Source organism: Fundulus heteroclitus, chromosome 20 (genome assembly GCF_011125445.2).
Source record: "Fundulus heteroclitus isolate FHET01 chromosome 20, MU-UCD_Fhet_4.1, whole genome shotgun sequence".
Classification (NCBI taxonomy): domain Eukaryota; kingdom Metazoa; phylum Chordata; class Actinopteri; order Cyprinodontiformes; family Fundulidae; genus Fundulus; species Fundulus heteroclitus.
The window spans coordinates 28,033,512-28,105,600 of record NC_046380.1 but is presented as its reverse complement, the minus strand read 5'-3'; the positions used below and the strand labels follow the sequence as shown (position 1 = coordinate 28,105,600).

Here is a 72,089-nt window from a genome sequence, read left to right as displayed (position 1 = left end):
AGAAGCCTAATGTACAATATCAGCATTTGACTTACCTATTACCAAAGCTAAAAAAATATGTTACAGTTTTTATCATACAGAATGAAGACTTTTAACAACTGAATTGCAGATATGCTCATACACTGTCAACTCACAATCTAACTCATACCTTTAGATTAAAAGTTTTAACAAATTTAAGACCTCACATCTTGTCTCTGTCGTGCTGCTGCATTGCTGCTCTAACACATACAAAATGGCTTCAGTTATGCACATGTGTAAGCTACAGCTACAGCAAGTATAGAGATGGCCCATTTTAAAATTAAACAGGAAAAGTCCACTTATTGTTCCCTATGCAGTAGTATTTGTGCAGAACACTAGTGGGTTGTTCCATTACAGCTGATAACCTAATCATAACCTAACCCAAACCTTATAGCACTGTGGAAATAATTAAATAATTATTGAAAATGTATCTGCAAATCAACTGCAATGAACCGTGCTCTCCGTCAACACTGTGATAATAAGAAACAACAGCAATTGATAAGCTTAGAACTCAGGAAGACAGTGAAAAGAGTTTGGAGACAGCTAAATTAGCTTTGATAATACTGTGTGAGCATGACAGAGGGGCCTACGTTCTCTGACTGTGTAAGGATGCTTAATTTGTTAACAGAAAAGTGCTGATGTTAGCTGTTAGCTGTTAGCCGCTAACACTGACAATGACATACTGATAAAAGATAAATGCTAGCCGTTTTCCACTACAGTGATCTCTGGCTGCTGTACTGGTACTGGAACCCAGTGGTTATCTAGCAAGTCTGTTATTCAGTGTCAAAAGCCACACTCTTTAAGAGTCACAACAGTAAGCTCTGCTTTACGTCTGCAGAGCAGCGACCTCAGAGCAGGAAAGTTCATGGGTTAGCACTAGAATAATGCTGAGAGGGGAGAAGACATGGCCAAGCTGTAGCCAGTCTCTACTAGCCATCTTTCACATCAAGTCACCACTTCTTACACTGTTTTCCTGCTAGTGTGGGTGGACCAGAGCCAGGCAGAGACCGCTGTGTCCCAGGACAGGAAAACATTTTCTTTCTATCGAGCTCTATAGTATTTTTTGGGGGGTATGCAAATTTTGTTTCCTTTGCTGGCACTGTATTTAATTCTCCTGGACTGAGAAATACCAAATTGCTGCTCTGAGTATTCAAAAAAACTCCTTAAAAACCAAAAAGGGCTCATGAAAACCCCATTAAAAGAATGCACAACAGACAACACTACACAAAGAAACCTAATGTACAATATCAGCATTAGACTTACCTATTACAAAAGCTAAAAAAATATGTTACAGTTTTTATCATACAGAATGAAGACTTTTAACAACTGAATTGCAGATATGCTCATACACTGTCAACTCACAATCTAACTCATACCCTTAGATTAAAAGTTTTAACAAATTTAAGACCTCACATCTTGTCTCTGTCGTGCTGCTGCATTGCTGCTCTAACACATACAAAATGGCTTCAGTTATGCACATGTGTAAGCTACAGCTACAGCAAGTATAGAGATGGCCCATTTTAAAATTAAACAGGAAAAGTCCACTTATTGTTCCCTATGCAGTAGTATTTGTGCAGAACACTAGTGGGTTGTTCCATTACAGCTGATAACCTAATCATAACCTAACCCAAACCTTATAGCACTGTGGAAATAATTAAATAATTATTGAAAATGTATCTGCAAATCAACTGCAATGAACCGTGCTCTCCGTCAACACTGTGATAATAAGAAACAACAGCAATTGATAAGCTTAGAACTCAGGAAGACAGTGAAAAGAGTTTGGAGACAGCTAAATTAGCTTTGATAATACTGTGTGAGCATGACAGAGGGGCCTACAGTTCTCTGACTGTGTAAGGATGCTTAATTTGTTAACAGAAAAGTGCTGATGTTAGCTGTTAGCTGCTAGCTGTTAGCCGCTAACACTGACAATGACATACTGATAAAAGATAAATGCTAGCCGTTTTCCACTACAGTGATCTCTGGCTGCTGTGCTGGTACTGGAACCCAGTGGTTATCTAGCAAGTCTGTTATTCAGTGTCAAAAGCCACACTCTTTAAGAGTCACAACAGTAAGCTCTGCTTTACGTCTGCAGAGCAGCGACCTCAGAGCAGGAAAGTTCATGGGTTAGCACTAGGATAATGCTGAGAGGGGAGAAGACATGGCCAAGCTGTAGCCAGTCTCTACTAGTCATCTTTCACATCAAGTCACCACTTCTTACACTGTTTTCCTGCTAGTGTGGGTGGACCAGAGCCAGGCAGAGACCGCTGTGTCCCAGGACAGGAAAACATTTTCTTTCTATCGAGCTCTATAGTATTTTTTGGGGGGTATGCAAATTTTGTTTCCTTTACTGGCACTTTATTTAATTCTCCTGGACTAAGAAATACCAAATTGCGGCTCTGACTATTCAAAAAAAAACTCCTTAAAAACCAAAAAGGGCTCATGAAAACCCCATTAAAAGAATGCACAACCGACAACACTACATAAAGAAGCCTAATGTACAATATCAGAAAAAAGCTAAAAAAAATATGTTAGTTTTTATCATACAGAATGAAAACTTTTAACAACTTAATTGCAGATATGCTCATACACTGTCAACTCACAATCTAACTCATACCCTTAGATTAAAACCACAATTTGTGATGAGGATTGACTGTTCATCAAAAGGATTGATTTACTTTTGATAAACACTGAAAAGAGACTGATTGAAAACAGACATTACACAAGATTTTGAGTTGTTATATTTCATTTATATTGTTGGCATCTATTTGTGTTGCTGGAATAAGTCTATTTTATTATTTTATTTTTATTTTTTTTAGTGCTTGTGTCACTACAATGAAATAACATATTTTGAGTTAAACAAACAGACACTGATTTAAAGGGAAGGTATGTTCCAGTCCATAAAATCTTTTATTTTATTGGCCTTAGGTAGGCCATTACTGCCAGACCCAGAATAAATTCCTGCTGATTACATTTGAATCTGATTTCATCTTTGTTTCTTGTTATTGAAAGAGGGACAAATTGATACTTGGTTACAGTACAGTGAAACATAATTTGAGTAGCTTAGTATGTGGATGTAGCTGATGTATTTAAGTGTGTTGCAAAAAATGATGCTTTTTGCAGAGTCTGGCAACCTACATTTATACATGAGAGTACTCGCATATATGTTTACTTTTAACACAGTTGAACAGGTCATAGTTATGTTTCTCCCACAACTGAGTAATTTCTTCTGAACCACTTCACTAGTGCTTACTAGTACAGTCAAAAGAAGTGTTTATCCCATTCAACAGTTCTTTTGACTGTACTGAATCACTAGAATCCGTTCATTAAAAAGATTCATTCAAAAACTGCATTCACCGGCTCATTTAGTGCTTAGCAGGAGCCCTGACTGCATAGTGCATAATTCTCTAACTCCCTGAACTGGTAAACAGCAAAATGTTGCGTCATTCATTTCATGATTCAGCCCTGATTGAGGTTCACATTCACTCTTTAACAAGCTCACCGTGAGTACTGAAGGACGGTGCATTCATGGACCATAGTATATGGTCACTGGCGGGAGACACAGTGCTACTTTGAGTGGTATACATGTATTGCACGGGAGTCCTCAGCTCTGTACACTCACTGAACACGTTACATGGATGTTGGCAAGTTGACACAGCACTAATTTTAGCAGTAGGCTACAGTTACAAAACTTGAATCAAGTCCTTTGCTCTGAGTGGCAGTTCTCTCTGTGTACAGTACGCAAGTGAGCGTAAGTTCACTGAACAAGTCAGCGCTGACTGGTGGTGCGTTCACTGTTTCACAACTGCGTTTCACAACTGAAAAACAGCACAAAATGATTAAATTAAGATAACCACAAGATCTATAATTATCTAAATGCACAAATGTTAAACTTTTAGGGGCTAAACCCACCACCCAATACCTCACAAACTCTGCACAAAGAAAAGAGAACTGTATTGAGCATACAAAATTCAACAAATAAAAAACAATGTGAACTCGATTAAATTCTCATGAGATATGAGACCGAAAATGTAATAATCAGGTAACAAAAAGTGTATAAGAGGATAATAAACACATTCTAATGACAAAAATGGCATTCAGTCGCATAAAAAGTGCTGGTGGGGCCTGTATGAAAAAAAAACAGTACTGGTGGGGACTTAGTTCACACACTGTAATACCAGGTTTGGCCTTTGGTAGCGCTCTAGAGCACACACACAATTTCAGAAAATGAGCCTGCTGGGGACTTTGTGTACACACTGCTATACCAGGGTTGACCTCTGGGGTTGCTATAGAGCAAACACAAAGTCACAAAAAACAGCCTGCTGGGGACTTCTCAGGAAACTTCACCAGCCATATTAGAAAGTCATTTTCTATTCACTGGAGTGGTTCGCACCGTGGGGACCATGGTTTTGGTCCCCATGGTGTTTTTGGTCCCCATGGTGTTGGTGTGTATTCATGCCAATGTCCCCACCAGGATAGATAAACGAAAGCACACACACACACACACACACACACACACACACACACACACACACACACACACACACACACACACACTGCCTTGATTAAAGTGCAAAGTGAGGACTGTGCCTTGACTTCCATAGACTTCCATTCTTCAAGCCTTTCAATGGCATTACCCTGACCCTACGCCTTACCTTTACCAGTTTATACCTAAACCGAACTCAAACCTAAATCTAATGGACACCTCAGTGCTAAACCTAACCCCTTACCCAAAAAAGTTCCTCGTTTTACATCAAAGTCCTCACTTTACTAGTAAAATGAGCAAATTCATAAGGTGAAGGCGCATTAGGGCGCATTATTCATAAGGTGAAAACAAGATGTCTGATTGGCAAAAACAAATAAAGCAGCTCTTAGAACAGGCTTTACTGCTATGCTAAAAAATGCATGCAGCACCTGAAATGACAGAAAAGGCATATAAAACAAAAAAAAAGCATGCAGTCACTGCTTACTCAAGGGCAACATACCAGTGGCGACCAAAGCAAACCAAAACCTGTGATATTCTGTTGACCTGAGGATAAAAATACACAAGCAACCCCCATGTGGAGAGAAGTTAGCCTAATTTCCACAGACAGAATAGGATGCGGGGGGTCAGGAGCCTCACCAGCACGCTCTAATATATTCATCACACCTAAACTTGAGACATCAGCTACAGTATGTGTTTTTTCGACACTTCCCACTCATCATTATAAACTGCACCCTGCTCTTTGCACAGTAATGCATCGAAAACAGGCAATCCTCATTCCATCCGCCGAGCCGAGTTAAACTGAGAGGAAATCGATTCCAACGGAGATTTTCCTCATTTTTCTCTATCATTTCACCCCCTGTCCATAGCATCATCTCTTGGTTCCGTGTGTGTGTGGGAGGGGGGGCTCGACCACTCGGATGCTTAGCATGCCGGGATGCATAAGTGTGTAGTGTGGTGGAAGAACAAAAGCAAGAGCATTCATTCATTTGCATCCTGTATTTGATCTCTTATACAAGGGAGACCTTGCCAAGATACACTATACAGCCATAAATATTGTTTTACCTCAACACCCAAGAGCTCTAATAATATCCTATTTTTAATAGAAAGGCTTTATTATTGGGTTTTAGTTTCATCTTCAGGGGAGTCTTTTCACAAGCTGTAGGAATGTAATTATGGGAATACTCAACTCTTTAAAGAAAACCCTCCCCCAAACTGACTTTTTTTTTTTGCTAATAAACTGTTAGCATGGTTGTCTTATCATGTTGTCTACATGTCCTGGTCATTATTTTGACAAATTACTGCATATTTGTTGTAATACTACTCTTGTGTCTAAAACCATATGGGTGGCGCCCTCTTAAGGTTTAACAAGTGTCTTGCATTGAATTTCGAATCAATGTTGCTATTGGTTCAAAACATATTGTGACATCACCCAGAGAAACTGAATTCGGTAGCTCTGCTGCTGAGGGGTATAGATGCGTCTCTGTGTCGTACATTCCTCCTCAGCAAGTTGGAGTCGAAATAGTTAGCTTTGCGATCTTTCTATTGATTTTCTGGTTGCCGATTTATATAGTGCTTTGTACTCTTGTTTGTAAGGATGGGCAGAAAGTGTAGTGTAGTGGGTTGCCTTAGTTCTGCAGTCCCCATCCTGTCCTCCAATGCCTCGGCAGCACCTGCTTCAGGCATCACTGAGTCAGCGCCTTGAGCCAGCGGCTCAACCTGATAAGGCTCAGACCAGCCAGCGTCCCTGAACCTCCGGTGACGAGAGGGTGAGAAATCCTCCACCTCAAAAGACTGTTCCATGGGTGTTCCACTTTCCCTCGTTCTGACCATTTTTTAAACACATTTTTCAACATCTATCTAGGGTTGAAGTTATGCCTTTACATTAGAGTAAGTTACCCTTTAAAGAGAATATTCCTGAGGTTAGACTCTGGCGCTGGACAAGATGGCCTGGTTTGTAGCCTTTGCTATAATTCCTCACAACAGAGCTCCATCATGTTGAGGTCAGGGCCTGGTGCAGGCCAGCAAAGTTCCTCCACACCAAGCTTGTCCATCCATGTCATTATGGCCCCTTGCTTTATGTGTAAAGGAAGGGGCCATCCCTAGTGTCCCAGCCTAATCTGGAAAACAAAATTGTTCAGAATCTTTTCGTGTGCTGATAAATCAGTTCCAGCCCAGGAAACCAGGTCCAGCCCAGGAAAAAAATGCTTTGCTTTGCACTTGCAATGCAGGCTTTGAATGTTACACTCATGATAGGTTGCCTTGGCTGCAGACCAAGGAAACACTGTTCTTGAGCTAATCCAGAGTCCACTTGAGATGCGGAGGACTTTATGTACTGACTCTACAGGCAGTTGGCAATTTGTGATTAATGTGACGTCTTTCGTCACTCTGTGGCCTGGTTGCTGTTTTTCCCAATTGCATCCACTTTGCCTATACCTCTAACAGTTGAAGCTGGATTATTTAGAACCAAATACATTTTACGCACTGACTTCTTGCATGGCACCAGCCCCATAGGTGCCATCCTGTCATCGTACCATGCTTGAATTCACGGAGTTCCTGAGAGTGATCCAGTATGTATATGCATGTCATACACACACACACACACATATATATAATTATATATATATATATATATATATATAATTATATTATATGTTTTATATTATATTATATATATTATATTATATATACATATATGTATGTATGTATAGATAGATAGATAGATAGATAGATAGATAGATAGATAGATAGATAGATAGATAGATAGATAGATAGATAGATAGATAGATAGATAGATAGATAGATAATTATTATTATTAATAATATATATATTTTTACACATGTGCCAGTTATTGGAAAACACAAAATTTTAAAATGAGAATGAGTGTCCTAATACTTTTGGCAACATAGTAGAGTTACAAAGATCGCAGAACAGAGTAGCAAATTACACAAAGACAACATACCCAGAAACACTTGCACACAGTTGATTTCTGCTTCTGTTAGGGATGAAAAGTAAGAAGGATTTTTACCCTGAGTTGCTTTGTGTGTGTATGCATCATAGTGAAGAGCTGACCTTAGAATGCTCTGTTGTAGGTTAATATTTTGTAAAGAAAACATTCATCCATTTTCAACATGCTTATCCCTATTGGGGTTGCGAGGGGTGTTGGTGCCTATCTCCAGCTGTCAGTGGGCGAGAGGTGGGGTACACCCTGGACAGGTGGCCAGTCCATCGCAGGGCAACACAGAGACAGACAGAACAAACAACCATTAACACACACTCACACCTAAGGAGAATTTAGAGACGCCAATTAACCTAACAGTCATGTTTTTGGACTGTGGGAGGAAGAAGGAGTACCCGGAGAGAACCCACGCATGCACAGGGAGAACATGCAAACTCCATGCAGAAAGACCCAGGGCAAGGGTTGGAATTGACTGTAATGCAAGGCAACAGCGCTACCCACTGCGCCACTGTGCATCCCAAAAAGAAAACAAAAATAAGCAAATATTTTAACCTTGTGGGATGCTGTTATGGACTTACAGTCTGAGGTAAAACCATCAGTCTGAACTGTCTGGGTTACACCTACGAGATAATTTGCAAATCATCCAATCAAGAGATTCAATTAAAATCCAGTGATCAACAGTGCCCAAATCTTTAGCGCATTGCTTGACATCAAGAGCGTTGTCATTGAAGACTTCCATAGCAGCTATCTTATTATGAAAACCTGAGTGATATAGAGAGATAATCGAGTTTGCAGCAGAATAGTCTTTCACTTCTTCACTGAGCCTGTACAGATCAGTCATAACGTCCCTGTAGATCTGCGAGTGCATAACTAATACTTGTATTATTGCAGCAATAAAAAAAAACATGTGGGATTAGAAGACAAGCATGACAGTTCACATCAAAAGCTACACATGCACAGAGATGTGTGTGGAAGCAAGCAGCCCAGGGCCATGTGCTCTAACAAGCAGCCATGTTTCCTCCACAAGAGGCAGCAGCCGGCCTCTCGGTTAGCATGGTTTTTTTCTCCCTGCTCCCTTTTCCTCGCACACAGATGAATACACAGCCCGCTGTGACATCATGCATCACGTTTAGACCAGAGGGTCGGAGGGTAACGCCGCTTTATGCGCTTAGCATTTATCGTCATGCACGGTGAGTGCAGCAGCCCTCATTCAGCTCTCTTTCGCTGCAACACACACACAAAGACTGCAAATGTAAAACATAACCAGATTTACAACCAGCTCATCTCACTCCTATTACATGCAGGTCAGTATGTACAGAAGTTGGGTCGCTTGCACCAAGGTAATTACAAGTGGGCTTTGCCCTGCTCTACGGGGCTTCCAACATATGGCGTAGGCCTCTTAAGACGAAACCCACTATCATAGAGATGAATGATATCTTGAATTAGAACTACACACGGGGTCGGCATGACATCCTGCCGGTATGATAATCTTGAGTAAAAATGCCAATTTCGTGGCATTACAGTTTTAACACATAACGTTAAAGGAAACACTTGTATAGCAAGATTTTTGTTGCTTCGATTTGCAGCAGAAGAGCAACAGCCGTAACAAAAACTGCTAAAGTATAAAATATATTTTCAGAAATGAGGAACAACAAAGACATAGAGAACCATACATGTGAGTTTAAATAAAAATACATGCCATAGCAATCATTTGTATCTGATAAATCGGTGAGTGTGTGTGCATGGGTGTGGTCATGTGTGATTTATATGTGTGCCTCAGTCACGCACTAGTAGAAAATGTATTAATTTGTAAAAAAATAAGTAAAGAAATAAAGGCAAACCTGGTATAAGTAGAGGTAACAGTGCAGTCGATGTCTTGCAGCTAGCAGTGCACACACAGCATTAGGTAGGGGAGGGGCAGCAGTCTATTACTGTATGATCAATACAGCCGGAGAAAATGTGAAAAATCTGATCACTTTCTATGGCCTCTCAATAACTGTAAAAGCAATATGATGGACATTTGTTACCACAATATTAGTATACCTTGATACTGGAAACTGGCACATCTCATCGTTTTTGCAGTTTCAGTCTCTGCAGCATTGCAATAGGTGTCTGAAGTGGCCCCTGCGAAGCCTATTGTGAGCCAAGTCCCACATTCAGCCCTAACGATACGGCAGCCACACATACACATGTTGGCCATGACGCTGCCAGTGCCATGAGTGTCCATTGATCAAATGTACCAATGTATGGAGATGAAGGTGAATGGGCGACTGTGGCTCTGTGTGAAGTGCTTTTGTCTCGCAATCTGAAAAGCATGTTAGATCCCAGGTTCCTCCTAAAACATGTTGATGCGTCCCTGGGCAAGGCGCTTAACCCCAAGTTATGTGCCGATCTGCGTATAGGTACATGAATGTGTTTGTGAGTGCGACTGGATGAATGTGGCAATTGTGTAAAGTGATCTGAGAGCTCAAAATGACTAAAGATCTATATATTAAATCCATTTCCCATATTTAAATAAAATATATTCATTCAATACACTGACCAGCTATTATGGAGGCATTTCTATGTCAAATATGTAGTTTTGCTGTTGATTTTGTGAATGAATGTATCATTAAATTGCTCAGAATGGAACTCATGAATAGGCCTGCAACCATCGGGGTCAGAGAGCCCAGAGAAAAAGCACCAGGTAAAACCAGCTGCTCGTCTAAATTGGACATGGCAGTCCTGCCATTCATTAAATAGGCACACGGCGGCTGGGTTACACGCCAAACAGACTGGCTATAAACTTGAATGGGCCATGCTTCCTCGAAGAAACCCACCCCGTGCTCACCTGAGGTAGCGCGGCATTGATCTGCCGCTGGAGCATGTCCCTTTCGTGGAGCGCCCCCTGGAGCTTAGTTTGAGACTGGATTAGGGTCTCTTGCGTCTCCCTGAGGGACTCCAGCAGCTTGTCTCTCTCGTCCAGCATGTTGACCATCAGCTGCTCGAAGTTGGCCTCCTGGTCCGAGCCGTTCGGGACGCTGCCGGTGCCTCTCGGAGGACCAGCCGTGTCTCCCTCGCTGATGGTCGGCATCACTTCGCACATCATCTTCCCTGCTCTGCGGTCTGGCCAACGCTGTGGGACACTGTCGCTACACCAGGATTAAGAAAGGGGGACGTGACGGTTACGAACCTGAGGACCAGCCTCGAAATAACTGATAAGAGAGGGCCTAATAACGTCGCGCAACCACACCGCCAAACCGATCCAAGATGCGCACACGAGTCCCGTTAAGCCGCATTTCTCGCGCATCAAAAACGCGTTTCCAAGCTTCCTACGGCCATACCTTATAAGAGTGATTGGGATGAAGAGATGATGGCTGACCCTTTATCCATACCAGCCGGCGTTTTTTCACCCCGTGAGCAGATCCGCCCTGCCGGGCGCGCCATGCACTCACATGTAGAGTCCCCGGCGTGAAATGACTGACACCTCAGAGACAGACGCCTAGGTCTAAATGGGTGGTGCTCGAAAAAAAGACGGATACCATCGCGCATGCATTCAGGGAAATGAAAACATCCACAAGGAGATCCTTATTCCTAGCGATTGTGAGAGCTACTCTCCTCTGCATCTGTCTTCTCTGTTTCCATCCCTGCACACAGCCACCGGACCGACGCTCACTCCTCCTCCCACTCTCTCTCTCTCTCTTGCACACACAAACACGCGCAGGGTCCCCTTGCGCGCACACACACAAGGGAATCTGGTGCAACTGTCACTACAGCCTGTATGAATGAGCACCCACCACCACCACCACGGGAGGCGCGCACGCCCAGAATCCACTCACATATCAGTAAGACCGGGCACAGCCCTGACCTGTCGGCTCCTGGGACATGATCCCCATGATCTAGCCAGTGGTTCCAGGTTTTACCATGCATCATCTACAGACATGCATAGGGGATGCGCAGCGCACCCTGCAGGATCTTGAATGAATCAGCGATTTAAGCTTCTGACAACTATTGAGCGTGTCATTCCGACCGCTGTCAGGTGAATAGCACTAATAATCTCTTCACCGAGGCACCTGTTAGTGGGTGGAGGATGCGAACATTTATTGCTTCAGGTTTGTGTGGTAAAAGCAGGGAAAACGGGCAAGCTCACCGTCTGGACTTACGTGGGAGTATAGTTTAAGAGCGGCCAAGATCATGTAATGAGACATTTAATGAGAAAGAAAAACAAAAGCACAGAACCAGAGACATCAGTGAGAGGAACGCAACAGAGGAAACATCTGGCGAGAGATATGAAGAATGGCAGAAATATAAAAAGAAGGAGCAGCATATACAGACTGGCCTCTCAGGGTGTCCGAAAGCCTGCCCCTTATGTTTGTAGTCCGCTTGGGGTCACCCAGCCTGATTGCTGGCGGTAGATCAAGCACATACACTTTAGTTTTTATTCAGTTTAAAAAAACAGTCAAAAACTCCATGCAAACAAAGGCAGAACGTCTATCCGTTGTCTATACCCTCTCGTCCTTGAAGTGCTGCAAGGGAAGCTGTTCGTTGGGCAAAAGGAGGGGAACACGCACTGGACAAGTCACAGTCCATCACTGGGCAACATAGAGACACACAACCGTGCGCTCATACCCAAGGGCAATGTTGAAAGACCAGTTAAGGAGGAGCTGGAGAAAAAACGAAAACTCCTGCAGAAAGACCCCAGGGCCTGGATTTTAACCAAGGACCTTTATGGTGCAAGACAAAAGTCCTACAAACTGCATCACCATGCAAGCAAAACACAGGACTCCAAACTGTAGTTACTATAACTATTACCCTGCAACTTGTTGGGTTTGTGGTTGCTAATTTAGTTATCATTGCCTCTAGTTTTCTATTTTCTACATTATTGGCCTTCCTGCAGGCCATTATGTTTTTTTTTTTGTTACCTTTATAAATGTAAATGTATATTTTCCACATATACCAGCTTCAACAGACCACAAAACCCATCTCCCCAGTTTATTGGTAATTTATGTACTTGTCCAGATATATGTATAAAATACATCTCTGCTGCTAATTTTTCCACATCTAATGTTGTTTTTATGCTCACTGATCCAACAATATGTAAATACTGTTACCCTGAAAACAGAAAAAGGAGTGTGATTAAACTAATAGGTTCCAGCTGTTAATGGGACCCAGCAGCTTATGTCCAAAAATAATCTCTTACATATAATACTTGAAACAAAAGCCTCAAAGTGAAACACAACAGAAACACTGGGGTAGAAAAAAGGGACTAAATACACCATTAAATAGACACTCAAATATACTAATAAAAAGGATTTTTGTTGTACCATGGACACAAAATGTGGAAGAGGCAAGCAGGATTCAAATGTATATATATATATATATATATATATATATATATATATATATATATATATATATATCCAGGAGATGAGTGGCAAAAACTAGAATCAAACATAGTTGGGGAGTAAAAAAACCTGCTGGAACATGGAGAAAGCAATGCTGAAGATAACAAGAGATCTGGCAATGAATGGGAAGAAGTGAGGTGTTTAAATACCAGAACAGGCAAATGATCACTAACAGATCGGCTGGTAAGATTGACTGAAGAGGTCCGCTGGGAGAAAACATATAGACTGGAAAAGTATATTGTCACTAAGCAGAACACAACCAACAAGGGTGAATAATTTATTTCATTGATATATTTAGATCAAGATGATATATATATATATATATATATATATATATATATATATATATATATATATATATATATATATATATATATATATATAAGTTATGTGTGTGTATATGTGTGTGTCTGTGTGTGTATGTGTATGTATAAGACGATCATTCCAACCAAAAAGGAATAGGCTGAAGCAATGCTTATATTAGCCAATCTTTATTTGAACCTTTTTAACTAATGTTGAATCAGCTGACTTCATTATACACAATACAGTCAAAACAGAAGAAAAAGAAAAGAGAAAAAATGGAAGAACATTTTCACCATTTTTAAACGTTTCAAAATAAAAGGATGTATCTATCCATTACACACACGTTGCACTTGAAGGGCGAGCCATTAGAATTGACAGACTCCTGGATAGGTGTCGAAACCATTTCAGAAAAATACAAGACAAATAATTATCACAAAGCAATAATTACTTTTTAGGGCACATTTCAAGGCTAAATTCTGGTAGATCTTTATCCAAACTTTTATTGGTAAGTTCTGTGTAATCTTGGCAACACATCGGGCCCCTTTCGTTTTCTTGGGTCCCCTTTCTGTGTTTATTTGTGCATTGACAGCAGTGGATTCCAACTACAACTCCTCCTGCTCTGTCTTCTTCCCTCCATGATAAATTTAGTTCATTTCTTTAACGATTATTCGACAGATTGCAGTAACCATAGCAATGCAAACGTTGCTGTAGTTACTCTTAAGGTCGATAAAAATAGTATCTAGTGACTGTTTTGAGCAAACAACTTTTTGTCTTTTGCTACGCTATCTACTTTGTCAAATTAACCCCACCATTTATAGACTAACACTATTATATGTAAAGTGCCTCACAAAAGTATGGGAGCTTTTGATGTTTTTTTTCACATTACAGCCATGCATTTCAATGTATTTTATTGGGTTTTCATTCCATAGACCAGCACAATGCAGTTAATAACTGTGAAGCTGGAGGAAATAGATCATTTTTAAAAATTTTTCACTGAAAAAATATGGAAAGTAGGGTATACATTTATCTTCAGGAGGTGGGAGAGTCTGTTGACAGGAAGACTCTCATTTGTTCTGTCCACAAATCTGGCCTACATGGGAAAATGTAGAGATAAATTGTTCTTGATTCTGGCAACAATTTAAAATTGCTTTTCACCAACTCTGTTTATGGCGTCCTAAGATTGAGCAAATTAACAGAAAATAACCGTGGGGGGGGGGGGGGGGAATCCTTCACATGTGCAAATCTGATTTATACTTCACCGCAGAAGACTTGCAGCTGTACAGCGGTGAAAAAGGTGGTTCTACAAAGTAATAGTTCAAGGAGGGTGAGGGCAAATGCATGCCACACTTTATATGACAAAATGTATAAAAGAAGGCGTATGAACGTACTGTGCCTTTTGCAAGGCGCAGTATGTTCTTATTTTGGGTTTAAGCAATCAATTGTTTGGAGTTTTCCTTAAGGGCTAATCTTCAAATCTATCGATCAGGGCTGCTGAAAATGTTGTTTTAAGGTTGAGGTTATCTTCAAGGTGGAATCAATATGTTGGGTTGCAAAAAAAAAAAAAAAAAAAGAAAAGAAAAAAGAATACCCGTGAATGCATTTGAATGAATAGAATAAGTTCACAATGCAGGCAAATGTGGCCCTGTCAAGTCAAGTGACCAGGGCAGACACTTTAAAACAACTGTCAATGCATTTTTGTCGATATTTCATTTTTTATATCAGATTTGAGCCAATTCTAAATGTAGTCCTAATTACGACCTGTATCTTGTCTTTTTCAATTTGTATCTATCGATACAAATTACTTACTTATCGATGCAAATTACTTACTTATCGATACAAATTACTTACTTACATGCCACATTGTGACTGTCCTTTTCTGTAGAAACATGCATGCATACATATTTACGAGAAATACATTTTTATTTCCTTTTTTTATTTGTACCAAAATGTCTTCATTGAGAGCAAAGCTGAACAGGAGGAAGATTCTTTGTTGTAATAAGCAATTTAGCCATTGAAGCTGATTCTGAATATGTTCTGATTCCGCTGCGTGATGTAGCGGAGAAAAGGAACAACAAGAAAGCTAGAGATCAGATTAACATCACAGGGAATAAGAAAGAGGACATGTAAACGGATATACAAGCAAGTCCATTAAATTTTGATAAATTTTGTGTTATTTTTGCTGATAGAGAGTTTAGACATACGTCATATGCATACGTCAAAATAAAACAGCCATATACAACATATGCGCGCACGCACCCTAAAAATATAAATAAGTTTGATTAAACGGGACCAAACTTTACCCTAATTGTATGAACTGACATGTTGAAGAGCATTTAAAGGCACCTAGGTGTGGCTGAGCCACAAACTCTCTCAGCTGTCCCCAGAGGATGGCAGTATTGCTACTGAAAACATGTCACGTCGAGGAGGGAGAAGAAGACGCGAGAGTAGCCTTCGCTCTCGCGGGTCTTGTGGCGTGACGTCATTCCATGATGGCTGAAGACCCTGGCGGAACAGTTTTTAATTCTTCTGTTGTTTTTCTCTCTTTCTCCTTAACTCGGCTTGCCATAGAGCCATGGGAGGACTCGCAGCTCTGTTAGTCGTTTCTATATCGCTGGTATCGACATGCCCAAGAAAGGGAACCGAAAACGGCTGAAGTTTAAGGCCGGGGACGTTTGCTCGGAGTCAGGTAGCCTAGCATGGAGGAGGCTAAGCTTTCAAACCTGTCAACAGAGCCTTGTAGTTGGTGCTGGCACCCCAGCTCCATGAAACCAAGTTCTACTTTGTATAATAGACGAGAAGCTAAACATTTAGTCCGTGTTTAAAAGTTGTTTATCCTAGTCTTGTCTCGTTTAAGACCTTTTTTCTTCCCGGTTTATTTCAGTCACAGTTGCTGATTTTGCCAATGCCGACCCAGCCGTCGTGAAGTCGGGTAGAGTGAAGAAAGCCGTCGCAAATGCGATTGAAAAAGAAGGTAGAGGTTGACTGCCGCGCAGAGTACCGTGTCCCGAATGACAGCAACGCCTTATTGTTGTATTTTGTTTCTTCTAAATCCTTTGTCTCAGTGAAATTGCTGTGCGGGTTGGAAGCCTCGCAGGGCGCGGTGGAGGAGGTCCTCTCGTCCGCAGGGAGCGTCAGAGCCGACGCTGTGGGCAGCAGTGATGACCCTGACCCCGAGGACGACGAAGGGGAGAGTGAACTGAAAGAGGTCCGCAAGAAGAAAAACAAGAGAAAGAAAGGTACTGGTTTCAACGTTTGCTCTGCCTTGAGCCATTGTGAAATGTCATTTATTTCAAGTTTGTTCACTTTTTCTTGTTTTTCCCAGAAAGCAGTGAGAGCAGCGATGGGGAGGACTATCCAGTAGACATCTGGCTGGTGCTTTCCTCCTACATTCGACCCGAGGATGTGTGCAGATTTGCTTTGATCTGCAGGAATGCGTGGACAGTGACTTGCACCGCAGCTTTTTGGACCAGACTCTACAGAAGGTGATTAGTTCAGGGCTCCTTGGTCATCTTAAAAAATACTTTTTTTTGTAGAGATTAATCGAGAAGAGGTTTCCAGACGGGAAACTGAAAATGCTGATCTTTTTCCAATTAGTAAGTGCACCGTACATTTGAGCATCAGTGAGATGTTCGAAATAAGACGGTCACAATAATAAACATTTCAAGTCAATGATGATGCAGTTTTCTAAACCGTGGTGGGAAGAATAATGGGGTTATTTTTCATAAAACCAAAAAAAAACTAACAACATCACTGCATTTTAATTATTGTGTTTAGTGCAGAACCAATGGAACGCAAAAGGGCACGTGATTTTACAATGCATTGTGGGATGCGGTTGGCAGTTTCCAAGGCAACGGCTTTAGTTTATGTCACTGAATTGGTTGCAGTGCATTGAGACAGATGCAAAGTGCTTGAAAATGGACCGTATTAAAGCGATTGGCAATGGACTGTACCCAGACAAGACCCTGTTCCAAAGATTATCTATCTAAAAAAAAAATCTCTAGGATCGGTGGTGTTGATCCATATGATCATAACTGAACAAAGGATTTACATGACCTGCTGCCGCCGCCCACCACCATTCTCAGAAGCAGATCTTGCTTTCTCGTTAATGGAGTAAGTTTTCATACCAGCGGTGAATTCAGAAATGTTACGTCTTTAAAGGCTTAAAGCAACTTAAGGTGGGTCCAGCATCTCTAAATTCTTTCTTTTAAACAGAAAACTCGTCATTTCAGAGGTATGTAAACAACATACCGTCACCTCACAATGGTCCTTCTCCATTCTGGTGGCTGCAGGACTGATTTGTTTAAAATAATTTTCGTCCAGGCACACACTCTGCATTTATGCTGGAAATATTTAAGGGCTTGAAGCAGGGAATTTTCACAAAAAGGTCTTTACTTTTACATTGTATGCTAGCCGTGCTGTGTAAAACAGCAGAAAAACCTTTGATTCAACCGTACCAGCCTGAAAATGGTGCAAACGCACACATGTATCGGGATATGGCATCAAGAGGGAGGTTTGGTCGTGTCACGGATGCTGTCCAGAGTCTGAGCCCCTTGGCTTTGATTCCATGTTGGAAAACTGAAAATTCTCAATTCATCATTCTTTTTCCCCAAAGCGCTTGTGTGAATGACTGTGACAGTTAATGACACAGCATGTTTGCATTGTGTTTTTAACTTTTGAAAAACAAGAGAACAGAAAACAAAGAGCGTTGTGGATGAAGGCGGTGTGAACGAAGCTCATTTCCTGATGCCCAGACATTCCTCCATGCAGTGTGGTTGTTATGTCACCCTTTCAGGCCCAATAAGCAGGCCGGCGGACAGCTTTACCAGGGCCCGGGAAATCACTACCTTATTTTCAAATTTATTTTTTGGTTTTGTCATTACACGTGCTACTTTCCATCAATAAAAACCTGTAATTTTAGTCGGCGATTATTGAAATGAACGGATCCATTCTGCTCTGACCAGGCAGCCAGCCCCTACATCTGTTATCTTTGATGGGCAAATTGAAGTAGTGCAACAATAAAACGACAAACAAAATTGTCACCACTGTTAGGTTTGTGTTTAACTTTTATTTCTTTTATTTTTAACCTCCCACTTGCCGTCTGTTTTCTTAAAGGCACTACAGGATTGAAGTTGATCTGCCGTTTCGTCTCCAGCCTGCCTCCATAGATAGGATGCGCTGCCTGCGGGCCTGTGTGATTCGCTCCCTTTTCCATTTGTACGAGCCATTTAGCTTGCGTGTTTCAAAAATTCCTGCACTGCCAGAATCCACGCCCACAACGTTGCTCAACTCCAAGGTACATCAATCTTTGTGACTTGTTTCTTGTCTGTTTTTTTTTATTATTTTTTATAAAAGCTTTAACAAAGCCTATATTAGAAAAGGATTAGGGTTTGAAATAAATATTTGTGGTTTACACAGAAGGAAGATGGAAAATTGTTTCCTTGGCTAACATTTGACCTTATAAATATGTGCTTTTTAAAGCCCTATTATCTTTTGTTGTAGTGTTTACTCTTCTGGGTCAAAAAGGTGTCAGGGACCCGACCAGAAGTATTGTGGGAGTTCAACTTTAAATTTAAAAAGCAGGTAACACCCTGTCCCCCTTTTTTTCCCTTTTTAAATTACTTTGTGTGTGTGTGTGTGTGTGTGTAAAGGTGGCAGTTTTTTCAAATGAATAGTTTTGTTTGTTGTGACCCCTGCTGTGATAGCGAGCTATCTGAGTCCGTCTCTGTTCATCTCCATTCCTGCAGGGACGCATTAAGAATTGTTGCGGCAAGTCTTTGCACCTGCCCAGACAATATGAAGATGTTCACATGAATCCAGACTCTGACTGCTGCGTGCTTCAGGTCACCACGCTCAACTACATCTTCATCCCTGTAGTCATGGGCATGACTCTTACCTCGGCAAGTGGCTTTAATTTTCAGCAAGCTACCTGCTGCTGCTTCTTCTTTAAGACAAGTATATCCTACCTTGATAGCTAAATGATCATTCAGGGATGTCCTGACAGGATTTGTTCCTGATACCGATCCAAGTTCTTTAAGAAGAGACCCATACCCCTACTGCTCTATCTCCACATGCAGCATAATGTGCTGAGTCTTCCCTTGTTTATATGCCACCACGACAAACTTAAGCATGATAAGTTCTGAATTCAGCTGTAACATCTTTTTCGGACTTTAAGAAAAATTACAGCTGCACTGCCGACATTGCTCCTACTTCAGTTCCGTAGAGTTCCCTAGTTAGCTGTTGTTGTGATCACATGGGGTCGCCCGTGTGGGATACTAGCTCTGCTGGATGTAAATCCAGGAGCGGATTCGACAACGGAGCGGAATGCTAAATTTCCTTATATCAAAGATTTTAGATGCAGGCCGATATAATCCTAAACAAGTTGTTTTTTTTACCGATATCGGCCTTATTTATATCAGATCGGGACATCCGTAGTGCAAACTGCATCAATTTGTTTATTACTAAAAGGACTAATTCAATATTAAAATTCATCTTGGTAACATTGATAATGTGAAACCTTTGTCTATCTGAAGGGCAAATATAACGGCTTGATGACAATTTGGACTTGACCTTGAAGCCCTTTATTCTTTATTGGTGAACGCAAGTTTCTGAGCTGGAGATGAGAATTAATTATTCTCAAACTAATTCAAAAATGTATCTTAACCACCAGTTTTTCCCCTCCGTAGCCAATGCCCTAATCCGATCTTCTTATTTTGTTAACAGTTCACAATCAATGTGAGCACAGACATGCGTCACCACCGCGTTCGTCTGATGTTCCAGGACTCGCCTCTTCAGCGGGGAAAGAAGAGAGGGGATCACGGCGGGACGCAGGTGGTCTTGGATCCCGTGCACAGCGTGAAGCTCATGGACTGGTGGCATCCACTGTACCCTTCCTTACCCTACACATAAGACTGTTGCCCCCCCAGCAAACCAGGAAGTCCTACTGTTGATCCCAAAATTACCATAAAAAAAACCAAGACGAATAACAATCAATGAGACTTTTTGATTAAAACATTTAAAAAGGAAGCACTGACTTGATGAAAATCTGTCAATATTTCATCTGCAGCCACATGGAGAAGAGAAATACTTATTTGGTGGAATCGGCCGCTGTTGACCATTAAACAGACTCAGTTACGCAGGGTTTCAATTAAATGTTTCCAAATGATTCATTCTGGGTGAAATATTAGATTAACAGGGCAGTATATTGTCCCATTGTTCCAGTAGTTTCGTTAATGCCGGTTTCCAGTGAGACACTCATTTGTTTGCTTTTAGATCAGATGCATATCATTATTTTCTGGTTTACTTTTAATGGGAAACCCTTCTAACAATGTTCATCTGTGATCACTTTACAAGAAAGGGGCCAAAAAGACCGCTTCCTTCAGACATCATCCTCTGATCTGACGGGTTGTCTTTTTAATTGTTTACTGACAGCTTTGTTCTTTTGCTGCGCATTACTGCATTCACTGCCATAGGCAGCGTTATTCTGCCTTTGGGTTGACTATTTGGATCAATTATACTTGATGATGGGGACAATGCTAATATTTTCATTGGTTTAACCATTTTTAAGACTTCCAATAATATTTTTTTTTGCATGTCAAAGAAGAGTCAATAATTCAACCGCAATTCAACTTGTGCTATTGAAATTCTTGTTGGATGTTTTAGCACTTACCAAAGGACAACTGGATGTTTTAGGCTAGTAACTGTTTATGTGAAATTGGAGTTTAGGTGTATCAAATGAAAGGGGTTTTGATACTACTTCAATAAAACTACTGCTCATTCAATCTTCTCCACTCTTGTGTCTGTGATGAAAATGAACCGTAAAGGAATGGCTGCTGGCGTTTTTAAAAAGAAAATATTCAAGTGGATGGAGCTTTAACTCGTCCCTCCATCTTTTGTAACTGTCACAACCCCCACATGTTGCTTTCCCCACAGAAACTCATGAAGATTGACAACTCAAGTACAATTAAAATGTTATTTGTGCCTCCCTCTTTTGGTCACTTTTGGTATTACATGTGATTAATATTTAAACTATTAAGCTTTTCAGGTTAGTCGAGCTGTTCAGACTTTACTCTTATGCCATTTTACATGCTGCAGTAGTGTGTATGATATACATTTTCCAAGAGTAAATTTCTTCATAACAAATAATATAAAAAAAAAAAAACCTGTTATGTGTTAAATAAATTGGGATCTGACTTTTTGATCACAGGAGACCACCAGTTTGTTATATACCAACAGAAATATGTCACTCTGCAGCATGCTTTTTTGTGTAACAGATGTCCAGAGCTTGTGCTCGACATGTTTCAGTGCATATCAGATTTCCACTGTGCAGGTACACATGCGGTTCGATGAGTTCTCGGTGAAACTGAAACTGGCTCTGAGGCTGCTCACAACAAACCCGGCAACAGTGATTTACATTAAGGAGCACATGGTCTGATCTGGACTAAGACTTAATAAAGACTCAAAGTAAAACTCCGGCAAAAAGGTACTTTTTAGCTGGTACATTACCTACGTAAGAAATAAAGAGAGATGAAAAAATTACTTGGAGATTTAAGTGATGATGCAAACCATTCAGGCATAAAATCAGAAAATACCAGAATTACTTTTACCAACAGGAAACAATTATAAAAGCTCAATATATATTCATATGGTCAAATTTTCTTTTTTTCTGTCACCTGACTTAATTAAAATACAATTGTATTTACACTAGGTGTAAATCATGTCCAGAACTAGTACAAAGACAAAACAATCCAGAAGAATATACAAATAGATCTGACTAAAAGTTTGTCACTCATTTCAGAAAGTAAAACTTGTAAATTCAGTACAGATACAGTAAAGAATTTCAGTCCTGTCTTGTAATTTTGATGATCATGGTTTAGAGACACTGAAAGGCCAATATTCAGTGTCTCAGGAAATTAGAAAATTACAAAACACTGATTTAAATAAAGCATTTCTAGGTGTAAATGTTGAGCAATGGCCACATTATGGCTTACACGATTATGGGCGAGACTGCTGACTTGACAGGTGTCCAGAAGACAGTCACTGACTCTCTCCAGAAGGAGGGTAAGCCACAAAAGGTCTTTGCTAAAGAAGCTGGTTGTCCAGAGTGCTGTCTCCAAGAAGATAGTCATAGAAAATTGAGTGGAAGGAAAAAGTATGGTAGGTAAAGGTGCACCAGCAACAGTGATAGCCACAGCCTTGAGAGGATTGTGAGAATTTGAGGAGTTTCAGAAATAGTAGAAAAAGTTACTGTTAGTGGATGAAGAACCTCTAAGCACAGACTAATCCTACACATGGCTACAAACGTTGCATTCTTTGTGTCAAGCCATTAATGAACTGGAGACGTTAGCAGCGTCTTACCTGGGCATTTGCCCAGGTAAGACGCTGCTAACGTCTCCTAATCTAGGCCTAGGCCTAGTCTCCTAGGCCTAATCTGCTCCGTGGTCTAAAGTCCTATTTTGCATTTCATTTGTAAATCAAGGTTCTAGAGTCTGGAAGAGTGGAGCGGCACAAAATCCAAATTGCTTGAAGTCCAGTTTCTTTGATCTTTTGGGCTGTCATGTCGAATCTGCTGGTGTTGGTCCACTGTGTTTTCTGAGGTCCACGGTGCACTTCATGCATTCTTCTGCTGACAAGCTTTATGGAGATGCTGATTTAATTTTCCACCTGCCCACACTGCCAATGTTACCAAAAACCGGTTCTTGAGCGTGGTGTTACTTGGCTTTATTTGGTCAGCAAACTGGCCTGACCTGAACCCCAACGAGAATCTACAGAGAGCTGTCAAGAGGCAGCTGAGCTGAAGGCTGCTGTCACAGTAAGCTGGGCTTCCTGAACACCTCAGCAGAACTACATGCTGATTGTCACCATGCCACGCCGCTATGATGCTGTTATTCATGCAAAAGGAGGCTCAACCAAATACGAGTGCATAGAAATTAACATACTTTTAAGAAGCCTGACGTTTCTCTTTAAAAAAAAACTTTTGATCTGACAAAATCTGTAGGCCATAATGATCAAAACTATAATAAAGGCTTGAAATATGTCACTATATGTGTAATGAATATATATGAATTTCACTTTCTGAAATAAGTGACACAAATATGTAACTTTTTTGTCACATTAGCTGTTTTTAGTTGTACTTGTGTTTGTAAAATATATTTAAAGCCTAAATTAAAAATGAGAGCTGGTCATTGAGTTACATTCATCTACAGCTATATTTTCCAGACTAAAGGAATGCATGCAGAAGGCTTTGAACTGATCATCTGTTTTTGTTTTTTTATATAAGCAGACAAATATGCTCATTGACGTGAACAGAGGGCATCCAGATGGAAATTTTTGAAATATACTGGTTCAAAAAGTTAAAGGAAGACTTTTTATTCAGAGTATAATATCAAGTCAGTTAAACTTCAGAAATATTGATCTGGTTGGTTCAGTAGTAGAGGGGGGTTGGTAATCCGTGTCGGCTGTTTCGTTCTTAACGCCACAGGTGCACTGAAGGGGTAAAAATGAGACAACCCCCAAAAACCCCCTCCTCCTTTTTTGACTGCTTTTCAGTTGTTTTGCATTTGGCCAGAGTCAGTGTCACCATTGAGGCGATACCCGCACCCTACAGAGGTTGTGCACCTCAGAATCTCCAGGAGCTCGGTGATGCCCTCGTCAAAGTCCCCAATGTTGTCAGGGATGCATACACACACACACACACACACACACACACACACACACACACACACACACACACACACACACACACACACACACACACACACACACACACTGAGGCCAGACAAACTACCGAGAACCCTTTGGAGCTGCTGCAATGAAATTTCAGCAAGCTGGACTAGCCCTCTGCAACTGTTTTTCATTTGAGAATTTTAGTTTTTGTCAATTAATGTGGCATCTTTTTGTTCCTATCACATTGCCCATTCCCTATCAGTATGTATATCCAGCATAATTTATTTTTTTATTGCAATGTGTTGTGTTTTCACCGCTTTTCTTTAATTTTTACTAGCACTGTGTAACCACCTGCATTCAATTTCATTAATTTGTAATGCAGGTCAACAAATCCCACAGGGTTAATGTAGGTTTTTTTTTGTATAATAGAAACTTTTACTTCTTGGAAGCAGAATAAAGTCTCAAAGCACTTCATTGTTAGAAAACAGCTGCAGTAAAGGCCTGGTAAATAATAACAAAGTAGGAATTCTGCAGCGATGTTCATGGATTACAAACATACCGGTTTTTACCTGCAAAAACAAACAACTTAAACATTTCATTATGACTTGAAGACGTGTGTTAAACCTGTTCTTTTCACCTGAAGCTGTTATTCCATCTGTTTATTTTTGCTGTCAACCTTAAACATGTTTTGTTATAAATACAATGAGGGTAGGACTAATACCCTCATCTTTCTGGATCTAACAATAGCATTTCAAAAACTGTCCTAAACAACCTACTTTCTCTAAAAGGTAGGCCAAACATTTAGACTTAAAAACAACCGACGAATGAAAGTGTTTAAAAACATTACCTTGTAAAACTGTCCATAACCTTTTAACTATTTAATATTTTGTTGATTTACAACCACACACTTCTATGTATTGTATGTGAAATGCACAAAGACAAATAATGCTTTTAATTTCAGAGAAAAAAAAGATATTAAAAAAGTAAATTGCATCTGTATTCAGGTCTCCTGAGTGAAACATTTAACTGCAGTTACATGAGAGGTTTTTAGAGATTTCTGTCATTTGCAAAATAGCTCAAGCAACTCAGTGAGATTGGATGAGAGCATCTGATAGCATCAGTTTCCTGGTTTTGCACAGATTTTTATTTGCCTGGGCCTTTCTAGCATATGAAAAGGATTTGATCTAAACCATTGTAGCTCAGGCTGTATGTCTTGGGTTGTGGTGTCACTGGATAGGCCTCCGGTATTTCTTTCCGTCCAACATCTCATCAACTCTGACCCGATTTCCTGTCCTTGCTTTAAAACAAAATGCGCTCCCACAGCTTGATACCACCATGTTTCACTGTTGGTAATGATGTGTTCAGGGTCATGTGTGATCGTAGTTTTTTGGCATAAACTGAAAAATGTCTCCTCTAACCTAGGGCTGCGCAATATATCACAAAGTCATCATCACTGCAATATCACAGATTGCAGTGTGCATATTGCAATAGACCGCCTGGAGTGCAATAAGTGTTAGCAAATTATTTAAGCATCCTGCGTGCAGGCTCTCAGTGCCCCTATTGTTAGGTGACATTTGTTCTTTAATGCCACAGAAAAGTTTGAGAAGGTAAAAAGGTGGTACAAATGATAATGAACTACAGATAGGTTGTTTCACTGCCAAAACATCAATTTAGATCAAATATGATAAAGTTAGTGGTTGTAACGAGACAAGGTAGGGAACAAGTCAGGAAGTATGAGTACTTCTGGAATAGGGTAGAGAGCATAGATTATCTGGATAAAGAGCCAACATAAAGATTAGCATGCTCATTTCCTGTTGCAAAATTATTATTATTATTATTATTATTATTATTATTATTATTATTATTATTATTATTATTATTATTATTATTATTAGGCTTCATCTAATGATCAGATCAAGTGAATAAAAACACCTTTCAAGTATTTGGAACACCAATGGGGCACACGTCATCATCCGAAAAGTCTAAGAACAGCGGAGGATGAGCAACAACTACATTACCCATAATCCCGTTAGCGGTTTGCCATTGGTGGTGGCACAGGTGACCGCAGACGCTCTGAGTTGTGACAACATCTCGACCGTCAAAACGAAAACAATTTAGGAAACCGAAGTGCGAGCAGCTGTCTGCTCCCAGAATGTGGAAACCCTGAGAAACCTAGAACCGCTCAACTTTTCTAGCTTGTCTCCGTTTGGTTTCGGACTTTTATTTTGCCGTTCCCGTTTGACAGCCGCTGGCGGGTCTGGTATCTGGGCACAGGGAAGCGGACGCGCACTTTTTTTTTCTTCAACCTGACGCGTTCTGTCTGACCTTCAGAGCGGGTGAGTTATATTTCGGCGGCACCACTTGGAATAAAGCCTCGGCTAAAACCCCCGCTGCGTCTGGAAACCCAGGCGGAGCGAATCTGAAGTGCGTATTTCCTGCTTTTACAGACCAGAACATGTCGTTAATAGACATTTTAAAAGTTTATTCTGCACGGGCTCCAGCCTCGGTTTTCGATGGACATTATTTTTTTTCAACTTTTGCTATGTCACTCCAAAAACAAGACCGGTTTTACACCCACATTTTACCTAAGTGTAAGGTAATTGTCAAGCGTCACAAATCCTTTAGTGCTGCTGGTGATGATCTGCTGGTTGCAGCCCACAATAATTTCTCAATGAGCTTAGATGCAACATTTGCAGATTGAATCAGTTATAATAGTCACCGAGAAGAAAATCAAAGTCATAGTCATCGGTTTATTTAGAAACATCGCTGCCAGATTTATGGTTTCCTGTCACCTTAAGATTGGGGTGGAAAACAAGATAAATTATATATATAAAAAATGCATTCAACAGAACATGCAGAGCACCATTCTCCCCCTTCACCGACATCTGGGAGTCTGGAGGGAGCTGCCCTTCTTGCCATTTATAAGCTTGTAGCCTGGTCGGTATCAGTGACAACACCTCAGCGGTGGGGTATGCTGCTATGTATAAGCGGTGACTGTAAACTGTACAGTGTGTAATACTCTGCTGCTTATTCAAGCCCTGTGCCTGACTGTCCTGCGTGGCGCCAACACCGAAATAACGAAGGCGCTGCCGACCAGTTATACTCCTTTTGTTGGCCTCGATTCGTTCGAGGTGTGTGTGCGTGTGTGTGGACGAGTTGAGAAAGAACGGCCTGTTGTCGTCCAGTTCGTGGGCCTGATATTTGAGCTCAGTGACATGTATTGCCGCAATCTGCTTTATAGGTTCATATGCAAGTTGCTTTCATACGTGCTTTTTATATTTCTTGTCTTGCTTTTTCCCTCCGTTGCGTAGAATGTTCGTCTTCGTCGACCGCTGCATGCATGCATGCATGCGTGCCTCCTTGGATTACAACAGCAAAGTGACATTAGGCCCGACTCTCTGATCTTTGACCTCGGTGTCTGGCCTCTGTCATCAGACATGTTGTGCTGCAAAGAGCAGCATAAGGTCCAGTGATCAGGGCTTAAACGTGTCAGTGAGTGCACTTGTAAGTGATGAGTGCAGGGCCTTCAAAAAGTATTCATTCCCCATTGACCGTTACACCTTTTATTTTTTTAACATTAAAGCCTCAGGAAACATTGTTTTATTCTGATTTAGCACAAAGTAGTGAAGCGGAAGGTGATTGAGACATGGTCTTGATTTTTTTTTGTTCCTTTTATACATTTGAAAATCTAAAAATTAGAACATCTCGACTTTCACCCCTTTACTCTGATACCCCCAAATGAAACCCAGGGCAAATAAATGAAATCATGTGACGGTTAAATGACGCCCATCTGCGTGGACAGGTGGACTACGTAAGCAGCAACACGGTATAGCACCCTCAAGACCCCATCCTCTCTGGGGAAACATGTTGGTGGTAGAACCATGCTTTGTGCAGACTCCTCGTCAGCAGGGCGCGGATGCTACCAGGGATGCAGCCATGGTGGTGGTGGAGGTGGTATGGTGGTGAGCATAGCTGCCTTCTTAGGAGTTGACCTGTGTTTGATTCCCAGCTATGGCATATGTCATAGGAAAGTTAGAGTAACTTAAACTTTTATGGGGAGTGGTGGATTAGAGCATTGTGCTTTTGTCCCAGAGGTTCTGGGTTCGATTCCCACAAACTGCCAACCTGGTTCCCTGAGCAAAGACCCTTAGCTCAAGAATGCTCCTGTGCGCTGCACAATGGCAGCCCACTGCGCCCTAAAGGATGGGCTAAGTGCAGAGGACAAGATTTGTTGGAGTAAATCCAAAGACAAATAAAGATTATTATTATTATTATTATTATTATTATTATTATTATTATTATTATTATTATTATTATTATTATTATTATTATTATATGCAGGGCAGATCTGTTAAGTCTTGAAACTAGGCTCAAAGTCCTGTTCCAGCAGCACAATGAGCCAATGAGAGGAATGGTTAGGTCAATACATATTTATGTGTTTTAAAATGGTCCAGTTTAAGTCAAGACATGCACTACAAAAAGGGAATAAAAGCTAAGTAAACTTTTCTTGAAATTAATGTATTTGTCCTTGATTTGAGCAGGTAAATAATCTTATCTGCCAATGGAATGATTATTTTACCCCTAAAATAAGATGAATAGATATACTGCACTTGAAAGAAGATATAGAGATGAGTTGCTCCTACTTTAAGGGCAACAATCATATTCCATTGGCAGATAAGATTATGTACTTGCTCAAATCAATGACAAATACACGAATTTCAAGAACATTTTATTCACGGTACTTAGTTTTTTCTTTTACTTACTCTGTGCCAAGACTCGAAAAGTCCTCATTTTAGTCCAGCTGAGCTTGAGCTATTTTGCAAAGAGTAATTAACAGAAATTCTAGTCTCTAGATGTGAAAAGCTGGTAGAGACATGTTGCAACTGTAATTGCTGCAAAAGGTGGTTCTACAAGCTATCGCTTCAATGCAGCTGAATATCCACGCACAATAGACGTTTAGGAGTCCTGTTTGTAAAAACAACAATAATGACCATGTATCCTTTACCTTCCACTTCACAGCTATGCACTACTTTCTGTTGGTCTGTCACATGTTATCAAATGCAATGAAACACATAGGATTATGTCGTTCCAGCGTGTTAATGTCTGGAAAAGCTCAAGACATAAGAACACTTGTGCAAGGCATTGTACACCTATGAACCTTTGTTCAGGTTTTGGTATACTTCCGTTATGATTTATTTACCTTCTAAGAAATAACTCTTGAGACATCAGCTTTGGCAGAAATGGTGTTGTGTAATCAAACACGGGGACGCTGGGCACGATAAATTGAAAATGTAGAGCTCAGCTATCCAAGAAAACAAATAAAATTTATTCTCTCACATATTTCACATTTTAGGTCTTGTTAATGTATATTTACTTTTCGCCATGATCAAATGTTTATGAAATTAATTACTGTTGTATAATTGTTCTTATGAGACCGAATGATGTTAAATGTTTCTTTTTATTTCTCCTTTGCCTTGAGTCACTTCCAGTAAGATGAGTTTTGAGAGGGAAGTTATGCAAGAGCATCAATAATTTTTGGACACATCACATTGTTTCAGAAGTTTCGTTATAAAAATCCGTCAGAAATATGTTGCAGGGTCGTGCTCTATTACCATTAGTAATTGCAAATAAACGAACTGAGCATATTTTTGGGTTTAAGGAGAGTCAATTATGTATACTTTAAAGCATTAGAGTAATCTACAATATGCCTACCGTTATCCCACTTGTTCACGCTCTGTTTCCAATCCTTTATCTTTATTTAGTCCATAAATGAAAACATTTCCATCATTTAACCAAATATTAAAAATGGATCCACTTTGCACTTGCACTGGCGCAGAGTTTAGCTGGAACTGATCCAGAACATTCGCATGAGAATAAACGAGCTTAATTTGATTATCGTTGCACAGTTTAATCATGTGACCCTAAGCGTGTTTACTGTAAAATACAAGTATTTTTCATGAAATCAGAGGTCTTGGTTTAAAAAAAAAAAAAAAAAAAAAAAAGCACCGAACTGGGATTGCAGCATGAAAAACAATCAGACGATGACAAAATGTGTCACATGACCAATAACCAAGTCACGCACTCTCCTTCTTTAGATCTGCTCTAGGAACACATTCATTGTGGTGTTAGTTTGATACGTTTATGCAGAATTATGGCATTAATTTATTCCCAAGCCTGCATTAATTATATAAACAAATGTTTTACTGACAAAAGAACAACAAGTAATCTCATACACATTACACTGATTCTCTATGGATCTGGAGCCCGTTGAATGATACTTAGAGGTCAAAATGTCATGGCTGACTTGTGCATCTGTCAACAAAAGCTAACCTCTCTTAAAATTAACCCTATTATACTGGCATTTGACCTTTTACATGTTATGCTGCAATTTCTTCCTCTTTTCCTATATATGGAAAATATACAATGCTATGAAACTGCATTTCTTTAAGCAAGATATAGATGTAGTGTCTTCCCTCAGATAGATAGATAGATTGATAGATGATCAAATGTGACTTGAAGAATAGGACTTGATCAAATTGTGTCTTGTAAAGTAAACATGTTTAATGTTTTTTTATCACAGTTTGCTGTTGTTGAGGCGAGGAGCGGATTAGAAATTCGACCGACTTTCTGAGTGGGAAGTTCGACTTTAGGGGGGGGTGTTCCAGTTGATTCTTCCGACTCAAAAGTCAGACTTTCTGAGTTCTGACTGCAACTGGAATGCAGCACGAGGGCAAGAGTTTAAGAAGATATCAGGAAGGCTGGATAGCATTTTGCAACTGGAAATATCAAACAAGTTTGGATAAGAAATGTTGGAAACCTTCAGGAAATCTTACCCCCAGATACCACATCCTCCGTGATTCCTCCGTCCCATTCATGTACGTGCATGTCTGACTGATGGAGCGACTACCTTGTTATTTTAATTAATGAGAACAGTTCCACATCCTCCATTACTACTCCGAACGTCTCCGTCAGTGGACCCGCTTTCTGTCATTCACCGTCTCAATATGGAACAAGTCCAATTTTCTGCTTTGTGCGGGTCTCTGGGCTCCAGCCGGATCAAGCTCCACAATTGCAATCAAATCAAACAGAAAAAAAGAACGTCAACAACATCCAGTTTGTCAAATTTAAATGGTGTAAATAGAGATTAACCACAAATTAAATACTTTTTAAAAAATATTCACAATAATATTAACTGTTTGGTTTAAATATCGGATGCAAACCACTCTTTTTGCACATTATAAGGAAGCAGATTTGTCTTTTCAACATTTAATTTGAAACGTGGCAATCCTCTCCGAATAGATTTACATTCTGCTTGCTTGCATGATGGGACATGCTCTCCTCGGGCTCTTAGAAACGTGGGAGTGGAGGCAGACGGAGTAACCGCGGATGTAGTAGGCTTTTCTTGTCACGGACTCACGGAGGCAGTCTGGAATGGAGCGAACAGGTAAAGGAGCAGAGGATGTGAAATTACGGGGTAAGAGTAAATGTCTTCATTTTGTAAAAAATTGTAAAAAAAAAAAAAAGTTTTGTAAAAACTTTTTCAAATGCAATATCTGATAATGGGTTTACTTACTTGATTTGTTAATTAATTTATAGATGTCCAAGCCATGATAACTGCACTAAAGACTAATTTAGGTCTTAGTTGTAAAATATCTGTTAATCCCCATTTTACAGCAAGAGCTGTATAGATATCAGACATTCATACGTTTACATCAGGATGTAGATTTTGCAGCAGGCTTGTTTCTTATTGTCTTGATGAAACGATTTTAGCTGTCAGCCAGCGTGTCCAGATGAATTCAGAAGGGGTTGCCGTTGAGTATGGGTATGCGTGTTGCAACTAGATAATCCATCTTGTCATCCAAGGTATGAACACGAGCAGGGCAGAGGTGTGCTATCTTATGTGCTGTCGAGCCACCACCGTTGTTGGTCACACGGCTCCTCCATAACAACCTCGGTTGAAGACACACATTTTCCTGCCGCACATCCTGTGGATGCGAGCGCATCCTCTGAACAGCCAATGCTAGTCGATGGTTAATTAGCTCTAATTGGCTTGTTTTGCCCATAATAGCATTCTGTTCTAATGTTTTCATAACTTGGACACTAATTATGTAAGGTATAACCACTTATGTAACAGAAGGTATGTGTTACTCAACGACAGGAATGGAAATACAAGATGTGTTTTTTTTTTTTTTTTTTTTTTAGTTTTCCTGCCCTGCTCCTAAAAAGAGGTTTGTTTCCAGGGTTTCAGGATGAAAGGGATCTAGCACAGAACGCACAGTCATAAACACACTTGGCTGTGAGGTGACTGTCAGCGAAGTCAGAGGTCACTGGCAAGCATGTAGAGCAGCGGTGACAGCTGATGGACTTGTTGTGCTCTTTCCACTTGCACAGCTGCAACTTGCCCAGCTGGCCAGCAGACATAAAGAGAGCACAGAGGAGGATGAGGAGAGCGCAGGAATCAAGATCATTATGCTTTCTTTTAGTAAGATTTTGTTGGTGAGTTTATGGTTTTTTTTTTATGCCATCTGACATAAAGTCGGAGTGCTGCCATGCCAAAGTGGGCTTTTTCTTCCGTTGCGTTGCTTCTCTGAAAGCTCATCTTCATTGAGCTCGCCTGCTTAAGAGTGTCAGTGATGGGATTAATTTTCCTCAGGTAAACAGAGACCCGCACATCATATCCGCAGAGTAGGGCACACACACACACACACACACACACACGAAAATGCTAAGACAGACAAGCAAGTTTGCTTGGTTCAGTGGATGTACTCTAGTGTGAAAGAGCATCAGGTGTGTGTAAACACAGCTTCATCTGTTTGCCATATGGACACATCTTCCGTGACGTAGACGGTGGTCGTGCCGCTTTGGGATCACACCAAGAAAAGGCGTATTAGGAACGGTCTCTGTGGTGATCTGGAGTTCCCTTGGGGACACGGAATCGGGCGAAACAGCAACATAACTCAGACCTTTTCTCAAAAAACCTGGGGCATGACAGCGTGGCATGTGCTAAATGACAACATGACCCATGATCGATCCGAGGTGAGTGTGGGTGGGCCATTTTAGAGCATGTGCTGATTGTATGACTCCACTTCCTCATCTTATCTCCATTCCACGGTTTCATATCCTCTTTTGAGCAACAGACGGTAGTGACACTCTTGCGCTGTCTCTTTTCTGTGCAAGAAGGTCGTTTTAAGCTGCACATGTAAAGCTTGTACTGCTGCTGCCCAGCTGTGGATGTTTGGACCATTTGCTTATTAGTATGAACCGCAGGGTTCACTCGGATGTGACTTTGAAATCCCATGGCTTTTACGGCCCTAAAACTAATTTCACTGTTATATTTTGTCTCCTTACTGATATGTTTATCAACTTCCAATGATAATTGTCAAGATGATGAAAATTCTAAAAATAAAAAATAAATACAAAAAGTTCACTGACTATGTTAATAAGGAAGACAGCAAGTAACATGGCTAAGAAAGTAATAGGTAATAAACTGATTATGGAAAAAAGTTTGAATTTCCAGACTTCTGTCATATTTCCAGACTTCTGTCATCTAAATGATAAGAGTTTGTAAAGTTCTCTCTATCTATCTATCTATCTATCTATCTATCTATCTATCTATCTATCTATCTATCTATCTATCTATCTATCTATCTATCTATCTATCTATCTATCTATCTATCTATCTATCTATCTATCTATCTATCTATCTATCTATCTATCTATCTATCTATCTATCTATCTATCTATCTATCTATCTATCTATCTATCTAACACTGCTGAAAAGGAAGTCAACCTAATCTTTAATGGTTTTAAAAAAAATAGAAGAAAATGTTTTTTTTACGTTACTTTTCATAATGTCCTTAACAACAACAACAAAAAACATGGATGGAGCCATAATCACAGATTTGTTGACATTGTTAAAAAAATCAAAGTAATTCCAAATATCATTTTCATTTAGAGAATAGGTGTCAAACTCCATCGCTCGAGGGCCAGTCTCCTTCAATAACACACCTGAATCGAATCAAATGGCTGAATTACTTCCTCTGTATGCTGTCAAGTTCTCCAGAGTCCTGCTAAGGTGTGTGTGTGTGTGTGTGTGTGTGTGTGTGTGTGTGTGTGTGTGTGTGTGTGTGTGTGTTGGACTAGGGACACATATAAAAGTTGCAGGATACCAGCCCCTAAGAACTGGAGTTTGACACCCCTGATTTAGAGGAATTACAACTATAAAATTCCATAAAAGGCAGTTTTTAGCTTTTCCTCTGACAGTGTTGATGGTCCATTGATCACTCGTGACAAGACTTTTCCAAAAAGAGCCAGTGGATCTGATTAGGATAATAGAACAGGATTTATCGTCCTTCATTTGGTAAATCCAGGTGCAGCAGCAGCAAAGAGAAAGGCAAATGGTTGCATGTAGATTCCACTCATTCCAAAGCAAATTTACAACAGAAGAAAACATATACTATACTGTTATTAAAAATAGCATTCTCAGGATAAAATAAAGTTGGAGCTGATGGGTCATTTTAAAAGTTGAAAAATTGCATGTATATTTGTACATTAAAAAAAACAATAGACTTTTTACAAAAATAAAAACCATGATTATAGTCTGGGAATGAATAGTTCTATTTGTTGTTTTATTGTGTATATTATATAAGCTCTTGTCTTTTTGGAAACATTACTAGTATGTTTTTCATTTAGTTGGACATTGTTTAATTCCTCCTCAACTTGCAGCATCTTACATGTCACACGGAGCTCCTTCTGTAATATCAAGGCTTTTCCAGTTATTTCATAATACCAGGGGGAAAAAAAAGTTTTAGTACGACAATATTCCATCTTTGTCAGTGACCTTTGCTTTCACTTTGGAATTAGGAGTCTTTGGCTTTGACTCCTAAATGTCAGCATAGTGTTGCCCGATATGTATTTGTTGCTCTCAAACATGTATTTCAAATCAATTTTATTATCCAATCTGAAACTGTTTGGCCACTTCCTGTTGATTTGAAAAAAGATAAAACAAGGTTAAAGTGTATTTGGTTTAAGGGCGGCCTCTTCTATTGACATATATTTCTGTCTCTCACAATCATTTACAAATTTTATTAAAATCTGGAGAAACTTAAGGTAGAAATGTTTTTTTTTTTATTTTGCTATAATATTCATTTAAATTTTTGTTTCTGTTTCCAGACTATTAGAAACTGGAATCTATTTTCTGTCCTTTCATTTTGTAGTTTTAAGAGTTTTCCTAGACATTTCTGTGATTCTCACTTTCAAATGTTTCAGTATTTCTCTCACATGATTTTCAAGCTGGATTTTTGTTGTGAATTGAATTAATAAAGGTGGACATTTTAAATTATTTCATTTCAGTGTTAAGACCTTTCTTTTTATGCTGCTGCATTTATTTTAATTGTTAACAGTTCAAATAAATGAAGCACCATAAAATAAATGTTTGCCTACCGATGTAGCCTTTTTTATAGTTAACAACTTCTCCACTCTTTATTTTAACTTTAAAATGTTCACTATTGTTCAGCTGTTATCAAATCTTAAAAGTAATTTGCATCACAAATAATTCACACACATTCATTAAAGTATGTTGCATATTTAAGAATGTTTTAATATATTTATTATTTACTCTCATGGCTTATGTTTCTATAAATTATATATTGGAATTATTATATGTAGTCACCACAGTGCCCACATACTCGTTAGCAACCCTGGTAAACATGTGTTTATTGCAGTGGCATACTGGCTAACATTTATGAAAAATACAACCTTCAGTTGTTGCTTAAGGAAATCAAATAATTGTAACTCAAGTATTCTAAAGTGTAAATTTTTATAAAAATTGATCAGAGTTTAGGAACTTTTCATTATGATCAATGGCTTCCTGGTTCTCTGTTTAATGACTGTGACGCAACCCCGATGCCCATGCGAAGGAAAAGAGAACATGCCATTTCAAAGAAGGCAGAAGTGTGTTGATTGTAATAAGTCAGAAGATGGCTGCAATAAAATAGCTGCTTGTCCATACTTGTCCATATTTACTGTCTGAGCAATAATTAAAACAGTGGGAACTGTCGTAAACGAAGCTTGATTGGGCCCCAAGATTTTCTTGCTCTTTGCTACCATATACATATCCAAAGCTTTCTGTTGCAAAGTGCCTCGAGATGACATGTGTCATGAATTGCCGCTATATAAATAAAATTGAATTGAATTGTTAAAAAATCAATAGAATATTAATCCATAGAGAACTGTCCAGGGTGTACCCCGCCTCTCGCCCAGTGAATGCTGGAGATAGGCACCAGCACCCCTCGCGACCCCATGAGGGACCAAGCGGGTTAGAAAATGGATGGATGGATGGATTAATCCATAGAATATCTTTGAATCACCCAGTCTCCTTGACAGCCACAAAAATTGTGCTTTGAAAAAACGTTATTGTCATTATGGAAATAAATGTGTGGAGATTGCTTAAGACTACTTGGAATTAAACGGGAACTGTGTACTTTGGTCGGATGAGTGTTTTTAGTGTTTAGTAACCCGAGGTGGGTCTGGGGTAGAATGAAGGCTGGATATGTGGAATGGCAACTCATATTCGCTGCATTGTATGGTGGAGGATATGGGATACTATTAGCCTGTTTCTGTTCTAAAGGGCCTCGTAACTTTGTTGCATTCTAAACTCTTTGAAAAACCAGTAAAGTTAAAATAAGCGGGGCCATACTTGGGTCTGTAAGAATGGTAATGATTGGAAATAATGTATATTGTCAAATAACCAGATAAATAATTCACCAGACATAAAGTCAGTCCTCCAAGTCTATTTCAGTGTCCTGACATAAAAAAACAAAACAAAACAAAACAATATATGATATGAGGGGCTGGAGAGAAGAGAGGAGAGGACACAGGACTCTATGGAGGTTGTAGAAAGAGGAATCATCAGAGGTCTGTCTCTTTATATGTTCAAACCCTGTGAGCTTTTATCAGAGAAGATAAAGGGCTGCTTTTTTTTGCTTAAAAGTGAGTGATTGCCTTCACAGCTTAGGAAAATAAGCTGTTTTAAAGTCTGTTAGTTTTTTTTTAATGTTCCTGGATCGTTTTCTAGATGTGAGTGGAACATCCAATGCATTGCCCGGGTGGGTGGGATCTGTGGCAATACGTCTGGCCTTTTTTCTGGACTCTTGTAGCATAAACCATGTCTAGATCATGTAGACGGCATCCCACAATCCCCTGTGCCGTCCTCAACAGACGTGGCCAGTGATGGCTGCAGAGGAGGTCACGTCTAAAACATGCAGGAAAGGTGTACCTGAGGACCAGGGTTGGGAACGACTGATCTACCTTGTCAAAAGCCTTGGACAAGTCAAGGAAAAGGCAGCACAGTAGTCTTTAGAATCCAGGTCTTCCACAGTGTCATGTAATACTTTAGTGATGACTGTTAAAGTGCTGTGTTATTTCAGGCATTGACTTAAAGTGCATAAATTATTTAATAAGGTTTATTTGTAGATCGAAACAATTTTATATATTGAGAAATAAATATATATATTTTTTTAAAAATGTAGAGTTTTATTAATAAACTAACATGTATTACTACATTAACGCACAAAAGTACTGAAAATAGTTACCGTTAAGTACCTGGGAATCGGTACAGTATCGGTTCAAATGTGAAAGGTACCCATCCCTATCTCTGCCCTTACTTTAACCTCAAATAAAACTTTTATTTGTATTTTATATGCTGTAAAACAAAATGCTTTCTCGCTACAAGAACACCAGCCATCAACAATGTGACCGTGTAAGCATTTCTTAAATTCTGCTAATCCCTCTCCTCCTTAAACTCAGCACACACTTTCACTCATTACCTCCCCTTCCTCCTTACCTCTTCCTCACTCGGCCTCTTTTTTTAATCCCTTTGCTATCTCTCGCTCTGGAACCCTTAAAGGGACAGAGACCGCATGCTGTCTAATTTAGGATAAAAATAGGAGAGAAAACAGAAAGGAATTTGTAGAAGGAGAGGATTTGTGACCGGATTTGAAAACCAAACTGTTTTGTTAACGTTTTAAGTTTCTCCCCCATGCAATGTTAGTTTCTTTGTAAGTGACTTATCTGCCAACTCATCTGTCAAATGCCTTCCATTCAGTTGTCCCCTATACGATAACTAACTCATGCATAATGAAAAGTGGTGCGGCTGGTTGGTTTGTTACCGCGTGATGCCTTTTTACAAACACTATCAAAGATCTAAATAGTTGTCTACTGTGTTTTTACTAATTCTAACTGTAGTGTTTTCTTAACAGGTGCCCTGTTGTCTCTGATACTTTCACAAGGGTTTTTCAGTTCACTCATTTTCTGAGATACATGTGTGAAATAGATTTTTTCTCGAAAAACAAACAAAACAATCTCAGTTTATTTAAATAGAATATGCTGTGGTGAAAAAAGGCTTTGAAAGTGCCCTCCTCAGACTGTTACACCTTTACTACATCCACACAGCTGGCACATCCACACAGCTTAGTAGATCTGCAGTACTGACCTTTAAACGTAGTGTTTGTTTGCAGGCTCTTGGTTTCTATGGTAACTAAAAAGAGTTAAGGGGGGGGGGGGCATGTCGTAGTAAATAAACGCTTAATATTAGCTTATTAGTTCATCCAGCCTTTTGGACAGGCCATTGTTAAAGTCTACAAGACAGACTTGAACACTGGTTTACGACTGGCCAGACTGGACAGGAACACGGCTTACTCAACCAATGCGGCGGCAGCCTTCAGGGGTCCAACCCCTCCCGGACTAAAATAACTCAGAAATTTACACTGTATGCTCGAAGAGAGCTGGAGCGAGCCAAATGGTGAATTCTTTGTTTGCAAACAAGGGGTTTCTTGTCAGTTGGGTGCTGCTGGACCACGTTGGCCTCTGTTCTCCTCTGTTGTGACAGGAACAGCGACGGTGGTTTATGTTTCTTCATTCAACAACACAGAGCGGGGAGAGGGTGATGGAAAACTCCATCAAAGCAGCTTCCCCTCTCTGCTACATTGGTCCGCTCTACATGAGCATTGGCAAACTGCAACAAAAGCAGGCAGATAAACTCACCGAATTAATTTCTTACACATCGATTCTACCATTGTTGTAAAATATACGTGTTTGTTTGTTTGTTCATCGTGATTCACTTATGCCTTTTGCTTACTGACCTTTTCGTTTGATTCACTATTTACAATTATATAGGTCAGTTTATATCAAAATAATAATTTCTTTCCACCTTTTTCTTCTGTGGAAGATAGTGATTTCCTTACCATTCATCATATCTCCATATGAGCTCATTAACTTAGCTATTTTGCATGCTTTTAAAAAAAAAACAGATGGTGTTAAATGTGTGGGTTGATTAAATCTCAGCTGTGAAAAGCTGCTGTGGACTCAACCTTCTGGAAAGGAGTGTTTGATGTAAACACAACATAAACATTGTGAAGACGGGGTTTATTCCAAGTCACGTAGAAAACTCAAAATGCGAGGAATGACCGGGAGTCTAAATTGCTTTTGTAAGCCTTGGCTGCACATGCAATGTCCAAAGACATCCTCTATCGAGTTCCTCCACACAAAACTTTTAATATTTAGGACATATAACAAAAATTTAAGGATGTCATAATGACCACCAGTCAACAACACAATGCATAACACATTGTCTTTTTTTCTTAGAGTAAATGTGTAACAGTGACAGCATACCTAATTCAGTAAGCTAATATGCTCTTTAATTTCTGATTTGTCTGGTATTATTTTGATCCACTCTTCTCTACAACTTTGCTGTACTTCTTTGAGAAAATGTACATTTTATTTTTATTTATTTTTTGCTTTTTAGGGTTTCCATCGCAATATGGCCATTAATGGTAACAATTTGGGATGTTCTGCAGGTTTTCAGGGTCTTTTAATGTCTGATCTCGAGGCAAACTTGCTTGGTCATCCACCTGTTTGACGATTGCCACATGTCTTGAACGCTCTCCACTAGCGCATTCTCTTTCTGTTGAATGATGGTTTCTGCATTGTTTAGAATTGGTCTCATAATCCTTTCCAGAACTATGGAATCTAAACTGGATCTTGTTGCTGATGTTTGTCCACCTCGGCACACTGTTGGTGCATACCTGAAAGCTCTAAAAGCATTTCCACTTTTGCCCATAGAGGTGCTCACACTTCAGGTGTCACTATAAGTATCAGGCGGAGACTTAATCGCTCTAGTCCTTGACTGGGAAAGCTGTTCCTGCTTTTTTACACGCTACTTCCGCATTTTGTCTTGGTTTTTTGGGTGACAGATATGTGTAACATGTGAGGAGCAGATGATTTTTTAATGTTTTGATGTAAAACCACGGATTTGAAAGAGTTAATGGCTTCTCGTAAAATGTCACTGATTACTTACCAGAATTGAGAAATGACCACAGAGAGGTAAACCCCGACCAAGCAAAATTAAATGAATACATATATCCTCAAATTGTGAATTATCATAAGGAATTAATTGTTTAGAAAAATATATACAGTAGTATCTCCTTCACTCCAAACCAGGGGTCAGCAACCTTTAAAATACAAAAAGCTGTGTTGGCCCTGGCTTCTTTTGTAAGTAAGCTTAGAGCTACAAAGCTACATGCCCCTTTAAAAATGCCTCCCATGTGAAATAAATTCCTTTAATGGTTTAATAAAAAAATTATATATATTTCTTAAATTGTGTCTTGGAGCAAAGAAATTTGCATTAACATCAACTTTTTCACAAGAGAATTGAGAAATTTTCCTTACATGATGTTCCTTAATTGGAGACTAATGACAAAAATTGTTATTCTGTTATTCAGTTGTGGAAATTTTCTGTAGCTCATGAATTTAAACACACAAAAGGACTAAAATGTGTCTTTTGTTCCCTTTATATATAATAATACTGCTCCTTTTTGTCAGCCATTGTTGTTATGATCTGCTGTAAGGGCCTAATGCTTGCAGACCTCTGTATTAAACACAGCCTTGTTTTTTTTTTTTTTTTGTTGAAATAAAAAAAATCCATTTCACTTCTTCTCGTATAGTCCTTTAAACAATAACAGCTGGTATAGGTAATATCTCAGGTATGTTTGTAAAGAACTGCTTTGACAGTATTTTGTCATATTTTAGAACAGGATCCTGAGTGATTTTTAAAAACATTTTTATTGAAATGTTCTTCTGAGGAACCGGCCCTGTCTTTATTAATGCAAGGCAGTGCATTTTGGGATAACTAACAGTGAAATGATGCCGAGTGCAATGAAAGTTTATCTCTGTTCGCTCTCAGCCGCTATCTATGTACGCAGATTTGTTTGAGAGTTTTCATGTGCTTGGCTGGATGACAGTATGTGGGTGTGCAAAAAAAAAAAAAAAAAAAGAAGTAAATGTGCTGATACATTGTTCTACAAAACACATCCACTGTGACCTAGTAACAAAATAAGGAATTGCCCGTAGGGTTCTGTGGGTGCTTCTGCACGCACATGAGTAGGTGTTACTGTATGTAAATACCGTTTGGAGAGCGGGATAGGGAGAGAGGCCGGACTGAAGGAGGAGTTACACTTTAGGGAGCAAGAAAAGGAAAAAAAAATCAACAGATGAGTTTACTGGACAACAGGGCTGTCCTTGTTGTTTGCCCAGACTCCGGCTAATTTAGGGGAAGAGAGGGGGGGAAGTGGGAGACGGATAAAGACGAGCTGGAAGCTGAGCCTGCAGTTAGAGAGGAAGAAGAAGGTGACTAATACTGACTGCTCTCAGCCTACTGTAAGTCCCCCAGCGGAGCAGGGAGGGGAGTGGCATCACACTCCGTGAGCGCAAGTTGGGCCGAGGAAGCAATCAGTTGTCAGTTTCAACAAGTAACGCGTGGCGGAGCTGGCTTCACCTGGATTCACTATGTTGTGTTTGGGATAATAGGCAGATTGCTGGTAAGGATCTTACTCATCATACTTTGTGATATATGTTGTTTCACTGGACTCTTGATTGCACTCCAGTCATACCTGTTTGCTCTTTGGTGAGAAATCTGGAAACATGTGAGCACTTTTAATGTCTTGGAATAAAATAAGATGTTTTCAGACTCAAACAAATACATTAGCTCCATAGAAAAAAGCGACAGACACTGTTTTATTGAAACGTACTGCGATAATACTCATGACTGTTCAAAAACAACAATCCAGAGTTCCTGCATCATTATTAGAACTTATGCAGCTGTTTACTTGTGGCATCTGCTTAATAAGCACAATCCTTATGTGTTTAGATCACTTTGCTATTTCTCATCGTTTTCTATACTTGTTTGTGTGTGTGTTCAGTTACAACATCCTCCGTACTAGCTGGCAGTATAGTTGGTGTTTAACCAGTTTGGCTAGAATGAATCATTTCAAGAACTGTGTGCGAAGTGGCTGTCACCAACAAACAAAGCGAACGAGGATCTTGATTTAAGGTAATCTCTACTTCTAGAAAAGCGTTTTCGTTTTTTCCCCGGGCGGCTTGCAGAGGAAGTTGCTTCACCGCTAACAAAACTAGGAGTTGTGAAAACTGATGGAAGGAAAGGGGAAGCAATGCATTGTGGTATTTATTGATGATGATGTTGTATTGTCTTCCCAGTGTTTTACTGAGCAGTGCTTTGCTCAGTTAGAGCTGGACTGTAGCACCCTGTGATGGCCTGGTCATCTGTCCAGGAAATACCCCATCTCTTACCAAATTATGGGTGCTTTTGGTCGACAATTTTTAGTTTCTGATCTGATCCAAATATGTAACTGTTAATAATATTTATTCTTAAATTTATTTTCCACCTTGACTACAATGTCTCTGCATCTTCACTTTTATTGATCATATGAAGATAAATTATTACACGACAGGCCTAAGCATGATCATTTCGTGCATTTAGTTTCACAATCTCACTATTTTAGTGAAACAATGTCAAACGCATTTGATCTTAAAATTTTTAAACTTGTTTTAGAAGTAAATACAAATAGCATCACTAATGCCTCATTTTCATGACTAGGTCTTTTTTTTTTTTTTTTTTAGGGGTGGGAGGGAGGCAAAGTTTTTCTTGCGTTTCTACTGTTCGTGTGCACTACAACAGCGCAACGATTCCTCTGAAAAGGACACAATTTGAAAATCCAGAGTGTAACATTGTGATGACATCTTGGTCTCCCTTGTCGAGAACACAGGAAAAAAAGTCTGCCAGGATGGGGAAGTTCTGGCACATGTGCAGTAGGACTTAGGGGTGGCGCCTTTTTAAGCAGGCAGTGTTTGTGCTATTGTGTGTCTTGTTGAGTTAAAAAAACAAAACAAACTGCCTACCAATAGCATGGCAGGGAAATTACACAGTCTTTAATGTTTCTGCTGGTGTAGTTTGCACAGAGATTGTAATTCAAACATTGCCATTTAGAGGCGTTAACAGAAACTGAACAACAGTCCAGTCTTTAATGGATCAGCGTCATCTAAACAGGACTAACTGTAACCTCTGTCTCTGCAGTCTGATGATTGTGAATTTTCGTACCTTGTGGTAAAGTCTTCCAACAGACTCCCTACATTTCCATATCCTACACATTTTATGCAGATAAAGTTCAAAGGAATACAAAACAGCAACTTTCTGTAACACGGTTTGCCTTTCTTTTGCTGTTGAACCTGCTTGTTGCTCCTCTGTGGTGGCATCAACCTGCACAGATCAAAATATGCTAATGTCACATTCTAATCAGGTAATACCGTGCATTGGCGTAAAGAAAACTGCTTCAGAGTTTGCACAAAACCAGTTTTTTTTTTAATGTCATCATCAGAAAGCAAAAAACAAACAAACAAATAAAACAACTTTCCGCTCCACACGCCAAGCTATGCAGTCCTGTTTCCAGCATTGTTTACAAAATGTCTCTCCTGTGAATCTTCTTCTTAGTGGCCAAAGAGCTCCAAAGGCCTTACTTCCACCTTCCAGATGGAAGTGTGTATCAGGGCTGCAGAAATTAGGGAAGATGTGATCAAATGTGTTATCTTTTTAAATGTATAGTAAAAAATTAGTCAGAATCAATGAGTTAAATGATCAGTTAACCTATGTTTGAAACACCGATTCAAATACAGTTTGTGTATTTTATACGTTGTATAAGATAAAATGTATTTAATATTTATGAGACAAAAAAAATTACAACTCTTTCACTGCATGCTTAAAAGTAAAATCAGCCAATTTTTGACCTGCAACAATGCATCTGGATCAGTGGAGGGCCTGAGCGCGACATCAAATCCGAAAATGACATCAGTTTTGGGTCTGACCCTAATATTGGATCAAATTTGGTACATCTCTGTTTAAATAGATTCTCTTCTTTATTTTTCAGTAGGAAAGCCGAGTTCCTCTCTTTTAAATGCCCATTAACAGACTGCTCAGTCGCTGACAGGCACGGTGATTCATGCACTGTGATTAGATGCAGTGATACATCCAGATGACCTTCTTAAAGCTGGTTACTGAGCTGAATGACAGTAATTAGAGCCCATTGGGATGCACTAAACACTTTCTGCTTACAGATTACTCAATAAAGTCTTACCACAAGTTTGCAATCAGAACCTCTGAAAATGTTTCAGGAGCTTTTATTCACCAGTCTTTGACCTCAAGCATGCCGAAAAGCTGAGCAACGATTGTTTTGAGTGTGTTAGTCACATCCAAAACCGTCTTTGTGTTTTTAAAAAATATTTGAGGCGCTTGAACCAAGCTGGAAATGTCAGCTCTCTGGAAACGTACGAGTGTTAATACGGCTTATAATAAGACGTGGTTGTTTACACTGCAACCTTTTAGATAAATCCCGTCTTGGGTCAGAACGACATGATGAAAAACATGCAGCAGCAGCAGCATTTAAAGCATAAAGGCTTGATAGGCATGACCCGTTTTCCAGTACTAAGGTACACTAAGGTTGTAAAAAGTTTCAAAACCGCAAGAGTTTGTTTTCTTTCCATTACTATGAAATAATGGTTTTAATGAGAGGCCAGACAAAGTGTCTGAGTAACCTCAGCTCGTTCTGGTGGCATGTAGCACAGAATAGCGCAGCACCAACCCCCTAAACAAACCGTTGCTGTGAACTGCTGGACAGCTGGCTGAATTATTATTATTATTATTATTATTATTTTTTAGATTTAGGCTTTGGATATGAATCCATCACACTCATCTGTTTTAAAACTGCAGATTGAAAGCTACAAGCTGCACCTGATCGACAGTCAGCCATCCCAGAAGATACCCTGACTAATTATCCAGCTGAAACTTGCTTGTTAGACAAGAATGTGTAATATTCTATGCAATAAGCTCTTAAAAGTACTATTGAAATCAGCAGGCGTTTCTTCATTCTTCATAACTTTAATAATCAATATACTGTTTTAATCGAAGTAAGAATAATTGTTGCTTTTATTTTTCTTAAATGAAATCAAGAGTGTGTTGTACGTTTTTAGTTTTGAATGTTTGCGCTGATGTACACAAAGTGAGAATCTCCCATGTCTACTGTCTACAAGATCATGCCACGGTTGGTTGCTTCCTTTGCTTCCGCTGTGGAAATTCTTCACTTGTAAGCTATTCAAAGTGTTTAGTTCACACCTGCAGCTTCCCCTTCTTTCAAACTTCACTGTCTTCTCTGCTGTTTTTTTTTTTCTTCTTCTATTAGACAAAAACTAACTTATGTTTATTTACAAAAGCTGATTTACCATTTTGGGCTGTTTTTTTTTTACATTTGCACCACCCGTCATTCGTTTTCCATCTTCACCTTTTGCTCTTCTTTTTTTCCCCCCTCCTTTTTCACCTTCACCAACTGTCTCCATCTCTGCTTGCCCTGCGACTTCTCCTGACCCTCGCTTCCGCAGCACCCAGACATGTAGCGCGCAGCATAAGCCCAGTGTGCACCTCTTTCTGAGCTCTCTTTTCCTCTAAAACAGGTAACTGCACATGTGTCTGTGTACCTTTAAGTGTTTGAATATGCCATTCCAAAAAAAAAAATCCAACTGCATGATTTGACTTGTCGGCATGTGAAATCCATCCGAACGTGTCCCTCTGCCATCCTCACAAAAGAGTTTGGTGTCTTCTTGTGTTAAGAGGATATTGAGACCCCAATGTCACACCTCCAGTGGCATCTGTGCTTGCTGTGTGTGTGTGCGTGTGTGTGTGTCTAGTTGGATTTATTCAACATTGATAGCTCAATTGGGATTACCCATGCAAACCTACCCTTATGTGCATGCCATCACGCCCACCGACCCACTCAAATGCATGCGGATACACAAATGCACTTAGAGAAATAAAAGATGCACGGAGGCTCAGGGGAACAGGGCGTTCCTGAAAAGGAGAACAGAGAGCAGAGAGTTATTTTAGTCGTTAGAGCCAGCAGACGGGCAGCTTCATGCAGAAAGAGTATGTTCTGACGGAGATTGTTGATTGCTGAGAAAGCTTTTTGATGCTGTCTGGTCAAAACTATATCATTAGTTGATAATCAAAGCTTGTTTTAAGGTTAAAAGAGGATTTTCTTCTGTACCAAAAAAGTCTCTTATGAGTGAATATGTTCAATAGCTTTGTTTTAATACACTTGAATTACTGTCATGACAGTGTTGTTTCTGTTATCAGAAACCTCAAAGAGTAGAACAGTCCCTGCTGTATGCGCAAATAATTCTGAAAAGGGCATCATAAAGATGGTTGGAGCTTTTCTGGTGACACCTTGTACCCAGAGGATGGTTTCTCACTAACAAGTCAGCCATTTAATTTTTATTTATTTATTTATTGTTTTGGTCTTCTTCTGTTATATCCCATCAAAGTCTTTAGTTTTTTTGTATTTATTTAAAAGGGACATGTTGGTAAAAATTAAAAGTTTCCTTTAAAGGAGCCTAGTCACGTACTTTGATTTTACAAATTTCTACGGCAGTAGCTTACTCTGGTTGCATACAAAGGTTTTCCAATGAAATTATCGTGCCTTGATGGCTCATTATATTTTATTTATTTGTTTTAAACTTTGGCTTTGCTCTATTTTGTAGTAAATTAAGTGCTTTTCTGTAAATTTACCATAACAAGACCACTTGACCGGTCTTGTCTTGACCAGTACCTTTCACATTTTTACCTGTGAACGGTAATGCCACTAGATCTGGTTTATACCGTGAATCGATACAATTCCACTCAAAACATGAATGAGGCGCCTTCTCCAAATTGCGCCACCATTCCACTTTCAATATGGCGGCGATGTGGCGATTCACTGCTCAAGGAGGCGTCTATCTATATATGTCTTTGATGGACGCCCAGTGGTGGTATGAAAACAAACATGTGAAGTAACCCTAACCCTGTAGATCAGATTGGTCTTCGACGACGCCAAGCGGTCACTTTACTTCGAGGCATCGCAGCCCAGTCTACGGGCTCTTACACTAGCTGACAGTTTCGTGTTACTGGCAGCAGACGACACAGCAACGTTTATGTCTGCTCATCGTGCCTGGTGCAAATTTCTTTAGATGAATATCTATTTTTTTATTTGTTTGTTTTCAAAATTCGTGAGTAAGCCCCTTTAATAGAAAATCTGCCAGGCATGAATAATTTCGGAGTTTTCTGTGCAGCTACTGGGGGAAAATCATGTTGAGTGGCACCGGGGATGAGAAATACCCCGGGGCATTGTTAGGGAAAACAGGAACTCCAGTGCCGTTATGTTCTGTCATAAAAAGATATTTAGGTGACCTTGGGAGATTTTTCTTTTCTTTTGCTTAAACTTCAGTTCAGAGCCTCTTTCTTAAAATACTCTTAAATGCCACTGAATATTTTGTAGGATGTTTTTTTTTTTTTTTTCTGCAAATCTGGCCGCACAATCTGCTAACTCAGAGTGTATGAGGGGGTGATGTGTGTGCACATCCCACTTTTAAGTGCTGGCTGTCAAAGAGGCCTTCCTTGGCATTGCACAGTCACATCTAAAAATACCCTCCCCACAAATTAACACCATGTCTCTGAGCACAGGTGCCATGGCCTCATACTTCCTCTCCGCCCGTGTGGGTGTGCACTTCTGTGTTTTTAACTATGGTCCTGTATGTTTTGCTCACAAAGACAGGCTGTCACCACACAACATACTAAAAACGGCATTTATTCTATTTGTTCCTTATTGAGTGTGTCTGTGACTAACATGCGGCACAATCCATAGCTGGCCTCTGAACTTGGCTTCCTCCGCTCTGCATCCTCCTACTGGCTGTCAGCGTTTGAAGTGAAGGGGGCCATGACATTACAGCACTGGACACACAATGGCTGCTGTGTGCCGCGACTGCGTCACAAATGACCCCATTGGTTTTCAGGCAGCAAGAGGGCCCATGCATAGGATCATGCTGCCCGGTAGCAGTGAGTCCGAATGTGATATCAGGAAGTTGCATCTATCCATGGGTGTGCAATATGTTGAATGTGATACAGTGAGCGTCATGGCTGAGTCAGAGTAGGTCGGATCGGGTTGTTGTACGCAGCAGATGTGTCAGGGATAGATGCTTTTAAAATGTAAACGTTATCTCCGGAAGCAATGTGATTCATAAAATAAAATTTTAATACCATGCATAAAATACCTCCTACTGCAAGTCTGAAAGGCTGAAATTTGCTACTATCATTTTCCAGATCTGGAATATGGATGGAAATAATTTGACTTTGCTGACTATTTTCCTTCTCTCATTTGCTTACAGAACAAAAGTCTGAGTACTCTTCCTATTGAAAGTGGTTTTATATTGTTCTGTTAAACTAGGACTGAGGTTAAACTGGACTGGAGTGATTCAAAAGCTGGGTCTAAACTGCCAGGCAAATCACTAGAACTGTAAATTTTAACAAAGGTACTAAAGTTCACAAACTGCTTCAAATAATCTGCCTTTAGTCTAGTGTTCTTCAGTTTTCCCACCTATAGCAGGGGACTACAAAATTTAGGCTCATTCTTAATAATAGGCACCAATAGGCACCAAAATCAAAGCTAGTAAATGTCATTAAATAGTACAGAAAAATGCACTTCAGAGTGTGTGAGGTGATATTAGATGTAATATAATAATAATAATAATAATAATAATAATAATAATAATAATAATAATAATAATAATAATAATAATAATAATAATAATAATAATAATAATAATTAATAATAATAATTTTGAGTCCCATTCCAGCTACTTTAACCTCCTTAAACTCATCTCTCTTCATGAGGAAAAATATGGAATTTTGAATTTGTTTAAATATTTTGTTACAAAGAAAAAAAGGGCGGCCCATGTGATCCGATCCACCAGGGCTACAACAAGCTAAGGCTGGTTCTGATAGAGAGGTGTCAGAGTTCACGGTGCATTTTTATTTATTTATTTTTTATTAATTATTTATTTATTTATTGCATATGGGGCTGCAGCCGTAGACCAGCCAGGATGGAAATGATATTCCCTGATACCCGTGGCCTCTTTCAGCAGGATAACTCCCCAGGCCTCAAAGTAAAAATAGTTCAGTAATGGTTTGCAGCAGACAACATTAAGTTTGATGTGTTGACCCATTCATCGGATCCCCAGATCTCAGTTCAGTCAAGCATCTGTGGGATGTGCTGGACAAACAAGTCCGATCCATCGAGGCACCAACTCGCCACTTACAGCTCTTATAGGATCAGCTGCCGAGGGCTTGGTGCCAAGTACCAAATCTTCTTGATACACGGTTTCTGTTTTCTTTTGGGAATTCATGGCCAAAGTTGATCAAAAAGGAAACTGCAAAAAAGCCAAATTTACTCACCGTCTTAATAATAAAAAACAATAGTCCTTATAAATTTATCGATAGATAGCCTGTGGTGTGATGGAGAAAAAAGGGTCAATAAAAAGTTAAATAGAAGAACAGTTTTCCTTCCTTTTGCATTCTAGCCTATCATGTAAAATAATACTACAGTCATTACCTCCTTCCAACCAATCACAAACACAGACCCAGGAACGTTCATCACCAAGCTCCGCCCCCTTCAAAGAGTACAAAAAGCACACTTTCTTTTTTAAAAACTTGCAGTTTTGGTAAAAAGTTGAATTTGGTAAATAAAATGGTAAATGGCTTGTACTTGTATAGAGCTTTAACAAGTCTTGACGACCTCCAAAGCGCTTTACACTACAGTTCAGTCATTCACCCATTCACACACACATTCACACCCTGACGGTGGTGAGCTATGTTAGTAGCCACAGCTGCCCTGGGGCAGACTGACAGAGGTGAGGCTGCCATGCACCGGCGCCACCGGTCCCTCTGACCACTGAGGGCTTGGTGCCAAGTACCAAGCCCCCACCAGTCCCTCTGAATATGTTTGTGTGTTTATCTAAAAATAGATCGTTAAGCAATAGCATAAAATGGCCAGGGCTGCACTTAAAATATCTCTTGAATTTCTTTGATAGTTATCAATATTTCTATTTTATCTTCATGCTTTTTTTCTATATCATCCAGCTTTAATCTGTACCTTTGAACTCTTGCAATAGTGGATAGTACTTCGGCATTACTGAAAGCTACAGTGTTGAAACTGACTGCTATATTTTAAATAGGGTAAAGCAAGAGTCCTAAATCGGGATTCTCTTTATCCTACCTTTAGTCAATATCCCCTCACAAAGCAATTATTCAGCATCTGTGCTGCATATGGTGTCTGTTTTTTTTGTGTGATTATTAAGCCACAGGGCCGCAGTTTTGTACTTGGTGGATAAGGAATAAAGCCTCTATTTCTGGTGATGTGTTTCGTCTAATGATCTTGAAGTTGGAAACGTGTTTGTGTACTTTTTTTTTTTTTCTTTGTGTACTTTTTAAGTGAAAATGCTGAGTTTTGGGAACATTAGTTTGGCCCCTTTTGTTTGTTTTGCATAAAAATTACAGAACAAGCTTAGATCTTTAAAGTAAACTGGAATCTGTTTTTTTATTATTTATTTTTTTATTGACACTTATGACCTTCACTCTTCCTTGCAACATGACATTTTTGATGTTATTTTAACTTCTCTTTTTGTCACACACTAGGAGAACTATTAACATTTCACCTCTTTTGTGTACACAAAACTTCCTTCTCTCTGCAGGTGCCCTGATGTGGACAGTCCCTGTTAACTCTGCAGGGGCGGGAGTCCAAATGTTGAGATCAATTGTCTGCAGTATTAGATTAAAGCACTCTATTGCAGTTTTGGAGCTGTGAGTGCAAAGTTATTGTTTGCTGAAGTCCACGTTCTGGTCCAAGTTTGTGTTGGAATGCCTATGCGTATCAATGTCTATCCCTGCATGGGTGTGTGTTATTCATGTAGGCCATCAAACTGGCACAAAGCGGGCAGTGTGTGCCCCCTCGGGTGCTGAAATGTACACTTTGGACAACAGTCGGCTTCAGTCCTTCTCAATAGGAGCTGTCCTTCTTATTGTACCTCACGCACAATGAGCTTTTCTCCCTCTGTCTGTCTTTCTCTCTGGGTCATTCTCTCTTTATGACCATATACAGACAGCGATTTTGATGAAAGATCCGACGAATCGGATTCTGACTGAAGCTGTGCTGTCTGTCACCCCCCCCCCCCCCCCCCCCCCACCTCTCCCGCCACATGCTGCATCACCAGCTGAACGGAGCGGAAAGCAGCCTCTCGTCTCATTATGCTTTTGCGTCCAGACGGGCTTAGTCATGCAGAGATGAAAAACACAAGTCATCGCAGAAGGGGAACTGTCTGCGCCGGGACTCCCCTCTGAATGTTTTGGAGAATCTGTGCAAGAGTGAGAAGGGGAGGAGATGCTGTCAGGGGGTGATGGGTGTTCCCCGGGTCTTTTTTTTTTCTGCTCACATGATCTTGCAGGGACAACAAGATAACGTGACTCCCACATGACCTCCTCAACATGACAGAGGAGGACTTCTTGGTGGTTAACGTCTGAAACGCAGTGAATGTAAAGATGTTTACTTCGGAGATGCCGCTTCCTTTTTTTTGGTTCATATATTTATGTGCACATTTGTTATTGTTTTTCTTTTGTCATCTTCTGACTCGATGGAAAACAAAACCATTCAAATGGCGTCAGTAGGTGTGGAATCTAACATGCCTATTTTTTAAAAAAAAATAGATTACATTAAAAGGTGACATTTACATATAAAACCTACCATTTTTGTCTTCCAATTTTAAATGAGATAACATGTATAGCCTTATCCTAATATTTATTTAACAGTGTATTGTGTACATTCTTTGGTTTGCCTTAGAATTTAAATTTTTCACTTTTTTGCAGAATAACAAAACAAGAAGTGAAGATGAAATGGGGATGTGTTTGCATTACTTAGAACTTCCAAGTAACTTTTTAAGAAGCATAACTATCACTACAAATAAACAACATCTTTTTGGGCCAATACCTTCTGAATAAATTATGGATTAAACTATTATAGCACTTAACTGTGCAAATAGCAAATAGCCCAAGGTTACAGAGCTGCCTCTGTCTGCATCTGTTATCTAAGAATGTAGTAAAATCCTCTGGTTTGGAATAGAGATGTTAATATAGATAAAACTATTCACATCACTGGCAGGTTTGGGTTTAAGGTTTTTGCCAACATGTTTCTTCTGACTGGAAGCTCATTACCAAAGACGGATTGTCAAAGTATCAGTGGAAACATGTGAAAATCTCGTTAAGTACAAGAAGAAGTTGCTTCCTGTAATTCCTGTAACTTCAGAGTAAGTAGCCCCTGAACTTACATGTGAGATTTCCAGGAAACAGGAAACACAGCATGGTAGCTTGGTAGCATGGTAAATTTGACTTTTCATGTTATCTGTTGGATTCTAAATCCCTGCTTTTGGAGTTTGACATAAAATCCAGTTTGATTTTGAAAAGTTTGTTAAACCTTTGTACTTCTTCCATTTTTCGTTTTCTACATAAAATGGAGTATAATGAAAAGTTCAATATTTTTACCCACTCTTTTTAGAAAGTGAAACTCACTTATTATATAGATCATTAGACATAGAATAAAATGTGGCAAACCTTTCTTTATTTGTATTTTTAATGGTTATGGTTTGCAGATCATCCATCCATCCATTTTCTAACACGCCTATCCCTTGTGGGGCCGTGAGGTTGTGGAAAAGTTTAATATTAAATGATTGGAACTCATGGTATTACACTTTAATCGGCTAATTAACTCAAAGCACCTGCAAAGGTTTCCTGATCCTAGTCTGGGTCAGTAGGCGACACAATCGCAGGTAAGACTGCTGATTGGGAAAATGTCCAGACGACAGTCGTTGACTCCCTCTGTTGAGAGTGCTGCATCAAAGCATATACATAGAACGTGGAGCGGAAGGAAATAGTTTGGTCGGAAATGGTGCACCAGCAACAGGGATGAAGTTAAAATCTATTCAAGAAATTGGTAGAGCTTTTTTAGGAGTGGACTGAGGTGAGAGTCAGTGAATCAAGTGCCACACAGACAAATGATGCTTTCCTCTTGTCAGGCCACTCCTGAACCTGAGACCTAACTGTTGCTCAAAGATCTTTTTATGTAAAAGTAAAGTTTGCATTTTGTTTGATAATCAAAGTCCCAGAGTCTGGATGAATAGTGGAGAGGCACATAATCCAGGTGCTTGAAGTCCAGTGTGAAGCTCCCACACAGCGATGAACTGAGGTGCAGTGTCATCTGCTGGCGTCAGTCCGCTGGGTTTTCTGAAGTCCACAGCCAACGCACCCCTCAGGAAATCTCAGAGCACTAAATGCTTCCTTCTGCTGACATGTGTTATGGGGATGTTGATTTCATATTCCTGCAGGACTTGGCACCTGCCCACTCTGCCAAATGTATCAAAACCTGGTTCATTGTCCGTGGTGTAGCTGTGCTTGACTGGACAGCAAACTAGCCTGACCTGAACCACAGAGAAAATCTGTAGGATATTGTGAAGAGGAAGATGAGCGACACCAGACCCAACGATCTAGATGACTGAAGACAGCTATCAAAGCAATCTGGGCTTCCATTTCTCCTCAGCAGAGCCACAGGCTGATCGCCTCCATGCCACGCTGCATTGATTAGGGCTGGGTATCATCTAGGATGAGCCGATTCGATACGATTCTCGATACACAGCTCACGATACGATACGATTCTCGATACATAGCTCAGCTTGATTTGATTCCAATATCGATATTTATTACTTTGAATTAATGCTCAGTGATTCAATCACCAAAATCAGCCAAATATTATGTTTATGTTCTATTTATTGATCACAGACATATTAACAGGAAAATAAAGTGCATTTGCTTCAATGCATTTAACGTGTCACGGAAACCAAAAATGTGCCCAAAAATCTGATTTTAGGGACAAAGGAGCTTCTAAAATCCTGTCGGCCGTTCCACAAATTCGTCTCACTCGCTCTCCTTCGCTGTGAACTGTAATGGTTGCGCTGTAATAACGCCCCCTAGGGTCTTCGGTTCTCCACAATCACTATCAAGCTATTTCTGGATAATGTTCACCTAAACTAGTGCACTTTCACATCTCCCACAGGTGCTGGGTCCCAGGTATTAAGTGTTCACTTATATACAGTAATCTTGTATTTTATTTATTTATGTTCTTTCACTTTCTTTTTTCAAATATCACATTACACATGTCAGCTTACATAATAATATATATGATTTAGCAATGGCATCTAGGTGTTATTCGAGTGTATCTGTTGCTTTATGTCTGTTGGTTGTGCTGTTCTTTTTGTGTCTCTTTCCAGGTGATGGAGCAGACAAAGAAGGTTTTATCATTCTCTCCCTTTTATCTCCTCTTTCTTTCACCTCTACTCTTTTTTTTCTTTTCTTTCACTTTTTGTTCTTCCTTTACTCTCCCATTGTCATGTCCATATAATTTGAAATTCTCCTTGCAGGAATCATAATAAAGCTATTTACAAGCATAAATCAAGTGGAGCACTATGGCGAAAGCCGTTTGCTCCACTTGTAAAAGCAAAATCTGCCGAGCTCTATCTGGCATTGAGACATCAATTCCTATTGCCATATTGCTAGACAGGACACTGGGAAAAAAAAAAAAAAAAAAAAAACGCCCCCAGAGGTTGGGAGGTATATCGATATTGAAAGCCAGAATATCGATATTAAATCGTTTTTAAAAATATCGATATTAATCTTTATATCGATTTTTATGCACAGCCCTAGCATTGATGCAGTAATTCATGCCAAAAGAGGCCCAACCAAGTATCGAGAGCATTAAAATTATCCTACTTTATCCTCAGAAGCCTGACATTTGTTCCACATATAATTTTGTACTGATCATATGTAACATTCTAATTTTGTTATGCCCTGATTTTTTTTTTTCATTATCTATAAAACATATTCACCAAAATTTCAAGAATAAGGGCTTGAAATGTTTTACTCTCTGTAACGCATCTATACAATAAATGAGCTTCACTTTCTGACATGGTTGTCATAGAATATTTCACTTTTTCGCAGTAGTCCGGTGTCTTTAGACTTACCTGGATATAGCCTTACATCAAGCATGACCAAGGCTAGTTTTTTGTGTTTTATCTTGAGATAAGACATGAAAATCCAAACCAGCTGAAAATCCAGAATCAGCATAGTTGTTGCATATGTTTTAATCTTCCACCCTAAAACAAATGCAGTTTAAGTAGCTCAACCTACACTTAAGTTTGATCGTGATAAAGAACTGTTCTCCGGTCATCATAAGCATGCCTCTTTTTAATGAAATCAACTGATCCTAACAACTATGACATTTTGCAATGATCAGATAATTTCCACTATCCCTATCTGTTTCCCTCTCTGATGTTCTCCTCCCCTTCTCTAACCTTACACCTCTGTCGTTCCGTATCTCCTGCGCAGATCGCTCTACCTCTCGGGCTGGACTGTGGTGCATTAACGTCGGCTCGCCCTCCCCTGCCCCCTCGGCCCCCAGCCATGGCCTCACGCATCGGGCTGCGAATGCAGGTACAACACCGCTTTGTTCAAACTGGAGGAAAGCATCAGCCGTGGATGTTATATGTTGTTGCCAGTGCTTGCTGTCGTCCTAATTTTGGTTAAGAATTTAATCTCAGTTATTTCGTGTTTTGGTTGAACAGCAACTAAAGTGCTTTGCTGAAGTATTCATATCCCTTTGAATTTTTTTACATTTTGTCATGTTACAATTACACTTGTTTCTTGTTTTTCTTTTCTTTTTTTTGTAATTGACCAACACAAAGTAGACTACAATTTTAAAGAGGTTAATTTTGGGTTTTCTAACTAGAAACTTTAAAAAGTGATAAATGCATTTGTGTTCAGCCCCCTTACTTCATACTTTTGCTGCATTTACTGCAGCAAGTCTATTAGTGTATGTCTCTACAAGCTTTTCTCATATAGAAAGGTGATTATTTGCCAATTCGTCTTTGGGGGGGAAAAAAAAAAAAACTATTGTGAAGTGTTCTGAAACCCCTTAGAGGTTATTACAATAATTGGGCTGTATTTAGCTATGTCAATCTTCCAATCAATCCTAATCAACTTTCATGTACCTGCTCAGCACTTTTGATCGTCTTGTTACTGAAAAGTACTTTATAAATAAACTTTCCATGCTGATAAAGGCAAATGTGCGGCTGTTGCGTTGAGTATGACACCAAGTGTTATTTTACTATCAATGGTGCATGGTTAACAGTAAAGGTTTGGTCTCGTCTGACCTTCTTTCACATGCTTTTACTGTTTATCCTTCATGGCTCTCTTCAAATGGAACATCCTATGGCTTTTGTTTAAAGATGGCTTTATTCTTGCAACCAGATTTGTGGTGTGCATACCTCATAGTTGTTCTATCAACATATTCCCCAACTCAAGTCTTAATTAAAAAGGCTGGATTTTTGCATCGATTACTCCAGATAGATTATTTATGTTAGTTTGATCACTTCTAAGGGAATTGGATGGATCAGATTTCTTTTGGGGTTTTAAAACAAAGGGACCTGAATACAAATGCAACATCATTTATTTTTAATTGTAAAATGCTTTTATAATCATTTATAATTTTTCTTTCTCTGCCTCACAATTATGTGCTGCTTTGTGTTGATCGAAAGCATAAAAAAAAGAAAATACACCGGAGTTTGCGTAACAAAAGAGTTCAGTGGCTTTAAATACTTTCACGAGATCCCGTATATTTTCATACAACTCGCTAACGGTTTTGATCTGCATGTTTCACATTTGCATAATTGTCCGAATAACCGACTCTACTCCTGGACCCCCTAAGCATTCTGAGACGTTTGTGCTTGCTTGCGTCCAGCTGATGCGAGACCAGCTGCAGCAGGAGGAGCAGCGTGAGCGGCAGCAGCAGCAGAACATGGCGATGCAGTACATGCAGCAGCGCATGGCCGGGCCACCTGCACCCACGCCGGCCATCAGCACCCCGCAGCAGAGCCAAAGCATGCAGGTTCCCGTGGAGGTCCTGAAGGTCAGTGAAGGCCACAAGCTTGGATTGTTACTGACCTGCTGGTATTAGGTTCAGTGGTCAGAAAGCTTTAGGAAATATCGTTCGGGAAAAAAACCAGGATGGTAAATCTATACCGATTACCGGTTGGATGAAATTCTGTCTATAAAATCGTAAATGTTTTAAACCACTGGGGAAAATTTCCAATCAGTAAAACTGATTTGTGCATTTCTTGTTTTTTATTAAGTTGAATTCTTGTTTTTGTGCATAGCATTACAATTAAGCGTGGCTCATATGCATTTTCAAAACCAGAAATGGCAGGAAGAAAAATGTAAAAGTTACAAACATCTGCCGTTTGATCCGTTTTCTCTGAACACGATATCTTCTCTCTCCTCTTAATTTCTATTTTACTCGACTTGGGAATAAAATGAGTGGTTTTGTGAAATCTCTTTGACTCCAACCGGTACAAACACAACCTGCATTACAAAGGAACAATAACCAAACAGTATGTATTTACAGGCTGGTTTCAGAGGACCTGGCCGTGGCTGGGCGCTGTGACAGGAATGTGCAGAGGAGGCAGTCAGGACTACATTGAGCATTCTGACCAGCAGCTCGGCTGTAAAGCCAAAACTCAAGAGACAGGTTTGAGAAAGGAGGAAAAAGGAAAATGGCAGGGGAGCAACAAGCATGTAAGACAGATGGGGGAGATAGGAGACATTTGACATGTTTTTTTTTTTTTTTTTTCCTCTCGATAGGCCAGATAGGGGTGATGCAGATAGGGCCGGACAGGGGCAGATAAAGCAAAGTGACATTTTGCCTGATTCCAGAGATGCCTGTTTGTCCTTATCTGCTGTTTGTGCGCAACACTCCCTCAGATGCTTTGTGTTTTTCTGTCCTGTTTGTAACTGTATATCTGTCCAGCGTGTGTGCAGTCTTTACAGTGTGGGGCAACACGCCGATATTGTATTGACCGTTGGTTTTTGTGCGCATGTGTGTGTGTGTGTGTGTGTGTGGTTGAATGAAACGGCGTTTATGAATCTCAGTGTTTTTCCTGTCGTAGACAAAGGAAGCTCTCTCCGTCTGTCCGGCCTTCCGAGGCCCGTCATACCTCCTGCGACACATTTCTGTGGAGTTTGTCTGTTCTGGTACCGCTCAGCCTCACGGGTCCAGCTGTCACAGCCGAGTTGATGTTTCCTTTGCTCATCCTCAGCGCTACATTCTTTTTTTTTTTTCTGTGTCTGTTTGTCAGTGTGGATTTCTTTTTTCTTTTTTTGTTCCTCCGGCGGCAAGGTTAGGAGCTGAGAGACAGGAATGTAATCATTCGCGTTCATTGTCCGTTTGTCAGCAAGGTTATGCAATAACCAACAAAGCCAAATTTCAGGGAACTTGCAGCGAGAGAAATGACTTCATAGCTTTCTGCGCGTGTAGATCATTCTACTTAACACTTCAGAGAATACAACCTAATCTCTAGTGCTATCTGATCCCCCATTGCTACGTCTTTACCTACCCGTGTTCCTTCTAGATGTCCATCATCAGGTTATGTAAATAGACTTTATGTCTGCGCACTGTTTAGGTCAGAGGTTTGCAAACACTCATCATCAGCAGGAATGTCCTATTGATTTGGGCTTTTAATGATGCGTTTGAACCTTCTTCTTTTTTTTTCCTAGGATGAAATGATCATGGAATATATAACATCAAGGATCATTAAAAAATAATTTAATGTACAAATTAGAATGTGCTGAGGGTTTTCTCTACAGAAAAGTCAGAATACACAAGAACACGCAGACATCCCTGCACCCCTAGTAACGAATGTTGCTTGAAACCAGTTACTTCCTGGCTAAACGTTTGACCACTTCTCTTACCGGAATTGGGAGAGATTATTTAAATGAATTGGTGTTCTGACACTGGTCTTGCTCTTGAGCACAAGGTGTACATTTTCCAATGGGCTGGGGGTGTAGTCATTCAAGAAGCCTGCTCTGTTCATTGCTAGTTTTGATACATGTTCAGGATTATTTTCCTGGTGAAATATCTTAACTTAGCCCAGGTTTTCTCTCATTTGACCCAAACTGTCGCCCTCTGGTGAGAGAAAATGTATTATAATGATCCAGAACTACTCAACATCCGCCAGGGTCAAGCCTGTCAGTGTCCTTGTTCACAGTTAAATAAAGTTTACGTCATGGACACCATAGAGACACTGACCAAGAGAGACACCGCTAATCCAAGATTGGCAGCTTTAAATGTGACTACAATTTTTAGCTGCCCACATCAGCAAAGCCAAGTGATTTTGGAAAAAGAGGAAGAATGGTGAGAATTTCACAACCAACACTGCTGTCCTATGTGTCAAGCACAGTGGTGGAAACGTCATGCTGTGGGCCGATTTCATGCCAGAAGTACTGGAAGTGGATGGAATAATAAAAATAAATAATTAGCTTCAGATTCTTTAACCTTGAACACACATCAAAGACAGTTTTGAAATGGATGAAGTGGGCTACTGTTAGGTTTCAGAAATGGTCCGGCCCTCAGTGTTTTTGAAAATGTGTTTAATATGCATAAAAGTCGGGCACTTTGCACGAAGCCAACCAATTTAAATGAGTTCTACCTATTCTGCCAAGAAGAGTGGTCAGATTTCCAACTAGAATCAGCTCCGCACTTAATTAATAGTTACAAAATATGGAGACGTCCCTGTAAAATGTATTTAAATGTTAGTGGAGATGCATGCAGATAGTTGAGCTTGGATGTATAATCTTAAGGCTGTATTGATTAGAGAAACTATACATTTAATTCAAACTTGGACACCCAGCTCTTGTTTCTAACAAAACGTTCAAAGTTGCTTTTATCATCAGCCCAGTCTGAAAAAGAACGCTGGGAATGTATCATTGAAAGAAATTAATGAAAAAGTAGATATGCTATTCATGCCAAATGTTAGTGCCTGTAAAATTCCGACTGAAACCCATTTCAGGTGAGAAAACAAATAATTTTGGGCCTATTTGCAAGCACTGCTCATGAAACTAGGACCAAGTGTCCCATTGGAAAAAAATTTAATGCAGGCCTGCGTTGAAGGTGGAAACCAGGTGAAATGAGATCCAGCGGTAGAACTGGCTTTGACGAGGGAGTTGTAAAAAAACAAGCAGAAAATATCTGTTCACTGAAATGTTTCTGTTCTTCTTATATCATTCTGCTCTTGGCCATTAAAGCGGATAAACGAAGGAAGAGGCATATCTCTACTTAGCTATGGCCTTTGATGAAGGAATGAGGCCGGCCCATGGGTCTGTCCAGCCACACTTGAGGATTTAGTGCAGCTTTACCTCTAGACATCCCTGACTGGATGCTATGTATCCTGTTCTATCACATCACTAAAACATAAAGGGGTCTAAGCACGATCTGGAATGGGTCTAAATATTGGTGTTAAACTCTTTTGAGGCAACTGGCTTTAATATTTCAGTTTTTGTGAAGGTGTATTTAGGAACCTTTTGTTAAGGTTTTTGTTATTGAAATCATTGTTAAAATGTATCTTTGGAAAACTAGAAAATGTACAATTTCTCTGTTAATCAAAAATTAATTACTATGTTTTTGCTTTACATAGGTACAAACCCACCTGGAAAACCCAACCGACTATCATATCCGTCAGTCGCGAAGACAACAAGTGAAAGAATATCTTTCCACCACTTGTGCCAACAAACAGGTATTTGTCTGTCGAACGGTTGGCCGTGCGGAGAGCGCGGCTAAAGTATGCATACCGCTTGAACTTTTTGCTGTTTCCTGTGATAGACAAACACAAAGTAGTGCATCACTGCTAAGTGGAACAAGAAAGATAAATGTTTTTTTTTTATTTATTTATTTTTTACTAATCAGAATATGGAAAGTATAGTGTGTATGAATTTATTTCTCCCTGAGTCAATGGTTGGGAGAACCATCTTTTGTAGGAATCAGAGCTGCAGTGTCTTATGGGTATTTCCAGATGTGCACATTTAGATTCTGTGAAGTTGGCTCATTTTTCTTTGCAAAAAGGCCTCAAGCTCAGTCAGACTGTGACTCTGTGAACATCAATTCTGCAGTGTTGCATCCTGTTTTCATTCTGATTAAAATCTGGGGTTCCGGTGGGTCATCATAACACATTGATAAGCTTTTATTGGAATTATTCAGTTGTCAGCTTTGCCCGTGTCTTTAGTGTCAGTGTCTGGCTGGAAGTCTCTATCAGGTTTTCTTCCAGGATCGCCCTGTGTAGCTAGCTCTCCCTCTGAAAGGAAAATATCACAATGAAAAGAAAAGCGACATGACGCTGCCAAAACCCATATGTCACCATGGGGATGGTGTGTCCGGGTCATGGGCACTCAGTTTCCTACCTGATAGCCTTTGGCATGTAGAACAAAAAAGTGTCATTTTGATCTTATCTGGCCAGGGCAAGGCCTTCCACAAGATTGGGAAGGGGACGCTGATGGCTTTCCTCTCTTCCTTAAAGGCCAGGTTTTTACCGTACATGACCAAAAATTATCCCGTCAACAGCTTCTTCTATCTGAGCTGTGGATCTCTCTAGCTCCTCCAGATTTATCATGGGCTTCTTGCCTGATTTTCTAAACAAATGCTCTTGGTTTGCAGTTGTCCCATACACTTACTGGTTGTGGAGGCCGGATTAAGCGCTCTGTGAGATGTTCCAGTGTTAAAACCTTTCCACAACTGCATCCCTGACTTGTCTGCTGTGTTCCCTGGTCCTCATGGTGCTGTCTGCTCTCATGTTCTCTAACAAACCTCTGACACCTTTTACAGAACAGCCGGATTTTTACTGAGTCTTTATTTACTAATTAGAGGACTCCTGAAAGAAATTACCTGCAATTGATGTTTTTTTAGGCATATCAGGGCAAAAGGGTTTGACTATAAATATGTGCCATCTTTTTTTTTTTTTTTTTCAGATTTGAATTTGTAAAAAAACAAAAAACTTTTAAAGTATGTGTTTAGTTTCCACTTTCTATTTATGCCCTAATTCTGTGTTGGTTTGTCACATAAAATCCTGAAAAACCACATGGAAGTTTGTGATTGTAATGCAACAAAATGTGAAAAACCTCCAATAGTTATGAATATTTTTCAACATCACTGCATCTCTTGTGTCTGCAGACGGTCCACTCGGTGGCGGGGCTCATGCCGCCGTCTCCTCCCACAAACATGGTACCCGCGGGGGGTTCTGCGTCTGCACCTCCGCCCCTACACTCCCCACACATGCTCAAGGAGCAGCTCATGTCAGGGAACAGCGCCCCCAACAGCCCCATGGCCATGCTCAACATCGGCTCCAGCCACGAGAAGGAGGTAGGCGCCTTCGAGGGTGCTGGGCACACTGTGGGACAAACATAAACCGATAAACATTAGGTTCATGGTCTGCTGTTAAAGCTCGGTTTGCATGGACCCAACACAAATATCCCGCGTTACAACTTTATTATGCCAATATATAAAATTACAAGGGTTGAAAATTAGCTCAAAAACGACATGATCTCCACTTTTTATGAAAGCATCATAATGTTTTAATTGTTCTCTGGTGGGAGCAGCACTTCGCGAGGGAACAGTAGGTGAGTTGGAAGAAAGTGGCGACTAACTGAGAGAGACAATTAGTGGAGTTTAAATGCTCCATAATGGCCTTCCTGCAGTAATTACAGCTTAACAAGTGACAGAGGAACAGCAGAACGCAGGGGCCTTTGAACCTGGGAGACTTTGACCAACACTCTGCCTTCAACTCTCTTTTTCTCTCTGAGACAAATTATTTTTTCAAAGCTGAGAATGAGGTCTCTAAATGTTGCTCATTTCTAAAAGCTCTTGTTAAATATATATTTATAAAAAAAAAGGTGGCAGTGGTTTAAGTGCTTTACTTGCTGAATATTTGAATAATGTTCCGCAATTTTTTTCTAGACTCTATTATCAAGAATCTTTAAACTTTTTTTTACAGTCACAGAAGAAACTCTTAGCTCTGTATAAACTGGATCAGTTTTTCTTGTAAAATGCCTTGACATGACATGCTCCGAATTGGTGATGTATAAATAATCTGAATCGAGCTCAGTTAAAACGCTGTGGATTTGACTTACTTTGTCATGTGATGCTGTTTGAATGAATCCAATTTTTTTTTTCTTTTGCAGATGGACGAGGTTATTGATGACATCATAAATATGCAGTCCAGTTACGATGACGTCCCGGGATACATGGACCCTATCCACATGCCAAACACAGTGAGTAGAGGGAACCCTCCTTCTAAAAAAAGACACAGATTCCTTCGCTTTCATGGAGTTTTATCTGACCCCTGTACTTTCCATCCAGTTAATGTGGAGGTAAAAGATCGAGTGCATCACTGGCTGTAAAACCTTATGAGGCATTTTTGTTACCGCTGATGTTTAGCTGTAAACATTTTCTCCCCCTTTACACTTTCTAGAAACATTTCTTTAAATAATAATTCTTTAAACGTTCCATCAAATTAAATTAGCATGCTGTGTTTGCAAAAATACTCATACCTCCTCTGCACATGTTGACACATTACAGCAACAAAGTTCAGCCTTGTTGGGATTTATTGCCGTAGATTAAAATAGGTGGAAGGAAAAAGTTGACAGATTTTTTACAAATAAACCTGAAAATTGTGGCATGCATTTGGATCCAGCCCCCTTTTCTCCAATACCTCAAAATAAAATCCAGTGCATCAGAAACTTCCTTCAGAAATCATCTAATTAGTAAATATACATGTGGGAACCAACACTGAGCATCGCCACCATCCCTATGGGGTCAAGCATGGTGGTGGCAGCATCATGCTTTGGGAGTGGTTCTCTTTGACAGGGAGAGGGAAGCTGGACGAGGTTGATGGGAAAATGAAGGGAGCTAAATACAAGGAGGATGTTGGAAGAAAACCTGGTAGATCAAAGCTCAAAGAGTTCATAGAATGGCCCAATTAAAGTTTCGGCTTTAATTCAATTCACGTTTTGTAGTAAGACTTTTATGTTCATTCAGTCAGTCTTCAGCTTCAGCTATTTTGCACACACACACACACACACAAAAAAAAAAAAACAGGCTAAAATGTGGAACTTTGCTACATGACAAAATGAGAAAACGTTCCAGAAGTATGACTACGTCTGCGTTGCATGACCTGCATCTATGAAAATAGGTGGATTGGGATAAGTTTCTTTTTGAGTAGGGTGTGAATTCTGCGGTATATCTTTTTACTTATATTCCATTATTTAGTGTGATTTAGTTTTAAAGCTCAGCAATTAACGAAACAACACTATTTTTAAGAATGTTTAACTACTCTGCGTCCCTTTCTAGCTTGTTTAGATCAGTGCGATGAGGGAAACTATGTTATTTGATTTGAATTGTTGTTCTGTCAGACTTTAGGGACTTATTTGAGCCCAGTAAATCCGTCCTGTAGTTGGATATAGCAAGTCAGCCATTAGTACAGAGTCTCACTTCTCATTTTTCACTACAACAGCCCATGTTGTGAGTGTTTGCCACTATTATTGGATATTATTAGGCTCATCTATTAATTAAACCACAGCGAGTTAATGTTTCAAAGCAACCATTGAACCAATGAGTGTTACTTCAAATCCAATTTTTTCATTCAGCATGTATCCGCGGCGTTCCAATCAGTTTTGTCTTTGTGCAGCCATAAACAAAAAACACATAGACAGACAAAGTGAAGTGTATGAAAAAAAAAAAGAAGTGTATAATTGGCTTAAATGCTAAACATTCCTGCCCTAAACCGTGTTGGACATAGTTAGAAACAGCAGGGAAGACACGCCGGGCCGAGGACTGTGCCGAGCTTTGTGTCCGAGAGAGCAAACTCAGAAAATTAACAATTAAGCCGCCACCGGTTAGAGTTCAACTTGTTTACAAGACATTCGGAAAGAGGGAGGTGGAGGAGGGAAAAAAAAAAAAAAAAAAGGAGTGGGGGTGGGGGGGTGGATGTGGGTAGGGGCGATGAGGACAATTTATTCTGAAGGGAAAACAGGCTGAAAGTCCAGTTGGGGGAAAGTTCACTCCTGTTTGGTGGAGAACGGAGGTAGAAGACGAGCAGGAGCGCCGCTGAGGTCATTCTCTCAGCAGCGGCAGCAGCAGCAGCAGCAGCAGGGGAGGCGGGTGCCGCAGAACACTGCATGTGCTGCCCGAGCCCAGGAGAGAAGAAGAAAGCCCCCCCCCCCATTCGGCCTTTGTAAGCAAAGGAGTGTAGGATGAAGGAGATGAATAAGACGTATGCCATTGTGGAAGTTCTTGAAGGAGAACAGATTCAGCTGGTAAGATAAAAGCTCCCATGCTGCTTTAACGTGACTTTGATTTAGATCTGAGGAAGTGGGTTGTCTTTTTCTTATGCTGTGTGTTAGTAGCTTAAACTTTAGTTGGGAGATACAGTAGCAGCTTTTGCTTCCTCCTTTAATCATAAGACACAAATTAAGATTGCAAAGGACTGCTCTGTTGTTGTTTTTCTTACATTACCTTATTATTATTATTATTATTATTGAATATTTTTTGCTGCAGTTTAAGTCAAAGACTCTGCTACTTTCAGTTCACATTGTAGGTTTCTGAAGTTCGGTCTGACTTTAAATCAAAGCTGGCTCCGGCACCGTGTGCGTTTAACCCGACTTAATGCTGTGCAGAGAGTAGGAAACCCCACGCATGCGGCTGCCGCTTTATCTCACGCTGCTTTGTGTGGTTGATTGGTTTAATCACTTAAACTTTGTCTTTGTGCATGAGTCTGTGCTGCGCTGTGTGATTAGATTGGCCAGCGCGCACTAATCAATCGCGGGACGGACAGCGTTTCAAAAGATGGCCTTTAAGGCATTAGTTTGAAGCCGCGTATCAGTACGTTGACTGTGCTGCACAGACTCCAGCACCCCCCACTCCCCCACTCCCCCCTTCCCCTCCCATCGCCTTATTCCCTTTAATGTCAGAACAGTGAGTAAAATTCACCTGCTAATCCTGACGGGGATTAAGACAGCAAATTCCTTGGAATTCTTGGAATCTTTTAAAGTTCAGCAAGAGTCGGGGACACCGCTGAATGCCAGGCACAGAGAGGAGGTTTTCAAAAGTCTGCGAGCAGGTGGTGACACTGGGTCAGAAATGAGCTGCTAGTCAAATGAAGCGAGCTCGGAGGTTTTTTTTCCGATCGGGATGCGTGGGGTGCAGAAGCGTGGGGGGGGGGGGGGAAGTGGCTGGGGAAGAGCTAGGTTTTCTGTCGTCAGCAGAAATAATGTTAACATGACCCGGTGATAAAAAATAAAAACCAGACATTTATTGGGTTTTTATCACCTTATGATGATGCACTGATTTGTTGTAAACATTAACCCTAAAAAGCATCAGACCTCCCTAAAGGTGGATGGCCACACTTTTGAATAATGCTGCTGCTGGACATCAGCTCATTTGTGAATAATCATTTTAATGATTTTCCTTTACCATTTTTTTTTCCCCACACCTACACAGCTCAACTTTCTAATAAGTTTTTATGCTCATGTTAGTATAGAAAACATTGAATGTCATTGGCAAGCTGCAGACAGGCCTGTTTATGCTTATGTCTGCGAATGTGCCAGATCTCTTAGCTCGCACAGTAGCCTGCAGATTAAGTTATCTTTCCCTTTGAGCTCTTTATCTGTCAGGCCTCATTAGCAGCGCCAAATTCTTACCTACTGCTTTGGTGCAAGTGTGACCGGGCTCCTCTACGGTCCTAAAACTCATTGACTCCCTGACCTGCACAATTAAAGGGAAATCAGCTCTTTTTAACAGTCGCTGTAGACCTAAATCTCCGTTGTTATACAGCGTCTAAAGTGCAAGATATTGGAGTTTGGAGCACTTCACAGGTGTAAATTCAGGTGCAGGAGAAGGCAGAGGAGGCATCGAGCCATAAAGGCCGATAAGGTAGATAACGCGATTGTCAATCATTGCTGCGCGTTTGGCAAGCTGTTCTCAGGTGTGATGTTTTTTCATCATCTGCTGCTGGGTGCACTTCACAGCACAATAAACACGGACACTGACTTCATAAAGGTAGTTTACAAGGTGTATGAAGCTGTAAATGATTTCTCCAGAAGGAATAACAGATTTGAGTTATAGAAGAGGTGCAGATTGACAATATTCTATGCTTTATGCTGCATTTCATTAATTAGATTTAACTTTTACCTTTTTTTTGCACTTACAACCCAAGCAGACATGGACATAGTGGTATCACTTTTAAATTTGGACCTGAAACACATTTTCTTGTTATTTTGATTAAAAAAAAAACTTAAGTTGTTAAAATCAAATAGTTATTTTTGAGAATACTTAAAGTTAAGTCCATGTGTAAAATAAGATATCTACATGTTTTTTTTTTTCCCGTGTGTGCTGCCCGTTCCCTCAGCTCCCGCTTTCCAGCAGCCACCTGGACGTCTACACAGGTCCTGGGATGAAGGCGCCGACCATCGCCATGACGAGTAACTCCTGTCCCGCCAACCTGACCATCAAGCGAGAACTGTCAGGTGCGAACAACTACGTTTTTAAAACATTCGGTTCTCCAATTGTGAGCCTCTGGTGGATGATACAGACGTGCTGTCGTTTCCGCGCCACTTTGGCACCCTTTAGTTGATGAGTTTTTGTTTTTGCAAAGACGCAGAAGCCCGTGCGCTGGCCAAGGAGAGACAGAAGAAAGACAACCACAATCTAAGTGAGTATATTTGCGGCGGACACATTCAGACAGACACACACATCTTGGTCAGCCTCTCAGCCGTGCTTATTTAGCTGACTAGAGCAACAAGTGGGTGGATAGTTAACTTGATCATTTCTGCTGTTCTAGCACTTAAGAGTAATTGCCTGTGACTGTGTGTGTGTGTGCGCGTGTGGTTTGTGCATGTGTGTGTGTGTGTGTGTTTATTTTTTTACTGTTCTTTATTGTTTATCTCAAAAATGCAAAAATGTGCGCTTTCATAGTGCAAAGCTCAGAAATCAGGCGTAGACTATTACCCTTGCTAACTGTCTTGTTTTACTGTTTCTTTCTCTTTGCTCTTCTTCGATAGTTGAAAGGAGGAGGAGATTCAACATTAATGACCGAATCAAAGAGCTGGGCACCATGATTCCTAAAACCAATGACCTGTGAGTTCCTTTAACTTTGTTGGGTTTTAAAGCGGCATCTCAGTAAATTAGAATTTCATCAAGATTCTGTTTTAAAAGGTTGAACTCATGTTAGATTCATTAAACACTCGGTGACATATTTCAAGCAGAATGCACACAGATTACATAATACACACAGACTCAACAAGGCATATTGTTTCAACACTTTTTTTCTCTCTATGAAATCACTTGATTGCACTGATCAAAAACGTTTCCTAAAAACCTCAAAGCGTGCAAATAGTCCTGAAGTTCTAATAAGACATCCACATTCAAGTCAAAAAGTCAGATAGAAGTCCCTTTACAAACGATATAAATTACTGTGCTGTTGCATGAATTCATCGCCTGAACGCTCCATCGTCGATACATTCAAGCCCGCAGTAAATACTGCACGATAATTTGAAATCTTGTGGTCTACACAGTGATTGGAAAGCCTGCTGGCTTGATAGTTTTTGCAGCAGGCAGTTATTAACATCCTCTTTGTGGAGGATAAGTTACAAATGGCCATCCCCAAGAAAGCTGTCTGTTCAGAGTTCTAAATCTTAACATCTTAATGGAAAAATTAGGTGGAAGGAAAAAGTATATTAAAAAAAGGCAACAACACAGGCCGCAGCATTGAGAAGACTCTAAAGCAAAAACCGGCCAGGACTGTTGCTTAGATTTTGTAGTCCTAGTTTAGATAAAAGTACATTTTTCATTTTATTTTGAAATTAAAGTCCTAGAGTCTAGAGGGATGGAGAGGAACAAAATCAAGAAAATATCCTGTGTGCTGTTTCTGCAGTCAGCAATGACTCAGGCTGCCATCTCATCTGCTGGTGTTGGTCCACTGTTTTTTCTTGTTTTGTCCAAAAGTCAGCAAAACTGTCTACCAGTATATCTCAGAGCACTTCATGCCTCCCTCTGGTGACAAGCTGATTTCATTTCACAGGTCTTGGCACCCTTAATATAAAGTGCTAATACTGTTCAGTATATGGACCTATCTTTTCGTAAAGCTACATGTCTGTAATGAAATTACATTTTATGTGTCTTATGCAATAAAATTTTTCTGTGAATCAGAATTTTTTCATTATCTGTAGTCTATAATCATCAACATAACCTGAAATAAAGGCTTAAATATATCACTCTATGAATGGATGTATATATTATAAGTTTCACTTTCTGACCTTTGTTAATGGTATTCTGATTTATTGGGATGTATTTAGGGATTCAAAGGACATTGGGTAACCAGTTGTGTGTATTTAAATCTGTTTGTAGTGACGTGCGTTGGAACAAAGGTACCATATTGCGGGCGTCTGTAGAGTATATAAAACGCATGCAGAAGGATGTGCAGAGGTCCAGAGAGGTGGAGAATAACTTCAAAAGGATGGAGATGGCCAACAAGCAGCTTTTGCTACGCATCCAGGTAAAACACAAACGAAAATGCATAAACAATAGAAAAAAAATCAAGACGATAAATGGGATCATATTAGATTTTGGTCTCAACAGGAGTTGGAGATGCAGGCTCGACTGCATGGCCTGCCAAGCACCTCCCCATCTGGCCTGAACCAGAGTGAAATGATGCCTTCCTACGTAAAACAAGAGACCAGCCCCGAGCAGAACTTTTCTCATGCACAGCCACAAGTCCTCCACCAGGCTCAGCACCTACCCCACAGCCAGGCTCAGCCCCAACAGCACCACTTCCTCCCCCAGACCCACCTCCACCTTCAGAACCAGCTCCAGCCTCAGCCCCGGCAGCTGCCGCCGCTGCCGCAGCACCTCCCGCCCCAACAGCCCATCCAGTACCCAGCGGTGGGGAGCTCCCAGCCCTTTGACTTTGCCCAGTCGCTGGACTTGTGCGACGGGATACCCGGATTCTCAGACGGCATGTCGGGACTGGGCGACCTGGCCGCGCTGGACGTCCACGGGAGAAGAGGCGAGCTCAGCTTCTTGATGATGGACGAGCCTTTGTCCCCTATGGGTGGAGACCCGCTGCTGTCCGCGATGTCCCCCGAGGAATCTGTCGACTCCAGCCGCAGATCCAGCTTTAGCATAGAGGATGGAGACATCATGTAAAAAAGTAGTCGTTGCAGTTACACTGTATACAGCATAAAAAAAATAAGAAAGCCCCAAAAATATACACCTCACTCAAAACTAAATGAAGGATTATTTCCCAGGTTTCATTATCACGTATTTTTAAAGACTTTGTGGTACAGCTATATCTCTTTAAAGGTACGGTCTGAGATAGAAGGTACACCACTCTTTAGAGTCAGAGCCGGCCCAAGGCACAAGTAAACTAAGGTGCTGCTTGGGGCCTCCAGCCCAAGAGGGGGCGCCCACAAGTGTTTTACCTCTTAGACACAATATAGATCTCAAAATGTTATTAGAATGTTTTTAAAAGAATTCACTATTATTTAGAACATTGCACCTTAATTTGTTAAGGATTTAGATAAACTTACAGAAATTATAATCATTATATTTTCACATTTTGATCATGTTAAGGTTGATAATTTTAGTATTGCTAGTTTAATAATTTCCGCTGTTTGTTTCTGGGCTAGTCTCCTTTCAAAGACAATGCCACTGCAAACTAATCCGTTCATAAGTTACATTTATTCGTATTACCTTACCGGGGACCAAAAATGCCACAATTCAACACATTAAGTTACAAAATAATTTTTTTTCTATATATATATATATATATATATATATATATATATATATATATATATATATATATATATATATATATATATAGAAATGATGATTTAAATGAAACTGAAAAGACGTGCATTAAATAAATTGGTTGAATGCAAATCATCTGTCAATGTTAAAATTATTTAGTAATTAAAAGTATTTTTAAAGTTTGGATTCATTTTATGTTTAGATCATGAATAATTGAAGTATTTATATATTGAAATATTTAATTTTCCTATATGTCACAGCATATGGATTAGTTTGTCCATCATCCTTACCCATCAAAGTATGCAGGCGGTGCTATAGACCGTGTGGTTGGTGGTCTGATGAGTTGGATGTTTGATTAGTTATTCTTAGTTTAAGTTATTTCATAATGGTTGTAGCACAGGAAATGGGAAATACATTTTTAAATAATTATCTATGACTTTATCACAAATAAAATTTTAATTAATTATTTTAACATTTAATCATTTATATTGATAAACTATGATAGATAGATAGATAGATAGATAGATAGATAGATAGATAGATAGATAGATAGATAGATAGATAGATAGATAGATAGATGTGTTATTATATATAATTGTGGCACTTTTGGCCCTTCTCAAACCTACTGAGTCTGCATTGAAACGGGTTTTTTTTTTTTTATTATTCCAACAAATAATTTTGAAAAGGAATGGGGTGTCAAATCAGATTCTGCTTAGGCCCAAAGACTCTCTTGGGCCGGCTCTGTTTAGAGAAAACGTTTTGCACACACATTCAAGCGCCTGCAAGTTAATCTGCGCATCTTCAAGCTTTTCCTGGCAGGCTGAGCATTTTTCAAGTAGTGAACCAACCCGCACATCAGTCGTGCAGCACATCTAGCCGTATTTCCACCAGGGGAACTCTGAATCCTAGCCGAGCAGAGGAAAAAAACACCAGTAGCTAATTAGATTGACGTATCGGATCCAAGGGCAAACGGGGGCATTGTCTCACGTGATCGTTATTTACTCCCCGCCCCCACCCCATCCCCCTAACACACACACACACACACACACACACACACACCTCTTTTAATAACTGCAAAATGATTCGGCCAACGATGGTTAATAAAATAGAAATAGCTTTATGGTCCTGCGTGCATAATCCATCCTGAGGGGGAAGCAGTCTTCTGACACAGCTGCTCTCCTCACTCTGCTTTTCCACATTTTGCTTTGGCCACACATGTTAGGTGTTGATAAAGATCTGAGTTGGCCTGATAAATTGTTGGGATCTCTAGAACTGTACTCATCTTATGATTCAGTTAAAAGAA

General features: G+C 39.9%; 3 protein-coding genes across 13 annotated transcripts in view; 2 read left to right on the top strand and 1 right to left on the bottom strand.

Moving 5' to 3' along the window:
• ppfia4 (PTPRF interacting protein alpha 4) overlaps nucleotides 1–11,206 on the bottom strand; it is a 101,486-nt gene extending 90,280 nt beyond the window's left edge. For 2 of the 7 annotated variants that reach the window (XM_036151350.1, XM_036151354.1), the window contains exon 1: nucleotides 10,289–11,206. In XM_036151350.1, coding sequence (XP_036007243.1) covers nucleotides 10,289–10,546 — 258 coding nt within the window. In that variant the 5' untranslated portion in view covers nucleotides 10,547–11,206. The remainder of the gene's footprint in view (nucleotides 1–10,288) is intronic. The other 5 variants (XM_036151353.1, XM_036151356.1, XM_036151351.1 and 2 more) reach the window with 4 other exon arrangements.
• A 4,400-nt stretch (nucleotides 11,207–15,606) lies between these two features.
• tmem183a (transmembrane protein 183A) lies at nucleotides 15,607–20,928 on the top strand. The gene is made up of 8 exons (XM_012874915.3): nucleotides 15,607–15,831; nucleotides 16,027–16,116; nucleotides 16,208–16,381; nucleotides 16,468–16,627; nucleotides 18,258–18,438; nucleotides 18,645–18,725; nucleotides 18,890–19,042; nucleotides 19,866–20,928. The coding sequence occupies exons 1-8, from the start codon at nucleotides 15,768–15,770 to the stop codon at nucleotides 20,049–20,051; spliced, it is 1,089 nt and encodes a 362-aa protein (XP_012730369.2). The 5' UTR covers nucleotides 15,607–15,767; the 3' UTR covers nucleotides 20,052–20,928.
• Nucleotides 20,929–25,866: 4,938 nt separating this feature from the next.
• On the top strand, nucleotides 25,867–70,783 carry tfeb (transcription factor EB). Of its 5 annotated transcripts, none has more exons than XM_021322737.2 (12): nucleotides 25,867–26,143; nucleotides 45,585–45,656; nucleotides 55,492–55,596; nucleotides 56,903–57,070; nucleotides 60,630–60,728; nucleotides 62,156–62,344; nucleotides 63,163–63,252; nucleotides 67,386–67,503; nucleotides 67,632–67,688; nucleotides 68,038–68,113; nucleotides 69,383–69,530; nucleotides 69,614–70,783. In XM_021322737.2, the coding sequence occupies exons 3-12, from the start codon at nucleotides 55,567–55,569 to the stop codon at nucleotides 70,178–70,180; spliced, it is 1,542 nt and encodes a 513-aa protein (XP_021178412.2). In that variant the 5' UTR covers nucleotides 25,867–26,143; nucleotides 45,585–45,656; nucleotides 55,492–55,566; the 3' UTR covers nucleotides 70,181–70,783. The 5 variants fall into 5 exon arrangements, with proteins under 5 accessions (XP_021178412.2, XP_012730373.2, XP_036007929.1 ...); XM_036152036.1 differs by having other exon boundaries at nucleotides 25,868–26,143; nucleotides 67,638–67,688; XM_012874919.3 differs by lacking the exon at nucleotides 45,585–45,656.
• The last annotated feature ends 1,306 nt before the right edge of the window (nucleotides 70,784–72,089 follow it).

What these genes read in the sequence shown, in the direction of transcription:
- tfeb (XM_012874919.3), top strand. Translation starts at nt 55,567, where the DNA reads ATGGCCTCACGCATCGGGCTGCGAATGCAG. An exon ending in GAAAGACAACCACAATCTAA is followed by an intron (nt 67,689 to 68,037) that starts GTGAGTATATTT and finishes CTTCTTCGATAG; the next exon opens with TTGAAAGGAGGAGGAGATTC. An exon ending in ATTCCTAAAACCAATGACCT is followed by an intron (nt 68,114 to 69,382) that starts GTGAGTTCCTTT and finishes ATCTGTTTGTAG; the next exon opens with TGACGTGCGTTGGAACAAAG.
- tmem183a (XM_012874915.3), top strand. Translation starts at nt 15,768, where the DNA reads ATGCCCAAGAAAGGGAACCGAAAACGGCTGAAGTTTAAGGCCGGGGAC. An exon ending in TGGACCAGACTCTACAGAAG is followed by an intron (nt 16,628 to 18,257) that starts GTGATTAGTTCA and finishes GTTTTCTTAAAG; the next exon opens with GCACTACAGGATTGAAGTTG. An exon ending in TGGGCATGACTCTTACCTCG is followed by an intron (nt 19,043 to 19,865) that starts GCAAGTGGCTTT and finishes TTTTGTTAACAG; the next exon opens with TTCACAATCAATGTGAGCAC.